This window comes from Dermochelys coriacea, chromosome 11 (assembly GCF_009764565.3).
Source record: "Dermochelys coriacea isolate rDerCor1 chromosome 11, rDerCor1.pri.v4, whole genome shotgun sequence".
Lineage (NCBI taxonomy): Eukaryota > Metazoa > Chordata > Testudines > Dermochelyidae > Dermochelys > Dermochelys coriacea.
The window spans coordinates 41,259,818-41,331,906 of NC_050078.2; the positions used below are offsets into that span (position 1 = coordinate 41,259,818).

The 72,089-nt window shown below is 41.5% G+C and overlaps 1 protein-coding gene and 1 long non-coding RNA gene across 2 annotated transcripts; both read left to right on the plus strand.

Moving 5' to 3' along the window:
• The first annotated feature begins 7,862 nt into the window (after positions 1-7,862).
• On the plus strand, positions 7,863-19,778 carry LOC119863512 (integrin alpha-6-like). Its single transcript, XM_043504857.1, is given in 6 exon segments — positions 7,863-7,880; positions 9,497-9,592; positions 9,690-9,730; positions 9,732-9,777; positions 13,593-13,718; positions 19,507-19,778. Coding segments are annotated over 6 exon segments (411 nt in total). The 3' UTR covers positions 19,591-19,778.
• Positions 19,779-40,504: 20,726 nt separating this feature from the next.
• LOC119863642 lies at positions 40,505-43,070 on the plus strand. The gene is made up of 3 exons (XR_005295687.2): positions 40,505-40,660; positions 41,142-41,251; positions 42,847-43,070. It is a non-coding gene; the product is annotated as an uncharacterized LOC119863642 (long non-coding RNA).
• The last annotated feature ends 29,019 nt before the right edge of the window (positions 43,071-72,089 follow it).

The following is a 72,089-nucleotide window of genomic DNA, read 5'->3' on the forward strand; positions in this document are numbered from 1 at the left end:
GAATAAGGGCCTACGTGCTGTCAAATGTACAAAATGGGGAAAAAAAGCCAGAAAAAAAAATCACACTTAATTTAATGGGATTTCTTTTCTGGTAAGTGTTTTTCTTTCTTCTATCATTTATTTATTAATAGTGTTTATTTTACTTAACCCATGGTTTGTTTTAAAAGAGCTTTATGGATTATTTCAATAGAATGGGTGGAAAAGGACAAAAATGTCTGCTTTTATGTGAACACACTCAAATAAAGAACAAAGGGTAGACAATAAACAAACAAATGACCAGGTCCTGTTAGTCCTTCACACACATGCACCTATTAAAGTAATTTAGAGTTCCATGTGCAGAAAAATTCAGAGTTTAGCCCATATTTTAAAAAATAAAAGTGGAGATAAACCACAACTTAAAGGACTTTTAAAGCTAGGTATCTACGTAAGCTTTTCTCTATCCCTATATAATGGGATCCATTATGCTTTGTTTTGTTCATGTTTCTAAAATATGTGAGCCAAATTCTGTCCTCATTGAAAAGGAGTACTTGTGGCACCTTAGAGACTAACAAATTTATTTGAGCATAAGCTTTCGTGAGCTACAGCTCACTTCATCGGACGCGTTCGGTGGAAAAGACAGTGGGGAGATTTATATACACACACAGAGAACATGAAACAATGGGTTTATCATACACACTGTAAGGAGAGTGATCACTTAAGATGAGCTATCACCAGCAGCGGGGGGGGAAAGGAGGAAAACCTTTCATGGTGACAGACATCATCTTCCTCTCCAAATGCAAACAGATGGACATCATACCAAAGGGACTGAAGGTTTGTCACCATGAAAGGTTTTCCTCCCCCCCCCCCCGCTGCTGGCTTCATCTTAAGTGATCACTCTCCTTACAGTGTATATGATAAAACCTATTGTTTCATGTTCTCTGTGTGTGTGTATAAATCTCCCTACTGTATTTTCCACCAAATGCATCCGATGAAGTGAGCTGTAGCTCACGAAAGCTTATGCTCAAATAAATTTTTTCGTCTCTAAGGTGCCACAAGTACTCCTTTTCTTTTTGCGAATACAGACTAACATGGCTGCTACTCTGAAATCTGTCCTCATTGATATACTTACAATCCCACTGATTTCAGGGCGTTTGTGTGTGTGTGAAAGTGAGAACAGCGTTTGTCCCAAAGAGAGAGTGTGTGTGTGTGTCTCTTTTTTTTTTTTAATGCATGACCTTATTTTCCAAAGAAATATTAAAATTCAGATGCTGTCACAGTTCCGGGCAACTGCACATATATTACCCCTTTGTGATCCACCAAGAGAAACCACTCTAGGCTCACAGTTCTTCAGAAAGGTAGAGACTTTTGTGATAATTGGGCCTACAAATATACCCTTATTTTGAGCTCAATTGTAAAAAGTATGTTAAAGTTCATAAGATATTGCAGTAACCTATAATAACAAATGTTGATGGGAAAAGGCACAAAACAGAGGCAGACTGAATTAGTCCAAACAAAAAGGCCTACTGATATAACTAAAGCATTGTGTTAAGATCATGTTTGGTAAACAAGATAAATGTGGAACCAGAACCCAGTGAGCCAAAACTGGTATGTTGGAAATTAGGCGTAAGAATGAGGGGATGGGCTATTCCACCCATCTTTCCTTTAGGAAAGAGACTTTGGGGAGAAAAATTGGCTATTTAACAGAGCTGTAAACAGAGGAGTTTGAGTGGGCATTTGTAAGGGGAGTTTGTATTGAAGTGCTTGTTTGGGGTTTATTTTTGCTGTGGGTGCTGGTGTTTTGGTGTGGTTTGTGTTTCCCAGATTAACAGGATTTAGGTGGGAAGGCTATGACAGATGCAGAGGCAGCAGTGGGAATGACCCATGTAGTGGAAGCCACAATGAAGATGATTGGATGTGGAAGCTGCGGTATGTACATGATCCTGGAGAGGGTACCTGGAAAGAGTTTTGTCTGCATGAAGTGCTGTCTGAGATCCAAGGATTGGAGATGCAGGTGGAAAGTCTGGTTGAGTTTAGAAGGGGGTTCAAGTGGATTATGGAGTAAAGACATGAGGCAGCTGAAGGTAAAAGCTCAGACTTGCAGATGGAAGCAAGACTGAAGAATTCTGAGGGGAGACTGCTGGGTGAAGAAAATGGACGGTGGAAGCATGTGACTAAGAGAACCAGGCAGAGGAAAAGACAGGCTAGTAAAGGAGATATAGAGCTCAAGAACAGGTTTGCAGAGTTGGAAAATGAAGAAGGAGCACAGCAGGTGGTCACTGAAGGTGGAAAGGCAAGGAAGAAAAGAAGAGCCGCTAGTCCTGTAGGAAAAGGAGAAGAGTCAATGGAGACTATAACAAATATGAGCCCCAAGAGGATACAGGATGGGTTGAAGAGGATTACAAGGGAGAATAGGAATGGAAAGAATTTGTAGCCAGAGGGAACAGGGGATAGACCGGAGAATCATACCGTCACCAGGAAAAGGCAGGTCTACGTGACTGGGGACTCCTTACTGAGAAGAATGGACAGGCCTGTAACCAGAGCTGATCCAGAGAATAGAAAGGTGTGTCATCTTCCAGGTGCTAAGATAAGGGATGGGGAGCTGAGGTTGAAAAGGATCCTAAAGGGAGCGGGAAAGAATCCACTGATCGTCCTTCATGTGGGAACAAATGATACCAGTAGATTTTCGCTGGAACGTATCAAGGGAGACTATGCCAAGCTGGGGAAGACGCTTAAGGAAATCGAGGCGCAGGTGATCTTCAGTGGGATTCTGCCTGTTCCTAGAGAAGGGCAACAAAGGTGTGACAAGATTATGATGCTCAACAGATGACTCATGCACTGGTGCTATAAGAAGGGCTTTGGGATGTATAGCTACTGGGAAGCATTCATGGACAGAGGACTGTTCTCCCGGGATGGACCTCCCGAGTAAGGAGGGAAATAGACTTCTAGGATGGAGGATGGCACAAGTAATCAAGAGAGCTTTAAACTAGGAATCTGCGGGAGATGGTTGGGAGATGTCCAGGTAATCTCCACGCCAGATTTTAGCATTGAGAGGGAAGAAAATAAAGTAAGAAAGGATACAGCCGGGGGTAGGAGAATGGACATAAGGCGGAAGGGCAGTGTACATACCAATCTAATAGGTAATACTGGCGGTAGAATGTCCATTCCTAATCGGGTAAAGAATCGAGACAAAACAGCAAAAATTAAGACGTTTGTACACCAATGCGAGGAGCCTAGGTAACAAAATGGAGGAACTAGAGCTACTGGTGCAGGAAGTGAAACCAGATATAATAGGGACAACAGAAACATGGTGGAATAGTAGTCATGTCTGTACTACCGGTATTGAAAGGTATGTACTGTTTAGGAAAGACAGAAATAAAGGGAAAGGTGGTGGAGTAGCATTGTATATTAATGATGAGGTAGAATATAAAGAAATAAGAAGCGATGGAATGGATAAGACAGAGTCTGTCTGGGCAAAAATCACATTGGGGAAGAAAGCTACTAGAACCTCCCTGTGATAGTGCTTGGGTGTGCTATAGACTACCGGGATCTAATTTGGATATGGATAGAGCCCTTTTTAATGTTTTTAATGAAGTAAATACTAATGGAAACTGCGTGATCATGGGAGACTTTAACTTCTCAGATATAGACTGGAGGACAAGTGCTAGTAATAATAATAGGGCTCAGATTTTCCTAGATGCAATAGCTGATGGATTCCTTCATCAAGTAGTTGCTGAACCGACAAGAGGGGATGCCATTTTAGATTTGGTTTTGGTGAGTAGTAAGGACCTCATAGAAGAAATGGTTGTAGGGGACAACCTTGGTTCAAGCGATCATGAGCTAATTCAGTTCAAACTAAGTGGAAGGATAAACAAAAATAGATCTGTGACTAGGGTTTTTGATTTCAAAAAGGCTGACTTTCAAAAACTAAGGAAATTAGTTAGGGAAGTGGATTGGACTGAAGAACTTGTGAATCTAAAGGCAGAGGAGGCCTGGAATTACTTCAAGTCAAAGTTGCAGAAACTATCAGAAGCCTGCATCCCAAGAAAGGGGGAAAAAAATCATAGGCAAGAGTTGTAGACCAAGCTGGATGAGCAAGCGTCTCAGAGAGGTGATTAAGAAAAAGCAGAAAGCATACAGGGAGTGGAAGATGGGAGGGATCAGCAAGGAAAGCTACCTTATTGAGGTCAGAACATGTAGGATAAAGTGAGAAAGGCTAAAAGTCAAGTAGAGTTGGACCTTGCAAAGGGAATTAAAACAGTAAAAGGTTCTATTGCCCTATAAATAAGAAGAAAACAAAGAAAGAAGAACTGGGACCGCTAAACACTGAGGATGGAGTGGAGGTTAAGGATAATCTAGGCATGGCCCAATATCTAAACAAATACTTTAGCCTCATTAAAGACTGACGCAATGAGGATCTTAGGGATAATGGTAGCATGACAAATGGGAATGAGGATATGGAGGTAGATATTACCATATCTGAGGTAGAAGCGAAACTGAAACAGCTTAATGGAACTAAATCGGGGAGCCCAGATAATCTTCATCCAAGAATATTAAAGGAATTGGCACCTGAAATTGCAAGCCCATTAGCAAGAATTTTAAATGAATCTGTAAACTCAGGGGTTGTACCGTATGACTGGAGAATTTCTAACATATGTTCCTATTTTTAAGAAAGGAAAAAAAAGTGATTCGGGTAACTACAGGCCTGTTAGTTTGACATCTGTAGTATGCAAGGTCTTGGAAAAAATTTTGAAGGAGAAAATAGTTAAGAACATTGAGGTCAATGGTAAATGGGACAAAATACAACATGGTTTTACAAAAGGTAGATCATGCCAAACCAACCTGATCTCCTTCTTTGAGAAAGTAACAGATTTTTTTAGACAAAGGAAACGCAGTGGATCTAATTTACCTAGATTTCAGTAAGGCGTTTGATACCGTGCCACATGGGGAATTATTAGTTAAATTGGAAAAGATGGGGATCAATATGAAAATTGAAAGGTGGATAAGGAATTGGTTAAAGGGGAGACTACAGCAGGCCATACTGAAAGGTGAACTGTCAGGCTGGAGGGAGGTTACCAGTGGAGTTCCTCCGGGATTGGTTTTGGGACCAATCTTATTTAATCTTTTTATTACTGACCTTGGCACAAAAAGTGGGAGTGTGCTCATAAAGTTTGCGGATGATACAAAGCTGGGAGATATTGCCAATTTAGAGAAGGACCAGGATATCATATAGGAGGATCTGGGTGACCTTGTAAACTGGAGTAATAGTAATAGGATGAAATTTAATAGCGAGAAGTGTAAGGTCCTGCATTTAGGGATTAATAATAAGAATTTTAGTTATAAACTGGGGACGCATCAATTAGAAGTAACGGAGGAGGAGAAGGATCTTGGAGTATTGGTTAACCAATACCAATCATAGAATTACTATGAGCTGCCAATGTGATATGGCCGTGAAAAAAAGCTAATGCGGTCTTGGGATGCATCAGGCGAGGTATTCCAGTAGAGATAAGGAGGTGTTAGTACCGTTATACAAGGCACTCGTGAGACTCATCTGGAATATTGTGTGCAGTTCTGGTCCCCCATGTTTAAGAAGGATGAATTCAAACTGGAACCGGTACAGAGAAGGGCTACTAGAATGATCCGAGGAATGGAAAACCTGTCTTATGAAAGGACACTCAAGGAGCTTGGCTTGTTTAGCCTAACCAAAAGAAGGCTGAGGGGAGATATGATTGCTCTCTATAAATATATCAGAGGGATAAATACCATGGAAGGAGAAGAATTATTTAAACTCAGTACCAATGTGGACACAAGAACAAATGGATATAAACTGTCCATCGGGAAATTTAGACTTGAAATTAGACGAAGGTTTCTAACCATCAGAGGAGTGAGGTTCTGGAACAGCGTTCCAACGGAAGCAGTGGGGGGAAAAAGACCTATCTGGCTTCAAGATTAAACTCGATAAGTTTATGGAGGAGATGGTATTATGGGATAACATGATTTTAGCAATTAATTGATCTTTAACTATTCATGGTAAATAGGCCCAATGGCCTGTGATGGGATGTTAGATGGGGTGGGATCTGAGTTACTACAGAGAATTCTTTCCTGGGCATCTGGCTGGTGGATCTTTCCCACATGCTCAGGGTTCAGCTGATTGTCATATTTGGGGTTGGGAAGGAATTTTCCTCCAGGGCAGATTGGAAGAGGCCCTTGGGGTTTTTTGCCTTCCTCTGTAGCATGGGGCACGGGTCACTTGCTGGCAGATTTTCTGCACCTTAAAGTCTTTATACCATGATTTTAGGACTTCAATAGCTCAGACATAGGTGAGAGGTTTATTGCAGGAGTGGGTGGGTGAGATTCTGTGGCCTGCGTTGCGCAGGAGGTCAGACTAGATGATCATAATGACCCTTCTGACCTTAATATCTATGAGTCTATGAGTCTATTGGAGCAAGCTTCACCATTGTGGCTGCCACCTCTACCATCTCCTGGGACCCTGAACCTTCTTCATCCTAATCCTGAGTGATGTCTCCAGAGTAGGCGAAAGAGAGAGGGACCCAGATGACATCACCACCTTCACCGGCTCCAGATGAAACCCCAACACTACCTGGGATGAAGTGGGATTGGGCTACAGTTCCAGCCCATCTCAACTTCTACTCTTTTTCCCAAAAGGACAGTTATTCCCATTTTTGATACCATCTAAGAGACTGTGAGAAAAAGAGATTTTTCCAGCTAAAGGGAACAAGGGATGTTGTTAAAATGAAAGCCTTACTTAATACTTTATATTTCAAATGCTTAATTGTATTTCCTTGTTTTCTTTATCTTTTAATAAAAGGTTAAAAGGCTTTTTAATGGTGTATTTGCCATGGTACTAAGCAGGCTAAGGTCTCTCTATGCCAAACCATGGACTTTTACACTGTTTAATGTTGGACAGTGACTGGGTTCCTGGAGGAGCTGGGTTATGTTAACACCTTTGGCCATTTATTACATCTAAATGAATACAACAAGGCCTGCGTTTCTCTCCTTTCTGACAGGGTTTTTTTCCAGTCTGCACTCTTCCTTGCCTAAACTGTGATATTCCCAGCAAGCCAGTTTGCCTAAACAGGAGCTTTGCATTCTCATTGAAGGCTATGAACAATGTCATTGCCAGCCAAGAGTTATGAGTTACCACAAAGCGCTTTATAAGCAAAGTGGCAAGGTATCTCCTTCACCCCACTGGGCTCAGTGTTTCCCCCTCTGGTGGTGATGGTGACCTGAGATAGCCTCTTTTTAATTCATAAGGAAAAGGGCCTTTACCATTCTAGGGCTGTTATATATGCCTTCCATCACTCCCTTATAGCTGTCCGGTCTGACTTTATCCCAGCAAGCGCATTTATTCTTAAGGTGAAAACATTGCAGAGAAAACAAATTTAAAAACTAAACAAACAAACAAAAAACCCTACATGTATGCTAATACTAGAGGTCGCCCATAAGTCTTATGGGGCCTCAGTAGGCCAAAGGCCTTCCAATCCTTCCCAGGAAGAATTGGTGTCTCCCTTGGACAGAAGGTCCTGTCTGTTTGCTGGATCAGAAAGAAGGCTCTAAGTCAGTTTAAACTCAGGCTATTTATCTAAAAATCCTTTCTTTGTCTGTCTGGTCTCTAGACAATCCAGAGTACAGTATATGCGAAGTGGTGGTACTTTGCTGGAGGAGTTATAGCCTGAATGAATTTGCCTGATTACCCCCCACTGTTCTTAGTTCCTGGATGAGCTGTTGTTCTCCCCACTGCACGCCACAGTGGAATTTTATACTATGTCTGGCCCACAATGATGCATAAACTTAATACAGTAACATCTCCCAAAGATATTGCAGGAAATTGCCATATCTGTCACATATGCTTCTATTAAACAACAATGCGAACTCTGTCTTTTGTAAGTACTTGCAAGTTTGCCATTGAAACTGAATTAGTAACTACATGAACCACCTTGTTTTATTGGTCAACTAGTGCAATGTTTGAACTTTTATTGAACATACGCGGTATCCCTAGTGTGATATCTGCATTAGCCCTACCATCACTGTGTTCTTCGTTCACCTCAATATAGTCACTTGTTCAGGTGTAGGAAATACCTTTGTGATGTCATTGATTAATGGAGGAATAAATGTTTTATGTTGGGGCCAAATAGCTTTAGATTTGTCTGTATTTATTCTAAGGCCTGCTTCTTGAAATTGTTTACCTGTGTTTAAGACCAACATGGAAACCTTGTTTTCCCTGAGTTTTATGTTTGCAGTATATTAACCCTTGAAAACAGGGTTGTGTTATGGGAACGGTAATAGACAGTAGATAATAAACAAGCCTGACATTTTAGATTTGATTATTTAAAAGGCCAATATCTCTATCCTTTAGTACTTTGATTTTTAACACTTCTAAGCTAAATATTTAAAGGCCCAATATTCGAACAATCTGTGGCACATTTCTATTCTGCCTAGTAATCAATCCATTTCATTTAGTTTGTTTCTCGATATATAATTCTCTGTCTTAAAGGAGTCCCATTGCTCAAGGAGGAAATGTGAAGTTGCAGAGAAGCACACTAATGATGACCTCAAAAAAGTCTTTATTTTCAGAAGGAAAATATAAGAGCCTGGTAACATAGGCGCTGGCTTCCTCCGGCTCAGGGGGTGCTCCACTCCAGTACCCGGCCCCACCTCTTCACACCCCGCCCCACCTCTTCCTGCCCAGTTCTGCCCCCTCCCCTGAGCATGCCCTGTTCCCGCCCTTCCCCCTTCTTCCCAGAGCCTCCTGCATGCTGCAAAATGGCTGATTGCGGAGGGCAGGAGGCTCTGGGAGGGAGGGGAAGGATTGATCAGTGGGACCGCCAGTGGGCGGGAGGAGCTGGGGGGAGGGAGGAGCTTGGCTGCCAGTGGGTGCTAAGCACCCACTAATTTTTTTCCAGCCTTGGAGCACCCAGAGACTTAGCACCTATGCCTGGTAAGCATTTCCATATCAAAACAACACTTATTTTTTGGTCTCTTTCCCTTCCCTTTACTTATACAGAACCTTTCTAGGTTTAGCAGGGTGAAAGAAGGCATGTTGTTGTATGGATGTTTTCCAATATTATTTTCTAAATCTGGTCACTATATTGCATTTATTTCCAAACAGCTGGAAAAAAGCAGTTGAATGTATCTATCTAGATTTACTTAAAAATGTATCTAGTTAAATATTTAGCTTTCAGAAGTGGACTTTAAAGGGGAGAGGGATAACTAATAAGAACAAAGTAAAGAAAGACTGCACAAACTGATACCTATATTTTAACAAGTACTAGGACAGATATTGGCAACCGATCTTGTTTGCATTGAAATTGATAAGAGTTTTGCCATTGATTTCAGCAAATTAAAGATTGGGCCTTCTAAAAGAACCATACCCTTAAGTCTATCATCTTGTAACTTGGCAAATATCTCAAATATTCTTCTGTAAAATGTGATTTTTGAAATGCATGCATATAAATGCATACTGGTATATAAAATTTAAATTACAGGATTGTAATGTGAGGACTGCTGTGTGAACATAAAATGCCCCTTGCAAGGCTTGGTCAGCAAGGCATTTGCTATATTATTTTCAAGGTTATGGAATAGTACTTTCCCAGAGGTATGTTCTATTAACACTATTCTTGAGGCAATTGCACTCTCCCTGTCTTGTCTCTTCTGATGTATATTCTATTACACTACCTTATATTTTGAAACAGGAATATTCTAAGCTTAACTCCCTAGATTTCCTTGTTAGGGAATGCTGCTGCAGCTGAAAACATTAAGCTCCCAAATGAAATTGCTCAAGTGAGTTTTCAAATTCCTTTAACACTGGTCATGCACTTTATTGAGGTGGCGTTTCCTGTGTATGTAACACATACTTAGGGCTTCTGATTTTAGGTTTTAATTTGTAAACACCAAGAAAATACCTCCAATATGAAAAAATGAAATTGGAGTTATCCAATAAACCACTGGAGAAACATTAAAATTGGTTATTTGTATGTAAGAGCTTGTCTACATTAGTGGCTCTCAACCTTTCCAGACTACTGTACCCCTTTCAGGAGGCTAATTTGTCTTGCATACCCCCAAGTTACATCTCACTTAAAAACTACTTGCTTACAAAATCAGACATCAAAATACAAAAGTGTCACAGCACACTAATACTGAAAAATTGGTTATGTTCTCATTTTTACTATATAATAAAATAAATCAATTGGAATATAAATATTGTACTTACATTTCAGTGTATAATATATAGAGCAGTATAAACAAGTCATTGTCCGTATGAAATTTTAGTTTGTACTTACTTTGCTAATGCTTTTTCTGTTGCCTGTTGTAAAACTAGGCAAATATCTAGATGAGCTGATGTACCCCCAAGGGTATTTGTACCCCTGGTTGAGAATCACTGGTCTACATGGAGCAGTAAAGTGGACTATGGGGTGGGATTTCTAAACCATAGTAAAGTGTTGCACATTAATTGGTCTATGTATACCTTGCTGGTTACCCTGCTGGTATACACTAAAGGTTCTGTATTGAGTTTTAACATAGTGCTGTTTGAAACAGTACTATATTAAAGCACAGTAGGGAACATTATAAAGAGATTACTCATTACAGTATATAGCATATAACATACATTACTCATTAAAGTGTATACAAAAGGAAGCCCAGGAAATCCCTAATTTTTGACAGCTACATAAAACTCAAAAATTGCTAAAAATAATCCCAAAAAAACAGAAGCACTATATGTAGTTCATAAAGTGAAAATTTTAATCCAGAAGCTTCAAACATCACCTTTGGCTCTGTAGAGCTTTCTCTTCCCTAGTGAGAGGAGTTCTATATGATATGACAGTGAACACTGCAGGTTATGTACTCTTGTCATTGTAGCTAGATTTGGTCACCAACATGCTGCCTTTCCAGCCCCATAAACTGTGCAAAGCCATAGGTCCCGGCTCTGCAAGTGGCTGACTTGTCTGGAGCAAAAGTTTTTCTACTGCAAAACCTATAGAGTTTGGTGGCTACAAGACACAGGGGTGCCCAATATGGAGAGAATACGCATATTACTTTGCTTCCCATGCTGCAATATTTCTAATTCTTTGGGCTTCTGAATGGATCATTCAAGTGAAAACTAATCCATTTATCAACTGTGTGGATTGGAGGGGGAGCAATGGGGTAAGATGATTCCAGGGCAGTCCTCTGCACTAGATACTGATTCCCCTGCCTCCCCAAAGAAAAATAATTACTGAAGATCTAGGAGATGATTGTTATTTGTACTGTATTGGCACAGAGAGACCCCAGTTAGGATCAGAACCCCATTGTGCTATGTGATGTTCAAACACAGAGTAAAAAAGAAAGTCCTTGCCCAGAGCTTGGCAGGATTATTTTCTAGTTTTGGAGGGGTTCCAGTAAATGACTGGTTTAACCCAATTCTTCCCAATAGATTTTTTTTCTCATTCTCCCTTGGGTGTCCTTTGGCATGGAGCCTTCAGCTAGGGAAGAGTCCAGTACTTCTGAGCTGTGAGCCCTTCACGCTTTTTATCTTAGAATCATAGAATATCAGGGTTGGAAGGGACCTCAGAAGGTCATCTAATCCAACCCCCTGCTCAAAGCAGGACCAACACCAATTTTTGCCCCAGATCCCTAAATGGCCCCCTCAAGGATTGAACTCACAACCCTGGGGTTATCAGGCCAATGCTCAAACCACTGAGCTATCCCTCGCCCCCCAAATAAACTTAGAATCATAGAATACCAGGGTTGGAAAGGACCTCAGAAGGTCATCTAGTCCAACCCCCTGCTCAAAGCAGGACCAATCCCCAATTTCTGCCCCAGATCCCTAAATAGGCCCCTCAAGGATTGAACTCACAATCCTGGGTTTGGCAGGCCAATGCTCAAACCACTGAGCTATTCCTCCCACCCATCTTCAATTAGTGTGAAAGGAATTGCTGACATACTGGGATACTACATCTCCCTGAGTATATTCCAAGGATTCTCCAACATCATTCCCATGAGCCCAGGCAGTCAGATGCTGCTCATGAAAACTGGGTGGTAAGCAGTGATGAGCTGCCAAAATCTTAACAATTGGTTCCCTATAAAAAGTTCTGATTTAAGGGATGTGCCACAGTATGTATTTTTTGTACCAGTAGGGTTACCATACATACGTATTTTCCCGGGAGGGAAATAATATTTTTAAATATTAAAAATTCCTCCCGGACGGCGATTTAAGAACCAAAAAACCAGACATGTCCGGGAAAATACGGATGTATTAGGGAACCTTACCTAAAGTTCTTTTTTAAAAAGATGGGCCTGAACTAGAAATGAGCTCTGTTTCACATGTGTGGGTCCCCGCCACTCCCTGGGGGTGTGCTAGGGTGACCAGATATCCCGATTTTATAGGGACAGTCCAGATTCTGGAGTCTTTTTCTTATATAGGCTCCTATTACCCCCCACCCTCTGTCCTGATTTTTCACACTTGCTGTCTGGTCACCCTAGGGTGTGCATATGTGTGGGTCCCAGCTGCTCCCTGCCCCCCTCATTGAAGCAGGTGTGCAGGGTTACTGCCCTGGGAACTGCAGGGCATCAGTGGATGTGGGTCCAGCTACAGACAGGGGTGTGGGACAGGGCTAGCTGGAGGTGAGGGTGCGGGGCTGGCTGTGGGCAGGGCAGGGGGTGCGGAGCTGGCTGGAGACAGGAGGGTGTGGGGTTGGCTGAAGGTAAGGGGGTGTGGAGCTGGCTGGAGGCAGGGCAGGGGCTGACTGGAGGTAGGGGCTGGCTGCAGGCAGGGCAGGGGGGTGCCGGGCTGGCTGGAGACAGGGCAGGGGGTGCATGTGGCAGGGGTTGGTTGGAGACAGGGCAAGGGGTGCAGCAGGGGCTGACTGCGGGCAGGGTAGGGGTTGCGGCAGGGGCTGGCTGCGAGCAGGGCGGGGGTGCGGGGCTGGCTGCAGGCAGGGCAGGAGGGTGCAATGGGTTGGCTGGAGACGGGTGGTGTGGGGTTGGCTAGCTTCGGGCAGGGGGGTGTGGCAGAGGTTGGCTGGAGAAAGGGCAGGGGGTGCATGCAGCAGGGGCCAGCTGCAGGCAGGGTGGTGGGTACGGGGCTGGTGCGGACAGGGTAGGGGGTGCATGCAGCAGGGGCTGGCTGCGGGCAGCGGGTGCTGGGCTGGCTGGAGACGGGGCAGGGGGTGCGGGTGGCAGGGGTTGGCTGGATACAGGGCAGGGTGTACGGCAGAGGCTGGTGTGGGCAGGGCAGGGGGTATGGGGGTGCCTGGAGGCAGAGGCTGGCTGCGGGCAGGGTGGTGGGTGGCTGGAGGAGGACTTACATCACTTCTCAGCCAGAGCCCATCAAAGCCTCAGCGCCCCCTGCAGGGAAGCGGGTTAACAACCAGTTCTAAAACTGCTTCAAAATTTAACAACCGGTTCCCGTGAACCGGTGCAAACCGGCTCCAGCTCACCGCTGGTGGTAAGAAGTGCTTTAAGTAGGCATATAAGAATAGGAGACATGATGTCCTCTTCAGACTAGTCTCAATAGCTCAGAAAACTCAAGGCACTGCTGTAGAAGTGAATTTTGGGTTTGAATTAGGAACTTGTCAAACTTACCATCGCCTTTACTTAAAACTTTTCCTCTCCCTTAGGTGCAAGTTACTGTCTTTTCTGCAAAGACAGTAGCACTTTATACAGGAGTGCCTTGGTGGATCATCTTGGTGGCTATTCTTGCTGGAATACTGATGCTCGCACTGTTGGTATTTTTACCCTGGACGGTGAGTTATTTTACAAATCACTCTTATTTCATATGTTGAGCTACCTGAAAAATATGGCAGAAAACTAGTTCAGCAACTCTGAGAATGACGTTTCAAAATTATATTGCTGGGGGACACTGTCTATTTAATCATTGGTCAAAATAAATATCTTTATGTGCTATTAGTAACACCTAATTACTGAAAATAAAAAAAATTAAAATCTAGTTTACTTTTTCTGTTTGTATTTTTTCCATTTGGACAATAATCAATTACATTAATTTTTTGCTTTGCAGTAAAGAATTGATGGTAAGTAACAATTTCAGTTTGTATTCTGCAACATCTGGGTTGACAAACATTTCATGGGAATGATTGTTTAAAACAGCTGTTAGAATTTTTCAAAAAAACATGGAAACATCTATTTATTTTAGAATTTGTAAAAGCTTGCTTGTACAAAATCAAAGTTTTGGAACAAGTTTCAGAAATATGTGGTAAAATAACTAGAAATAAAATAAAATAAATATGTAACTTGATTGGTATGTGTATTAGCCATATTTGGCTAGGGGTTTTACAGTCCAAAATGCTTCAAATGGGCTTGTTCACTGAAATTGTCAAAATGCATGTATCACAAATTAGTGCTATCTGCAGTACCTGGAACAGTAAAGCTTCCTGTCTTGGCAAACCAATATTTGGATATATGCTTGGCTGGAGAATATTATGAAACGGATACTAGTTGACTATTAATACCCCAGATGTACATGAAGTGACAATCCATTCTAATATACTGAGATCAGAGGCTAATAATACAAACACCATTGAAAAATGTTGACTATAAATGCTGCATTATCTTAACACCTATTTTCTTGCTTTGAGTTAACAGGAGCGTTTCAAATTAAAGCTTTGCTCATAAAGTCAAAAACATACTCCTTTGGTTTTCACCTGATTCTTTCATTTTTGCCCGCTTGTGTCTTACACTCAGTTTCCCAGTTGCAGAAGCCCTAAGAGTTCTGCTTCCTTACAGAGCTGCTATTGCCAGGGAAACCCATCATGTGGCAGGAATATTGGCAGCTCTACAACCAATCGTAGTTTTAAGTGGAAGACGACAGTCCTTTTATTCCTGAATCTCACTCACATCCCAACATTCAGAAGCGAATTAGGATTAGGAAAATCTCTTCAGTCCTTGGTACCATCTGGTGCTCTGAAACTTTTGTCTACACTATGAAATTAGGTCGAATGTATAGAAGTCGGTTTTTTAGAAATCGTTTTTATATAGTTGATTGTGTGTGTCCCCACACAAAATGCTCTAATTGCATTAACTCGGCAGAGTGCTTCCACAGTACCGAGGCTAGCGTCGACTTCCAGAGTATTGCAGTGTGGGTAGCTATCCCACAGTTCCCGCAGTCTTCGCCGTCCATTGGAATTCTGGGTTGAGATCCCAATGCCTGATGGGGCAAAAACATTGTCGCAGGTGGTTCTGGGTACATGTCGTTAGGACCTCCTTCCCTCCCTCCCTCTGTGAAAGCAACGGCAGACAATTGTTTTGCGCCTTTTTTCCTGAGTTCCCTGTGCAGACGCCATACCACGGCAAGCATGGAGCCCGCTCAGCTCACTGTCACCGTACATCTCCTGGGTGCTAGCAGACATGGTACTGCATTGCTACACAGCAGCAGCAACCCATTGCCTTGTGGCAGCAGATGGTACAATAGGCCTGAAAACCATTGTCATCATGTCCGAGGGGTGGTGGAGGAGGGAAGGACAAGGCCACACAGCACTTTAAAAGTTTAAAAGTTTAAAACTTATTGAATGCCAGACTTCTGTTGCTTAGGCAACCCTCTGGGGTGGAGTGGTTGGGTGGCCAGAGGCCCCCCCACTGCATTCTTGGGCACCTGGGTGAGGAGGCTATGGAACTTGGGGAGGAGGGCGGTTGGTTACACAGGGGCTGTAGTAACAGCCGGTCTGTCCTCCAGCTGCCTTTCCTGCAGCTTAGCCATATGCTAGAACTTATTAGTTTGATTCTCCAGCAGCCTCAGCATTGAATCCTGCCTCCTCTCATCACGCTGCCACCACCTTTCAGCTTCAGCCCTCTCTTCAGCGCGCCACTTACTCTCTTCAGCCCACCACCCCTCCTCTTGGTCATTTTGTGCTTTCCTGCAGTCTGACATTGTCTGCCTCCATGCATTTGTCTGTGCTCTGTCAGTGTGGGAGGACAGCATGAGCTCAGAGAACATTTAATCGTGAGTGCGTTTTATTTTGCCTTTTAATCTTCACTAGCCTCTGGGAAGGAGAAGATCCTGTGATCCTTGAAACACATCCAGCTGGTGGAGAGAAAAAAAGGGACAGTGGTATTTAAAAAGACACATTTTATAGAACAATGGGTACACTTTCACGGTAAACCTTGCTGTTAACATTACATACATAGCACATGTGCGTTCCAAGGTCGCATTTTGCCTCCCCCCACTGCGTGGCTAGTCCCTCACCCCTCCCCGTGGCTAACAGCGGGGAACATTTCTGTTCAGTCACAGGCAAACAGCCCAGCAGGAACGGGCACCTCTGAATGTCCCCTTAAGAAAAGCACCCTATTTCAACCAGATGACCATGAATGATATCACTCTCCTGAGGATAACACAGAGAGATAAAGAACTGATGTTTGAACACCAGCAAACATACACTGCAATGCTTTGTTCTACAATAATTCCCAATTACGTGCTACTGGCCTGGAGTGGTAAAGTGTCCTACCATGGTAGACGGAATAAGGCTGCCCTCCCCAGAAACCTTTTGAAAAGGCTTTGGGAGTACATTCAGGAGAGCCGTGAATGCCAGGGCAAATTAATCATTAAACATGCTTGCTTTTAAACCATGTATACTATTTTAAAAGGTACACTCACCAGAGGCCCCTTCTCTGCCTGGCGGGTCCGGGAGGCAGTTTTGGGTGGGTTTGGGGCGTACTGGCTCCAGGTCCAGGGTGAGAAATAGTTCCTGGCTGTCGGGAAAATCGGTTTCTCCGCTTGCTTTCTGTGAGCTATCAACCTCACCATCATCATCTTCCTTGTCCCCAAAACCGGCTTCCGTGTTGCCTTCATCTCCATTTAAAGAGTCAAACAACATGGCTGGGATAGTGGTGGCTGAACCCCCTAAAATGGCATGGAGCTCATCATGGAAGCGGCATGTTTTGGGCTCTGACCCGGAGTGGCCGTTTGCCTCTCTGATTTTCTGGTAGGCTTGCCTCAGCTCCTTAAGTTTCACATAGCACTGCTTTGGGTCCCTGTTATGGCCTCTGGGCTTCATGCCCTGGGAGATTTTGACAAATGTTTTGGCATTTTGAAAACTGGAACATAGTTCTGATAGCACGGATTCCTCTACCCATACAGTGATCAGATCCCGTACCTCTCCTTCAGACCATGCTGGAGCTGTTTTGCGATTCTCGGACTCCGTCATGGTCACCTCTGTTGATGAGCTCTGCGTCATCACCTCTGCTGATGAGCTCTGCACTCACCTGCAGCTTGCCACGCTGGCCAAACAGGAAATTGAAATTCAAAAGTTCGCGGGCCTTTTCCTGTCTATCTGGCCAGTGCATCTGAGTTGAGAGTGCTGTCCAGAGCAGTCACAATGGAGCATTCTGGGATAGCTCTCGGAGGCCAATACCGTCCTAATACCTAATTGCATCCACGGTACCCCAAATTCGACTCAGCAAGGCCGATTTCAGCGCTAATCCCCTTGTCGGGGGTGGAGTAAAGAAATCGATTTTAAGTGCCCTTTAAGTCAAAAAAAAGGGCTTTGTCGTGTGGACGGGTGCAGGGTTAAATCGATTTAACACTGCTAATTTCAACCTCAACTCCTAGTGTAGACCAGGGCTATATCACCAATTTCACTGCTGTAGACACTTTTATTTTTTGGTCTGGGATATTTTTTTGTACTTTTTGTTTACCTTACCTGCCTTTTTTTTTTTTCTCTTGAGAGAAGCCATTTCTTTTGTACTTATGAAAAGGAAGCATTTTAGATCTTATGCTTACAGTACTTTGATTGTAATTTAATCCTAAATTGTTCCATTTTCCTCTGCCCCACGTAAGAATTGTAAGAATAGTGCCACAACATTGTACTGTTCAATAATCTAATTGTTACATAACTGATAGAGTTTATTGGATTTTTTACTTACATTCTAAAACGTTGGTACTATTTAAATAAGAGTTAATGTCTGTCTCTGAATTATTTCTTCTATATGAAAAATACTAACAATTGTCAGTGTGCATATTTTATTTCTTTGAGAATTATTTCTTTGAGAATGAGAATTATGCAAAAACTTGTTTGAATATTTTCCTGCCAAGGACCAAAGCTGCTGGATTACCTTTTCCCAGAAGTCCATTTTTCTAATGCGGACTGTTGGGGTTACTGAAGTTAGCAAGACTGGTCACCAATTGTTGGGGGGATTTTATTTTTATTACTATTCATTTCTTTCATTCATTCGGGCTTTTTGGAAGCTCTTTTGTTCTTTTAATTTTTTTTTTTTTTTTTTTTTTTACTATTTTAGAAGCTCCATTCTTTTGATTCGAGGTTAACAGGTCCCACATTTATAATTCTCCTCCTTCCTCTCACCATACACTCCCAACATTACATTCTATGGCCTCTGTCCTGCAAACACTTATTTGTGTATGTGGGTGTTTGCTGCATTGGGACCTTTATTTTCAGTCTGTCTCCCTAATGAGAGCTATGGCAGTGTTTAAAACCCCAGTTCCTTTGCTGGGTGGCTCAAAACCCCAAGAAACTGAGCTCATCAATTTCTGAGAAGCTGGAATTTTGAGACTGTTGCAGCCCTTGTTAAAACAAAGCATATGGTTAGGTATGGCAGCCTCTTATTAAAAAGAATGAAAAATTAATCGAATACTGTGTTAAATTTAGGACTGTTGAAAATGTCATCTCAAGTCATGTCACTGGTATACTATCATCTCATACACACAACTAGTAATGCTAAATTATTCAGTGATTAGAAATTACCTGTGGATGTTTGTGTAAACCTGTTAAATATTTTTAATTAAAATATTTGTCTTGTTAGTACTGATATGCTTCTTATAGGACAAATTAGTTTTACCACAGAGTGAATTGTTGAATTATGTAATTTAAAATAAATAAGCATTAGCGACTGAGTTTCTGTTAGTGCCACTTAGATTTCACAGCTCACCGGTGTGTAGGGTGACCAGATGTCCCGACTTTATAGGGACAGTCAGATTTTTGAGTCTTTTTCTTATATAGGCTCCTATTACCCCCCCACCCCCATCCCGATTTTTCACATTTGATGTGTGGTGTAACTGAAGCCAGCCTACTCTACATGTAATTTTCAGCATGAATTAACAAAGGGAGAAATGGCAACTATACATGATGATCCATTTAATTTTTGTTCTGTGTTCACTTACAAAAGAATTGGATTAGATTTTAAATTCACAGCCATAATGGGAAACATGCTATGCTTAGAAGTAAATGGCCAAATCATGCTGGCCTCATCTGTCCAAGAAGTCTGTTATAATGGCCTGGTATATGTGAGATAGTTACACTTGTTTAACTTTCTGCAGCCTAGCATCTCCCACAGTCCTGTGATGCACAGGTTGTCCTGCCTTGCTTCAGTTTCTAGAGGTGGTTTGGCTTTGCAGCATGGCCTGGTGCTCGGTCATGCTCCTTTGTCCAGCCTGTCAGAGCTCCAGCTTCCACCACAGCAGTCAGAGGCAGTTTGCTTTGCTCCAAACCATTTCTTTGCTAACTTTAATATTTAAGATTTTTTAGGGCAATAGCTGAGCAACTTTTAATATCTCCTCCTCGTTCCCAGGATCAGGGAAAATGGCAAGGAGATGGTTATAACCACCTGGATCCACACTACTGCAACACCTCTGGCAGAGCAGGGCTGAACTGAAGAAGTGCTCTCTATGCAAATGAGCTTTTGCAGGCTTTTCAGAAGACAAGTGATGCCCGCCCTCTTTGCAACTAGCTGACCCTGGCGCAGCCAAGACTCAGGGCTAAATTGGAAAGTGTGTTGGAGCAGAATACTTCCTAGCAGAATGCATTTTCTGAAAGGGTGCAAAATAGGACCTTCATTCCTATTTGACCTAAAATCTTGTACAAAGTCTATATTGCCATTCGGTTCACCACTGTGAACAAGGGGGAAAAAGCCACATTATAGAAGATAAAGGCATTAAAATATCTAACCAATGGGCAGGGCCTAACAATATGTCTGATCTGCAGTGACATATTTAAATCATGTTTTGGCTTTTTAGGATTATGTTCATTAAATACGAAGGACCTGATATTTCTGATGTCAAGCCCAGAATCAGTACTTCAATAGCTGTCACATGCAATGGTTTTAAAAATCATGGGCTTAATTCTGATCTTACACTGGTGAAAATTGGGAAAAATGCCATAGCAGTCTCTGATGTATCACTGATGTGAGATAAAAATCAGGGCCCAAAGTCTTAGTCCTGCCTCTGGGCCAAATTAAACTGATTTTTCTTCTTTTGAATCATAGTGTTTGTTAACATACTTGATGATTCACTGATGACAAGATAAAATGACATAAAAATGGGTAGAGACAATGTTTATCTCACACTGTAGAAAGTTTAGCACACATGAGTCTGTTTTTCTGTTTACTCAGCTTAGTAATAATACAAACACAGTAACACCCAGAGGAAAAGCTGGCAACACACAAAAGAGATATAAAAGGGCAGGAAATTCACGAAGCCTAGACCCCTATTTTAAAAGGTATTTTGCAAACCAAGCTTTAGTATTTTTTCAACATTTCTTGACCCAGGAAAAATAATTCCCACTTAAGTATTACATAGTATAAAGGGATAATCTACAATATGGGCAATATATATTGGCAATATTTTATCTTACAAGAGAATGTAATTTGAGACCAGCCTAATGGAATGACACCCAAGCATTTCATTGACATAATGTACAAGATAAAATGCACTCCACCAAGGTTAACTTGGGGTCTGCAGCTATAATTACCATTGACCAAACCAGACTTTTCATTTAATCAATCCCATGAAAACTGGTGTTCTAAGGTTAAAGGGTTAGCATTATTCAAGTACGTCAGTAAAGAATGAAGACTGCTTACACTCTTACTTGCCTTTCCATACTATGTACTGGAATCCAGTAAGCATGGGGCTTGAGTGCTGAAAAAAAAAATGTATTCGTACCCATATCAGCAAATTACAAACAGTTTTGGAATTGAGTTCTACATAAAATATAGTTTTAAATCTCTCTAAGATTTGATATGACAGGAATCCCTAGAATGTATTGAAAATATTAGGTTAAGAACTGCGGTGAAAAAATGCTGATAATATAGGATTACCTCCGAATATTTAGGATATGTCTACACTGCAATAAAACACCTAGGGCTGGCTCACGTCAGCTGACACAGTCTTGTGAGGTTTGAGATGTGTAGCTATAAAAATTGCGGCATAGACATTAGGGCTCAGGCTGGAGCCTAGGCTCGGGGATCCTCCCCCCACGCAGTCCCCAAACCTGGGCTCCAGCTCAAGCCCAAACATCTACACTTCAGTTTTATAGCCCTGCACTCTGAGACTCACGAACCCAAGTCAGCTGAAATAGGCCAACACAGGTGTTTTATTGCCATATAGATGTATCCATGCAGCAGCTGAGGTTCTGAGGTAGCATCCCCTTCCTGATGAAAATTAAGGGGAGGATTGGGGGATGGGCAGCCTTTGTCTTCAGCGAGGGGTCCTTGTCCTTATCTCTAAAATTTGCTTCTCCCATTTCACCAGAGCCCAGATTTGGTGACCTTCAGGAAATACTGCAAATGCTACCTGTATTCCCAGGCATTTCTCCTAATGGTGAGGAGGTTGATTAAGAGCTGGAGGTTAGGGTGTTTGGGGTTGGGGAAAATGCTGTGGGAGGTGTCTGTCATCTTGTGTGGTCAGAGTGCAGAAGTAGGTTACGCTAGTTTTCTTCCAAGTAAGCTATCAGTAATCTTTAGTGCCGAGAGCAGTGTAGAAGGCTACAGGCACTTCGCGTAGAAGGCAAAAAGCTGTAGATGCTGTACACAGAAAATAATGACAGGCCTTGTCATGGACACTGCACCTTTCGGTGACTTCTTTTTTCGGACAATTTTTGTTAAGGAGTTTAACACACTGTTTGATTAGCCAGACCATTTTATAACATGGCATGGCCACCTAAAATGGAAAGAGCTAAATAGTGTTTAAATGGAGGCCTTGTTTTTTACCTCTTAGTAACTTATTCTCTTCTGAGGTAAAGACAAGACCAGGCGCTTTCACTTTGCGGTGAGGTAAACTAGACAAAGTGAACAGTGGTTGGGGGTGTAGGGCTCACTGTTCCTACTTTACCTCACAGTACAATGAAAGTGAGTGGTCTGCACTGTTCATTTTTTTACTTCAGGATAGCTCACAGGTGTTAATTACCCTGAGGTAAAAACACACCTTGTGGAGCAGTGAAGACAAACCCTGAGTTTGGCAACTATGCCAAGCTGCAAGGCCTCATCCACACTGAGGAAACAGCTGTATTAAGCTTTAAGAAACCAAAAATGAACCTACAGCAAACACACAAATACTACAGTATCAGTATTGTAAGATACTGGACCAGACCGTCTGCTCTGGACAAGTTGTGCTCGATGATACCAAATGCGGCTTTTAAGCTATCCTTGTGGTTCCCTGAACCTGGGGCCATCTGGCCATGGGACTGGTACTGGCAAAAAGTTAGTGCAGTCTCAGAACTGCTGGGCCACGCTGCCTTTCCCCTAGCCACATCCCCTATGGCGAGAGCTGGGGGAGTGAACGGTGGGGCACTACGCCAGCTGCAATTAGCAGGATGATCCCCAAAGCAGGGAAACCCTACACTGTCCAATTAAGCTGCTTCTAAGGCTGCTTTGTGATTCCAGGGAATCTGTCCCATAATATTCAGAGACAACACCCACGAGCTCCTGGGAAGGGGTGTGTGTGTTGTGCTGTTCTCTCCTTTCTGGGGCTGGCTGCTGACTGGTGTGAAAGAGGTAAGGTCATAGCTCCTACAGGCTCTCTCTCCCTTCCTCCCCTTTCTGTTTTTCTGCTAATTTCTGTTTGCGTTGTCCCCTCCCCCTTGCACTCTCACCCCTTGTGTCTGTTTTGTCTAGCTGTTGCAGCCTATCTGACACCAAGCTCTCTGGGGCAGGGTTGTTACTTGTTTGTACAGTGCTTGGCACGATGAGCCCCAATCCTAGGTGCTATTGTAACAATTGCCATCTTAGTCATGACCACTGACTTAAGAGGGGACCTCTAGAGCTAAAAGTGTGAGCTGCTACACTTGACCTCAAGAAGTAAATGCTATAGCTGGGGGCTCCAACAGACTCAAATCCTCTGTGAATTGGGCACGGAGGGTCGCATACACACTGAACAGTGGGTTACACTATTATAATGCAAATAACAGTAGTAATGGCACCCTAGGGGCTACTAACAGCTTTTTCAGGAAAGTGCAGAGACTGCAAATGTGCTTATCCTCTGTGAGGAGAATGCAGCTCCTTACCTCCTCACCCATGTGAATTTATGGCTAGGCCAGACCCAATCTGTCTCTTTACCCCTAACTTTAGAGTCTTTGTGATTCTCAATTTGCTTTCCTTTTAAGCCTCAGCTGATTTTTAAATCAACTGCAAGAATCAGGATGTGATAGGAAAAGGTGTTAAAAGTTCACTATGAGCTCAGGTTTCCAGTTTATAGCAAGCTAGAAATATATATTTAAGACAAAACATGGAAATCCTACAAATTGTCTGTGAATGCTCATGTTATATTTTTCAGGAAATATGCTTTGGCTTGCATATCCCTCCCAGTGCTGAGCTCCCCCCACAGCTTTGCTGAACAGTTAAAAGTGATTACCTTGGTAACGCCACTTCCCACGGTCAACAAAGCTTCAAGCAGCTTGTCTTATTAGTATTGCCTTTGTGCTCAGTCCTCCTAACAAATACAGTATAAATGCCTAATTATCCTGCTTCACAACGGTCTTTCTTCTTTCAAACACTTCAGCAGGGGAAGGGATAGTGGAGGGAGTAAAACAAGGATTTATATAAACATATTTAAAATCAAGTTCTAGGGATATACTTAATTGCAATACAAAAGAAAGATGTTTTTATCAGCTTCCAGCTGATACATCCTCCTATTTAATACCAGCACATACAAGCTCTTCCTTTAGTTCCCAGATGGGAATATGGCTGTGATACCAATAAGGAGCACAATTCTAAAATTAATAAAACAATTATATCTCAAGAATAGATGTGGCTAAGTAGGGGCCAGAAACTTCTGTGTTCTATACTTGGCTCTGACTTCAATTCCACCTCTGGCATTGGACCAAGTCTCTTGTGGTCTGACTTTCAGCTCCCACAGCTCAGGTTGAAATCAGTGGAGCAGTGTGCACTCAGCACCTCTGAAAATCAGCCTATTAAACTTCTGTGCTTCAGTTTTCTCATTTATAACACTGCTGACCTACCTACCTCACAGGGGCTTTTAAATTTGAATATGGAAAAGCACTTTTAGATTTTCCAAGTTGTGGAGCATCCGCTGTTCGTAGGCAATAGAAGTTCTAGCTATGTGATGCTTAGTAGCAAGGCAGGTAAACTTGAAGTCACTACAGTATGACAAGGACAAGGTTCCATTTTGAGATAATCCTAAAGTAATTTTGGGGTGGCACAGGGATCTATGGATCTTTTGCTTGGGGACTTTTTGTAGCAGAAGCAAGTATTCTCTCCTTTCCAGCATTGTTTTCCCCTATTTGAACTTGAACATTACACATTTCCTTTCCTTAAAAAGAAAAGGAGTACTTGTGGCACCTTAGAGACTAACAAATTTATTAGAGCATAAGCTTTCGTGAGCTACAGCTCACTTCATCGGATGCATTTGGTGGAAAATGCATCCAATGAAGTGAGCTGTAGCTCACGAAAGCTTATGCTCTAATAAATTTGTTAGTCTCTAAGGTGCCACAAGTACTCCTTTTCTTTTTGCGAATACAGACTAACACGGCTGCTACTCTGATTCCTTTCCTTAGTTCACTTAGATTACAGACAGCTATAATAATTGCTATGCAGTAGAATTCGAGGACTTGCAGTGTTAATACAAATAAAAAGCACATTAAAGTAGCTCTTGCAACACAGGAAAATGCTTTTGGCCTAATAGCCCCTGATGTTTGCTTGCACTTCAGTAGTTGCAGAATGGCAGCAGAGCACAGATCTGTTTTTCAGACCCATTGTGCTTACTGACTGTAGCTACTTGCCATGGAGATAGACCAGGGAACCTTTGTTAGCATTGTGGGGGAATGGGGATTGTTTGCATTGATAATCTTAAGCATAAAGGAAAAACATTATTAGTGCCTCCATTATTAGGGGGCATACATGCCTCAATTTGAAAAGCAAAGTGTCTATGAAGCATTTCTTCTACTGTTCTCAGAAATTCCCTGTGTTCTGAACTTATATTGTAATGTACCATAATATAGATGTAAAAGATCTGCTGCTCCACAACAGCTGTCTACATCTTATCCCAACAATGATAAAATGAAATTAATCTGCTGCATGTCAGTCAATATTTGCAATTGTTTAGAGCGTTTCTTTGATGGACATTGATATAAATAGTGGTTCATTGTCCCTTAAGTGTTTGTCACCTCCTGAGAGACATAATCTCCCAAGGGTGGGGGAGGGAGGGCAGGGAAACAATCATGGCAAACCTATCATCAATCCATATCCTGTGGGACATTCATTTTCTTTTTGTTTCAATGTAAGTACCTATGCCATATACCTGACACTGATTTTTCTCTAATGTTCAATTGCAAATGTCTATTTTGAGCAGGAATAGCGCAACAGAATTTTGAATGGTCACATTTCACACATCAAATCCTTCACACAAAGCAGAAATAGAAGCATGTATGTAATATTCTCATGATGTTCAATTGATAGAAGAAGTGAGAGGAAATGAGTAATTCCCATCTCTCTGTGAGATACAAAATGGAAAGCAAATTTAAAATCAAAGCTATGGTTACAAGCGCAAAGTAATACAATTCTGCAATGAGATTCACTGGAAAATCTACAGGCCACAAGATGGGCCAGGGCTAGTTTAGAAATGTGTTTTGCAAATCATATTTGCTGTGAGAGGACCATCAGCTTTTCCTGTGAGATCAGAATAGCACATGTTTACGTGGGGTAAATTGAACAACTGTCTAACGTATGTGATGGAAGACAATGCTCTGTGCTAGACTGGATGAGCCAGCTACAAAGCAATCTGCTCACCTTATTATAAGTTAGTGGTATTTGAAAAAGAAATTCTTATATTTGTCATAATATATTTCTAGGCAAGTGTTAAAGAAATATCTGCTTAAATGGATAACACTTTTGATTTAAGAGCAATTATTGAAGATATTGGACCTGATTCTGCACTGCCATGCACCATGTATAGTTTTTTTATATTGTACAAAGTGGGTATAGAGCTCTGCTGTTTGGAACTGGTAGCAGTGGCAGAGCTAATGGGTGGGGGTTGAGGAGGGGCGACCACCATCTTGGTGCCCTTTAGGTCTATGTGTGGCACTTTTTCAAGCAGGGCTGGAGAAAGAGCTCATCCTGCTACACCTGGCAGTGGCAGCTCCTGTCTTGCAGGATTTGGCCTGGGTCTCCACTCTGGACATTGTAACACTGCACATATGTGATATGTCACAACACCACTCACAAGGATCTGAACTGTGCTGCAACTCTGTGTGCTGGGTCACAACACCTGGAATGGGGAGCAGGGGACAGGAGCCACCGATGCCAGGTGAGTATGGGGTGGGCTTGCTCTGTAGCCCACCACAAATGACGCATTACCACCTTGGTTGCAAAACCTGGCTCTGCCACTGAGTAGTAGTGAAACTCTCTCTGCACCGGGATAAATGACCAGGTGCAAGGCAGTGAAGAATCAAGTCCATGGAGTTTCAAAGTTCTGGAGGCTGACAGTAAAATCCCAGAATTTGATTCAAAGGATGTGAACCAGGTGTGAGAGAAGAGTGGAAAGGACCAATGTCTTTTTGTCTTGGCCAGCACATATATATTGGACTGTAATAATCCAGTCTAGTTGGGGTCTGTTATTCGGTGAATGATGAGTAAGGCTACATTTTAGTCACAGGTGCTTTTAGTAGGGCTGTCAATTAATTGCAGTTAACTCACGTGATTAACTCAAAAAAATTAATCGTGATTAATTGCAGTTTTAATCACTTTTAAACAATAGAATAACAATTGAAATTTATTAAATATTTTGGATGTTTTTCTACATTTTCATCTATATTGTATTCTATGTTGTAATTGAAATCAAAGTGTATATTATATTTGATTACAAATATTTGCACTGTAAAAATGATAAAAGAAATAGTATTTTTCAATTCACCTCATACAAGTACTGTAGTGCAATCTCTTTATAATGAAAGTTGAACTTAGAAATGTAGAATTATGTACAAAAAATAACTGCATTCAAAAATAAAACAATGTAAAACTTTAGAACCTACAAGTCCACTTAGTCCTACTTCAGACAGTTGCTCAGACAAACAAGTTTGGTTACAATTTGCAGGAGATAATTGTGACGGGTTGAATCACAGAAACCCCTGGGAGCTGCCACCTGATGTGCCAAGACTACTTCTGCCCCTGCTTTACTGCCCAGTCAGCTTAGGACTCCAGCACCCTGCCTGGTTTGAGCCAGAACCGCTAGCCTGCTGCAAACCCAGACCCAGGTTTGAATCACATCCCCTAACAGCTGTAGGTTTAATTGAAAGCAACTTAGGAAGTGTTCCTGCCTGTAATACTCAGATGCCCAACTCCCAATGGGTCCAAACCCTAAATAAATCTGTTTTACCCTGTATAAAGCTTATACAGGGTAAACTCATAAATTGTTTGCCCTCCATAACATTGACAGAAAGATATGCACAGCTGTTCCCCCCTCCCCCCAGGTATTAATACATACTCTGGGTTAATTAATAAGTAAAAAGTGATTTTATTAAATACAGAAAGTAGGGTTTAAGTGGTTCCAAGTAGTAACAGACAGAACAAAGTGAATTACCAAGCAAAATAAAATAAAACATGCAAGTCTAAGTCTAGTACACTAATAAAAACTGAATACAGATTTAATCTCACCCTTAGGGATGTTTCAATAAGTTTCTTTCACAGATTGGACACCTTCCTAGTCTGGGCACAATCCTTTCCTCTGGTACAGCCCTTGTTCCAGTTCAAGTGGTAGCTAGGGGATTCCTCATGATGGCTCCTCTTTGGTCTGTTCCACCCACTTGTATATCTTTTGCATAAGGCTGGAATCCTTTGTCCCTCTGGATTCCCATCCCTCCTGCTCAATGGAAAAACACCGGGTTAAAGATGGATTCCAGTTCAGGTGACATGATCACATGTCCTGTGAGACCCCAAGCCTTCATTTCTCCCAGCCTGACTCATGGGAAGACCTGCCTGCAAACAGAGCCATCCACAGTCAGTTGTCCTGGTTGATGGGAGCCATCAAGATTCCAAACCACCATTAATGGCCCACACTTTGTATAATTACAATAGGCCCTCAGAGTTATATTTCATATTTCTAATTTCAGATAGAAGAGTGATACATTTATACAAATAGGATGACCACACTCAGTAGATTATAAGATTTGTAATGATACCTTACAAGAGACCTTTTGCATGAAGCATATTTTAATTACATTATATTCACACTCATCAGCATACTTTCATAAAATCATATAGAGTGCGTCACTATAATGCTGCCCAAGTATTGTTTAAAACATCACCTGAAAGTGAGAACAGTCATTTACATGGCACTTTTGTAGCCGGCATTGCAAGGTATTTACGTGCCAGATATGTTAAACATTCATATGTCCCTTCATGCTTTGGCCACCGTTCCAGAGGACATGCTTCCATGCTGAAGATGCTAGTTAAAAAAAAAGGGGGGGGGGTTAATTAAATGTGTGACTGAACTCCTTGTAGGAGAATTGTATGTCTGCTGCTTGGTTTTACCCACGTTCTGCCATATATTTCATGTTATAGCAGTCTTGGATGACCACCCAGCACATGTTGTTCATTTTAAGAACACTTTCACTGCAGGTCTGACAAAATGCAAAGAAGATACCAATGTGACATTTCTAAAGATAGCTACAGCACTTGACCCAAGGTTTAAGAATCTGAAGTGGCTTCCAATATCTGACAGGGATAAGGTACGGAGCATGCTTTCAGAAGTCTTAAAAGAGCAACATTCCAATGCGGAAACTACAGACCACAAACCACCAAAAACTGCTTTGGATTATTATTGAGCAGATGCATCTTGTCATCAGCATGGATGAATGTCCCCTGGAATGGTGGTTGAAGCATGAAGGGACATATGAATCTTTAGCTCATCTGGCACGTAAATATCTTGTGACACTGGCTACAACAGTGCCATGAGAATGCCTTTTCTCACTTTCAGGTGACAATGTAAAAAAGAACTGGGTGGTGGTGGTGGTAGGCATTATCTCCTGTAAATGTAAATAAACTTGTCTGTCTGAGCAATTGGCTGAATAAGAAGTAGGTCTGAGTGGACTTGCAAGTACTAAAATTTTACTTTGTTTAATTTTTGAATGCAGGATAACATGGGGAAATTGTTTTACCTTATGTAATGACCCATCCACTCCCAGTCTCTATTCAAGCCTAAGTTAATTGTATCCAGTTTGCAAATTAATTCCAATTCAGCAGTCTCTCCTTGGAGTCAGTTTTTGAAGTTTTTTTGTTGAAGGATAGCCACTCTCAGGTCTGTAATCGTGTGACCGGAGAGATTGAAGTGTTCTCCGACTGGTTTTTGAATGTTATAATTCTTGACGTCTGATTTGTGTCCATTTATTCTTTTACATAGAGACTGTCCAGTTTGACCAATGTACATGGCAGAGGGGCATTGCTGGCACATGATGGCATATATCACATTGGTAGATGCGCAGGTGAATGAGCCTCTGATAGTGTGGCTGATGTGATTAGGCCCTGAATTTAGGTGTCCCCTGAATAGATATGTGGACAGAGTTGGCAGCGGGCTTTGTTGCAAGGATAGGTTCCTGGGTTAGTGGTTCTGTTGTGTGGTGTGTGGTTGCTGGTGAGTATTTGCTTCAGGTTGGGGGGCTGTGTGTAAGCAAGGACTGGCCTGTCTCCCAAGATCTGTGAGCGTGATGGGTCGTCCTTCAGGATAGGTTGTAGATCCTTGATGATGTGTTGGAGAGGTTTTAGTTGGGGGCTGAAGGTGATGGCTAGTGGCGTTCTGTTATTTTCTCTATTGGGCCTGTCCTGTAGTAGGAGACTTCTGGGTACTCTTCTGGCTCTGTCAATCTGTTTCTTCACTTCAGCAGGTGGGTATTGTAGTTGTAAGCATGCATGATAGAGATCTTGTAGGTGTTTGTCTCTGTCTGAGGGGTTGGAGCAAATGCGGTTATATCGTAGCGCTTGGCTGTAGACAATGGATCGTGTGGTATGATCTGGATGAAAGCTAGAGGCATGTAGGTAGGAATAGCGGTCAGTAGGTTTCCGATATAGGGTGGTGTTTATGTGACCATCGCTTATTAGCACCATAGTGTCCAGGAAGTGGATCTCTTGTGTGGACTGGTCCAGGCTGAGGTTGATGGTGGGATGGAAATTGTTGAAATCATGGTGGATTTCCTCAAGGGCTTCTTTCCCATGGGTCCAGATGATGAAGAAATCCCTGTTGATTCAAGGAATCCCTGTTGAGGTTACAGGGACAAACCATCCCGATGAGTCGAAAGAATAGTAAATATGGCAGGCGACCAGCTTGGCTTAATGGTGAAATCCTAGCGGATCTTAAACATAAAAAAGAAGCTTACAAGAAGTGGAAGCTTGGACATATGACCAGGGAAGAGTATAAAAATATTGCTCGGGCATGTAGGAAAGATATCAGGAGGGCCAAATCGCACCTGGAGCTGCAGCTAGCAAGAGATGTCAAGAGTAACAAGAAGGGTTTCTTCAGGTATGTTGGCAACAAGAAGAAAGCCAAGGAAAGTGTGGGCCCCTTACTGAATGAGGGAGGCAAGCTAGTGACAGAGGATGTGGAAAAAGCTAATGTACTCAATGCTTTTTTTGCCTCTGTTTTCACTAACAAGGTCAGCTCCCAGACTGCTGTGCTGGGCAACACAAAATGGGGAAGAGATGGCCAGCCCTCTGTAGAGATAGAGGTGGTTAGGGACTATTTAGAAAAGCTGGACGTGCACAAGTCCATGGGGCCGGACGAATTGCATCCGAGAGTGCTGAAGGAATTGGCGGCTGTGATTGCAGAGCCCTTGGCCATTATCTTTGAAAACTCGTGGCGAACGGGGGAAGTCCCGGATGACTGGAAAAAGGCTAATGTAGTGCCCATCTTTAAAAAAGGGAAGAAGGAGGATCCTGGGAACTACAGGCCGGTCAGCCTCACCTCAGTCCCTGGAAAAATCATGGAGCAGGTCCTCAAAGAATCAATCCTGAAGCACTTAGAGGAGAGGAAAGTGATCAGGAACAGTCAGCATGGATTCACCAAGGGAAGGTCATGCCTGACTAATCTAATCGCCTTTTATGATGAGATTACTGGTTCTGTGGATGAAGGGAAAGCAGTGGATGTATTGTTTCTTGACTTTAGCAAAGCTTTTGACACGGTCTCCCACAGCATTCTTGTCAGCAAGTTAAGGAAGTATGGGCTGGATGAATGCACTATAAGGTGGGTAGAAAGCTGGCTAGATTGTCGGGCTCAACGGGTAGTGATCAATGGCTCCATGTCTAGTTGGCAGCCGGTGTCAAGTGGAGTGCCCCAGGGGTCGGTCCTGGGGCCCGTTTTGTTCAATATCTTCATAAATGATCTGGACGATGGTGTGGATTGCACTCTCAGCAAATTTGCGGATGATACTAAACTGGGAGGAGTGGTAGATACGCTGGAGGGGAGGGATAGGATACAGAAGGACCTAGACAAATTGGAGGATTGGGCCAAAAGAAATCTAATGAGGTTCAATAAGGATAAATGCAGGGTCCTGCACTTAGGATGGAAGAATCCAATGCACCGCTACAGACTAGGGACCGAATGGCTCGGCAGCAGTTCTGCGGAAAAGGACCTAGGGGTGACAGTGGACGAGAAGCTGGATATGAGTCAGCAGTGTGCCCTTGTTGCCAAGAAGGCCAATGGCATTTTGGGATGTATAAGTAGGGGCATAGCGAGCAGATCGAGGGACGTGATCGTTCCCCTCTATTCGACACTGGTGAGGCCTCATCTGGAGTACTGTGTCCAGTTTTGGGCCCCACACTACAGGAAGGATGTGGATAAATTGGAAAGAGTACAACGAAGGGCAACGAAAATGATTAGGGGTCTAGAGCACATGACTTATGAGGAGAGGCTGAGGGAGCTGGGATTGTTTAGTCTGCAGAAGAGAAGAATGAGGGGGATTTGATAGCTGCTTTCAACTACCTGAAAGGGGGTTTCAAAGAGGATGGCTCTAGACTGTTCTCAATGGTAGCAGATGACAGAACGAGGAGTAATGGTCTCAAGTTGCAATGGGGGAGGTTTAGATTGGATATTAGGAAAAACTTTTTCACTAAGAGGGTGGTGAAACACTGGAATGCGTTACCTAGGGAGGTGGTAGAATCTCCTTCCTTAGAGGTTTTTAAGGTCAGGCTTGACAAAGCCCTAGCTGGGATGATTTAACTGGGACTTGGTCCTGCTTTGAGCAGGGGGTTGGACTAGATGACCTTCTGGGGTCCCTTCCAACCCTGATATTCTATGATTCTATGATTCTATGATTCTATGATAAGATGTCATCAATGTAGCGCAAGTAGAGTAGGGGCATTAGGGGACGAGAGCTGAGGAAGCGTTGTTCTAAGTCAGCCATAAAAATGTTGGCATACTGTGGGGCCATGCGGGTACCCATTGCAGTGCTGCTGATTTGAGCTTCCTCAGCTCTCATCCCCTAATGCCCCTACCCTACTTGCGCTACATTGAAAAAAACTTCAAAAACAGACTCCAACAAGAGACGCTGAATTGGAATAAATTTGCAAACTGGATAAAATTAACTTAGGCTTGAATAGAGACTGGGAGTGGATCGGTCATTACATAAAGTAAATCTATTTCCCCATGTTATTTCCCCACCCCACCCCCTACTGTTCCTCAGACATTCTTGTTAACTACTGGAAATGGCCCACCTTGATTATGACCACAAAAGGTTTTCCTCCTTTCCTCCCCTCCTTCCTGCTGGTAATAGCTCATCTTAAGTGATCACTCTCCTTACATTGTGTATGATAAAACCCATTGTTTCATGCTCTCTGTGTGGGTATATAAATCTCCTCACTGTGTTTTCCACCGAATGTATCCGATGAAGTGAGCTGTAGCTCACGAAAGCTTATGCTCAAATAAATTTATTAGTCTCTAAGATGCCACAAGTACTCCTTTTCTTTTTTGAGAATACAGATACGAATACAGAATACATAACACGGCTGCTACTCTGAAACCTAATCTCGCAATCTAATTTTTTACATCGCTTGACAGCCGTATAAAAAGTTAGTTGCAATTAAGTTGTTCATTGACAATCACACCTATATTTGTGATTGACTTTTGCAGAAATTGAACCACCACTGGTGTCTTATAAGGATACACCCCTGGGGGTTAAGCCCTAATTATACTATGGAAATACTGTGGTACCAAAGAAAAATGTTTCACTATTAATAGCTTTATTATTCATACCCGTGTGCAAAAATATTGTTGTTGCAACAAAAACTTCCCAAAAGTATGAACAATGATAATCTAATCACATGACACAAAACATATAACTAACAAACAAGTAAGTAATCCCAGAATACCGACAAACCATACCACCGATCGATTAAACACTGTTGTTCAGAACAGGTCCAGGAAACCTATGGGTTGAAATCATTAATTTTCCTAGGTTTACACTTGATTTGTCTATAAAAGAAGTTCAATGATTTAGGTAGGAGCCAAGGATGTTTTCCTTGCATCCTTGCAGACCCTAGATTAAAACACAATGGGGTAAGAAAGAAAAATATTAACACATGATTTATTTGTTTAGGCAATGTAAAGGGAAAATTGCAAGAGAAGTTGAACATTTTCTTTTGGTGAATTAAGACCTGTAACAATAACTATGTTTCATGTTTCAGAGTAGCAGCTGTGTTAGTCTGTATTCGCAAAAAGAAAAGGAGTACTTGTGGCACCTTAGAGACTAACAAAGTTATTAGAGCATAAGCTTTCATGAGCTACAGCTCACTTCATCGGATGTCACGTTGTGGGTAGCAAAGGCTGCTACATTTTGCTTTAATACTTCCTGTGTAAAGCAGAAAGCTTATACATAGCTGGCTTCCTTTTACCATGTTGTGTATGTCCAAAATCACTACTAAATTGATGCCTATTTTTGGAATAATGCTGCAGAGCAACAGATTTAAACCCAATAAGTTTTGCGACTGCAATTTGACTAATACAAATATGCAAGTAACAAAACAATATTAATGCTTGAATTTCACCTAAGGGTGTTACCCTTGCTTCTTTTCCGACTGCCTCCCACACCATTTACAGCTTAGAGGGGTAGTAAGTAAGCAGAGTTTGCTTTACCATGTACAGGTACATTAGACATAGCACAATGGATCCAAAGGGATGCTGAATTAGATTTTTATGGGTCTCTAATTTTATTTTTCTGCCCGCTGTTGGAAGACAGGATACTGAGTTAGATGGACCATTGGTCTGACCCAGTATGGACATTCTTATGTTACCTTCTGCCTTTAGTCAGAGACTTCCATGAAAGTTGAACCCACTTACCCCATGCTGTATTTGGTGGAATTTTATTCTCTGGGCCAAAGTCTGCCCTTGCTTACAGATAGAGGGTCACAATGGTGTCTTTTCCTGTAGACTTGAAAGAAGACACATTGTTTTGCTAAAAAAAAGTTAAAATTGCAATGTTTTTCCTAAATTTGTAACAATTTTACAGATTGTCTACTAGCAGTTTTTAAATCTAGGAGTTTAATAAAATCATTCGTTTCCGAGTAGCTGCCGTGTTAGTCTGTATCTGCAAAAAGAAAAGGAGGACTTGTGGCACCTTAGAGACTAACAAATTTATTTGAGCATAAGCTTTCGTGAACTACAGCTCATTTCATCAGATGCATTCAATAGAAAATACAGTGGGGAGATTTATATACACAGAAAACAATGGGTGTTACCATATACGCTGTAAGGAGAGTGATCAGGTAAGGTGAGCTATTATCAGCAGGAGAGTGGGGGGGGGACCTTTTGTACTGATAATCAAGGTGGGCCATTTCCCGCAGTTGACAAGAACATCTGAGGAACAGTTGGGGGGGAGGGGAATAAACATGGGTAAATAGTTTTACTTTGTGTAATGACCCATCCACTCCCAGTCTTTATTCAAGCCTAAGTTAATTGTATCCAGTTTGCAAATTAATTCCAATTCAGCAGTCTCTCCTTGGAATCTGTTTTTGAAGGTTTTTTTTGAAGAATTGCCACATTTAGGTCTGTAATCGAGTGACCAAAGAGATTGAAGTGTTCTCCGACTGGTTTTTAAATGTTACAATTCTTGACGTCTGATTTGTATCCATTTATTCTTTTACATAGAGACTGTCCAGTTTGGCCAATGTACATGTAGATCCTTGATGATGCGCTGGAGAGGTTTTAGTTGGGGGCTGAAGGTGATGGCTCATGGGGTTCTGTTATTTTCTTTGTTGGACCTGTCCTGTAGTAGGTAACTTCTGGGTACTCTTCTGGCTCTGTCAATCTGTATACCTTCAAATCAGCGGCTCTGCTATGGATACCCGCATGGCCCCACAGTATGCCAACATTTTTATGGCTGACTTAGAACAAAGCTTCCTCAGCTCTTGTCTCCTAATGCCCCTACACTACTTGCGCTACATTGATGACATCTTCATCATCTGGACCCATGGAAAAGAAGCCTTGAGGAATTCCACCATGATTTCAACAATTTCCATCCCACCATCAACCTCAGCCTGGACCAGTCCACACAAGAGATCTACTTCCTGGACACTACTTTGCTAATAAGCGATGGTCACATAAACACCATCCTATATCGGAAACCTACTGACCGCTGTTCCTACCTACATGCCTCCAGCTTTTATCCAGACTACACCACACGATCCATTGTCTACAGCCAAGCTCTATGATACAACTGCATTTGCTCCAACCCCTCAGACAGAGACAAACATCTACAAGATCTCTTTCAAGCATTCTTACAACTACAATACCCACCTGCTGAAGTGAAGAAACAGATTGACAGAGCCAGAAGAATACCCAGAAGTCATCTACTACAGGACAGGCCCAACAAAGAAAATAACAGAACGCCACTAGCCATCACCTTCAGCCCCCAACTGAAACCTCTCCAGCGCATCATCAAGGATCTACAATCTATCCTGAAGGATGACCCATCACTCTCACAGATCTTGGGAGACAGGCCAGTCCTTGCTTACACACAGCCCCCCAACCTGAGGCAAATACTCACCAGCAACCACACACCACACAACAGAACCACTAACCCAGGAACCTATCCTTGCAACAAAGCCTGTTGCCAACTGTGTCCACATATCTTTTCAGGGGACACCATCATAGGGCCTAATCATATCAGCCACACGATCAGAGGCGCGTTTACCTGCACATCTAGCAATGTGATATGTGCCAGCAATGCCCCTCTGCCATGTACATTGGCCAAACTGGACAGTCTCTATGTAAAAGAATAAATGGACACAAATCAGATGTCAAGAATTATAACATTTGAAAACCAGTTGGAGAACACTTCAATCTCTTTGGTCACTCGATTATAGACCTAAAAGTGGCAATTCTTCAACAAAAAAAACTTCAAAAACAGACTCCAAGGAGAGACTGCTGAATTGGAATTAATTTGCAAACTGGATACAATTAACTTAGGCTTGAATAGAGACTGGGAGTGGATGGGTCATTACATAAAGTAAAACTATTTCCCCTTTCCCCCCCCCCCCCCCGGCTGTTCCTCAGACATTCTTGTCAACTGCTGGAAATGGCCCACCTTGATTATCACTCCAAAAAGGTTTTTTCCCCCCTGCTCTCCTGCTGCTAATAGCTCACCTTACCTGATCACTCTCGTTACAGTGTATATGTTAACACCCATTGTTTCATGTTCTCTGTGAATATAAATCTCCCCACTGTATTTTCCACAGTGATGAGGTGAGGTGTAGCTCACAAAAGCTTATGCTCAAATAAATTGGTTAGTCTCTAAGGTGCCGCAAGTACTCCTTTTCTTTTTGCTAATAAAAGCTTTGAGGTTCAATGTTAGCAATGCAGAGTGCTCACATCTGAGTTCACATGGAAAAAGGACAAGTCTCCTAAACAGAAAAATGACCAACAATTAAAGGGCACCTACAGTCTCCACACAGTATGCACACGGCTTCTATTGCCTCCACGTCTAATACCTGGCCTTGCTGATATGCCATCTTTGCTGTTAGGGGATTTCGTTAATGCAGTATGATGCACAGAGTACCTCCAAACTGGAAATTGATGAAGAGAGATAATGCAGTTTTTTTGTACATAATTCTACCTTTGTCAGTTCAACTTTCATGATAAAGAGATGCACTGTAGTACTTGTATTAGGTGAATTGAAAAATACTATTTCTTTTTTTTTTTACAGTGCATATACTGGTAATCAAAATAAAATATAAAGTGAACATAGTACAATTTTTTTATTGTCTGTTGTAATTGAAGTCAATATATTTGAAAATGTAGAAAACATCCAAAATATTGAATTAAATGGCATTCTATTATTGTTTATCAGTGTGATTAATTTTTTTAATCACTTGACAGCCCTAATTTTTAGTAAAAGTCATGAACAGATCATGGGCAGTAAACAAAAATTCATGGCCTCGGGACCTGTCCATGACCTATACTAAAAATACCTGTGATTAAATCTTGGGGGGGGGACAGTGGGAGACATGGGGGGCTGCTGCTGGGAGGGTCGGGGGTCTGCTGCTGGGGGGACATGGGGCCAGTGGCACCAGCTGCTCGGGGACATGGACTGCAGCTGCTCTGGCCGCCCACCTGGAGATCGCTGCCCAGGGCCGTGGACCGCAGCTGCTCTGTCCGCTCTGGAACCGCTGCTGGGGGCCATCAGAGCAGCAACTAGTGTAGCTGTCCTGGGGGGGCCACTGGAGGAGCTGGCCCTGGATCCAGCTGCTTGTGGGGCCCTGGGATCAGCCACACTGGCCCCTGCAGAAGTCGCAGAAGTCATGGAGGTCACAGAAAGTCAGAGAATCTGTGACTTCCACGACCTCTGTGACAGACGCAGAGCCCTAATGATGAGTAGAGCTGGTCAAAAAATGAAAATCAATTTTTTGCACACACAAAAAAGATTTTTTAAAATTTTCATCTGTTTTGCAATGGTAGCATTTATAAACTTTAATTTTCATGCAATTTTATTTTATTAGTTTTGATAAATTTTTTGAAAATAATTGGGGGGGAAGTAATGACACTTCTTAAGAAAATGAAAAACTTTGGCAATGTCAGTAGTTTTTTGTAGGCAATTTTATGTTCTAAAAATTGCCATTGTTGTATGCAGTGTAGTTGTAGTTGTGTTGATTCCAAGATATTAGAGAGAAAAGGTGGTGCAGTAATATCTTTTATAGGACAAATTTCTGTTGGTGAGATAAGCTATTTAGTCATAACAGAATTCTGCTTCAGACATGGATTTATGGCTTATTACAAAAAATGTGATCCTCTAACACCCTCTTTTTGTCCTGTGACTGCATAGGTGTTAATGGGTCATTATACTTTGAATAGTCTATGACAATATATGCTAACTACTTATGCTAAATTTCAGAGTAGCAGCCATGTTAGTCTGGTATTCGCAAAAAGAAAAGGAGTACTTGTGGCACCTTAGAGACTAACAAATTTATTAGAGCATAAGCTTTCGTGAGCTACAGCTCACTTCATCGGATGCATTTCTCCACCTTGCATTTTGCTGTGATGCTGGAAGTATCTTTCCCAGACCTGAAGAGGAGCTCTGTATGGCTCAAACGCTTGTCTCTCGCCAAAGAAGTTAGTCCAATAAAAGATTCTCACCTACCTTCTCTCTCTAATGTTCTAAAAAGACCATATTTTGATCAAAAAAGCCCTCTGTTTTTGCTTGGAAAATTTTGACCAGCTTGAATGATATCTGAACTACAGACGTGCAATAAACTGCCTGATTGGTTTGCATCAGTATAGAACATTCATTGTAACAGTTTTAATAGGGAATACCAACTATTAAAGTCCTTCCAGTATTTGGAGGTACAGGTGCAATGGGCCTGATTCTCTGCCCATAGAAATGTAAAACAGAAGCAACCACTGAAGTTACCCAAGTTAAATTAACATAAGCAACAAGAGAATGTTGACTACTTCCTAACAACAAGTGATAAATTTGCACTGAACATCTTTTCCTGTCCGCTACTCCAGCTGGCAAATTCTCCCTCAGCTCAACAAAATTTATGACCTGAACCTCTCACAGCTACTGAACCCTGCTCTACCAGCACCACTCCCCAACAGTGTTCAGAACTTCACTTAGCTGCTTAATCTTCCTATAAAGCTTCTCCTTAACAAGCACTCCATCCCCAATTTACTGATGCCAAACCCACCTGTAATACCCATAACAAGAGCAATGAGTCAGCTCCTAGCTGCTAAACTTCTCTACAACTCCTCCCCCAAGGACCCCAATGCTAGAGTTGGATGAATTTTTTTTGTCAAATAGTAAATTTGCTGACAAAATGCATTTTCAGATCACTAAAACTATTAATGAATTTAGGTCAAATTTGGTGAATGGTTTCAGCTAAAAAACTAAAACAAAAAACACCTGAAAACAAAAATTTTGGAAATGCTGAAATAGCTCATTTTGAAAAGTCGCAAAACACTTTTGACATTTTTGACTACTATTGACATTTTTTTAAATGAAATGTCAATTGGAAATGTTGGTTTGCCATTTTCAAAACCAAATGTCAATTCAACCTAATTTTTTTTTCAATGTTTCATTTTGTTGAGAAAAACAAAAAAAATCAGTTTCAGTTCAAAGCAAGCTGATTTTTTTTTTTTTTTTAATATTTGGTTCAGCCACCAAACTCAAAAATCAATTATTCACTCAACTGTAGGCCCTGCAACTGCAAATCACTAGCCTATCCCATTCTGAAAGCTCCTTAGGTAACAATATATGCAGCTATGCTACATTTTACACCTGTCTGGGAAAGAAGGATATTCAGGTAACAAATTCCCTCTGTGCACTTCAGTAAACTCCTCTTCACTATACTAATACTTTAGTTTAAGAGTACACCAGCCATTCCAATGTGTCCTTATAAAATAAATAGTAACATAGCAAGAGAGAAACATTATCTCATACTTCCCATTCTCTGAAGATTCTCTTGAAAGTGCCCTTGCAAGTGCTTTTGCAAGTGCCCTTGCAAGTGCTTTTGCAAGACAGATAAGAGTTGTTTTTGGCTGGTGTAATCATTATTTTCAGCCAGTTTTGTTGGGGAAACTATCAAAGGAGCTTGTATCTTTAAAATTAATTTTATTTTTAGAAGACTACAGTCAGCTCTCCAGCAAAGAGGAACTGATACTTCTAATGCAAAAAACAAGCAGAGGGAAAAAACGTTGTGCCACACCTTATAAATACTGAGGGAGAAATGAAGGGCAAAACTTTAATTTTTATTTATCTATTTATTTTGCTTTGTAGTTCACCTTTAGCAGCGTAACCAACTTTCTGGCTCCTTACTGGGTAATTGTCCCCCCTTCCTTCTAAAATGAGTTGGTGGGAAAAGATTGGGCCACAGGTCACTTTGGCAGTGGCAAAAACTCAAATCAGATTCTAATCTATTACCCAGAGTGCCCAGGAAAAGGAAAGGACATCCTGGTGGCAGAGAGGATCAAGGAGAAGGAGAGTGTGTATGTAGCAGAAGCTATTGTGAAGAACTGTTTTAAAAAGTATGCTTTCTGTAAAAATGTTGGGTTTTTTGAAATTTCTTTGGGGGAAAATTTAAAAAAAAAAACAAAACCTTTTTATTTTCTACCAAAGACAGCAAAGGAAGAAATACTCAGCTTTCAAATTCTGTTTTTTGTTTTTCCTCCTCTTCCCCTTTTGTTCTTTTGCCCACTTTTTCAGTGGCAAAGTGAAAAGGAGAGGAAAAGGTGACAGAGGATGAGGGGGAAAAACAAACTCAAAAGCGTTCAAGCTTTTCTTTTTTGTTGAAAAATCAGAAAAGTTCAAGAACTGAAAATTTTCTGTGAAAATGTTCTGAATCTTAAAATAAGCTGGTTTTGTTCTGATTTCAAAGTGAAAACAAGTTTTGAAATATCAGAATTTCTCACAAACTAGAAATTCCTAGTTTTGATCAGCTGTAATAACAACCACTCTGCATTGAAGCCTCAGCTTCTTACTTGCTTCTCTTTCTCTTACTCTGACCAGAATTCACTTTAAAGTTACGCATCACTTGAGTTGGTGGGAGCAATTTTAGTAAAACTCCTCATGCCAGATCTGGAGGTGGAACAGGACTGTATCTCTCCCTGCCTGGCCTGGTAGGTATTGGTGTGTGTATAATATATTATAAATCCATGACTTTATTGCGGTAGTTTATCTTTTCAATTTCTTTCTACAAGCCAGCATTTCCAAAGATGGCTTCTCTGGGAGTGTAATGTATAATAGGAGCCTAACTGCAAAATCACAAAACTTTCACCTGGAAATGAATTTCACAAGCTGATCTGTGAAATATTGGGGGAAATGGTCTCTGAAAAGTCATAGAAAATGACATTTTGAAGGTTCAAAACCAAACCAAAAAGAAGAAATGAGTTGGTGGAGATTTTAGTGCAATGTTTTGTGAAAAAATTGTTACTAATTTCAAACTAAACTATTGCACTTTTCTCAGAGATATCACATCCCGTTCTTTACTATCTCTTGTGATGTGGTCTTTTTTGTTTGTTTTATTGCAGCTACAGTACTTAACTATTGCCCATTCTCTCTTAAATAAACAAGCATGTACAGCTAAGAATTAGAGCACTTAAGCCCTTCAGGAAACAGTAAATATTTAAAACCATTTGTTTTAATAAATAGCTACACAACTGTAGCCTGATTATTTCCAAAAGTCTCTGTGACACAGTAGGAGGTGACAGAATAAGTAGACAAAGATAAGATTCCTATGCACTTCTTAAGAGTGAGGTAATGTACAACAGAAAACATTGGAAACTTGAGTGTATACTAGGGACACATTAATTCCTGATGTAGTAGCATTGATTCCAGAGGCATTACACCTCTGAGCAAAATTTGGAAATGAAATGAAATTAACAATTGTTTCTGTTCTGAAATTGGTACAAGACTCTTCTTGAAAAATGCTTGAACTACTATGCTAATTACTGTGACTATTTTCTCAGTACCACTCTTATATTAAATCCCATATTTACAGTATGAAGTTAGCATGCTAAATGCTTATCATTATGACAAATTCACCTTCTCATCTTTGAGAGATACTTTGTTGGGGTATGATCTTAGATAAGGCACCCTATGAGATTGATCTGTATGTCGTAAATGAACTCTTGGGTGATGATCCTGCACTTCAGCAATTCTGCTGCTTCTTTTTTTTTATTCCCATTTAACAAGCACATGTCAACTACAGAATTAATTTGGGAACAATACCCAATGTCTCATGTCATCTTATTATCATTAATATTTCCCTGCAGTGCAGCCCCAGTGAGTGTGGTTTTCCCCGCCCCTGTGCACTGGCTATGTGGAAATGTATTGGATAATCATGAACTGCAGTACACTGTGCTCAGAGAGCTAATGAGGTGCCTGTCTTCTGCAGCATCCCTATTTACAATATGATTGCTTCATCCTTATGCAAAGAAGTGAAAGCTTTTCTACTTGCATGTAGCTGAAAAGATGTGATCTTCTGATTTTGCTGTAGCTACTAATATGCTAACCTTAATGATTTCATTACATGAGCCAAACTCAGTAATGTACCATCCTTGGGCAAACAGGCATTTGGAATGTTATGAAGGTAATTACCAAAAGGATTTGATTATACTTTTCCAGGAAAGTGTAAAGAGGATTCTGTCATTTGTTAAAAGGGACAGAGAAACAATGCATTACTCATATATGTGGCTTTATGGTTCTTTCGTAGGCACTGGAGGCTTTTCCATTGAATGCTGAGCATGCAGTTCCACAAGGTGAACATAACCTTATCACAAATGCGCAGGCAGCATTGTTTCACTCTTAGAAATGTAGCCACTCACCACATTCTAGAAGGCCACCGCTGGATAACCTTAACTCTATGTTAATGCAGTTTTTGAGAATTTAACTTAAACCTATTTTGGACTTGTATGATATTTACTATTTGGAAATATGTCTGTGTACAATTTATTATTTGTGTTTGAGATTATGAATTCTCTGTATGCAACTTTTATCAATCTGCAAACTCCATTTTGATTGTAAGGCTGGTCTTTGTCTTTCTGTTGTTCTTTTACCTCCATCTTGGACTAAAACTCCAGGGGTTGGTGGCACAGGGCTAGTAAGTGAAGGTCATTAAATTTTGATGATCTTTCATTTAAATAGAGCACTCTTCAACAAAGAGATAGCTATTTCACAGGTCAAACCAGTTTTTCAAGTTTGAATTCTAGGGGGCTGGCAACAAAGCAATAAATCACCCATTAAGGGACATTGATCACTGAAGAGACTGATCAGGGAGTCCCCAAACAAAGGGGTCTGGAAGCTAAAAGGTAAGGGTCTGTCACTGTCAGTTACAAGAGGGGGAGAGAGAGACTATTCCAGAGGTTTCAGAGTAGCAGCCCTGTTAGTCTGTATTCACAAAAAGAAAAGGAGTACTTGTGGCACCTTAGAGACTAACAAATTTATTACAGCATAAGCTTTCGTGAGCTACAGCTCACTTCATCGGATTCATTTGGTGGAAAAAACAGAGGGGAGATTGATATACACACACAGAGAACATGAAACAATGGGTTTATCATACACACTGTAAGGAGAAAGAAAAGGAGTACTTGTGGCACCTTAGAGACTAACAAATTTATTAGAGCATAAGCTTTCGTGAGCTAAGTGAGCTGTAGCTCACAAAAGCTTATGCTCTAATAAATTTGTTAGTCTCTAAGGTGCCACAAGTACTCCTTTTCTTTTTGCGAATACAGACTAACGCGGCTGCTACTCTGAAAACTGTAAAGAGAGTGATCACTTAAGATAAGCCATCACCAGCAGCAGGGGGGGGAAAGGAGGAAAACCTTTCATGGTGACAAGCAAGGTAGGCTATTTCTAGCAGTTAACAAGAATATCTGAGGAACAGTGGGGGGTGGGGTGGGGTGGGGGGGGAGAAATAACATGGGGAAATAGTTTTACTTTGTGTAATGACTCATCCATTCCCAGTCTCTATTCAAGCCTAAGTTAATTGTATCCAGTTTGCAAATTAATTCCAATTCAGCAGTCTCTCGTTGGAGTCTGTTTTTGAAGCTTTTTTGTTGAAGGATAGCCACTCTTAGGTCTGTAATCGAGTGACCAGAGAGATTGAAGTGTTCTCCAACTGGTTTTTGAATGTTATAATTCTTGACGTCTGATTTGTGTCCATTCATTCTTTTACGTAGAGACTGTCCAGTTTGACCAATATACATGGCAGAGGGGCATTGCTGGCACATGATGGCATATATCACATTGGTAGATGCGCAGGTGAACGAGCCTCTGATAGTGTGGGTGATGTGATTAGGCCCTATGATGGTGTCCCCTGAATAGATATGTGGACAGAGTTGGCAACAGGCTTTGTTGCAAGGATAGGTTCCTGGGTTAGTGGTTCTGTTGTGTGGTGTGTGGTTGCTGGTGAGTATTTGCTTCAGACTGGGGGGCTGTGTGTAAACAAGGACTGGCCTGTCTCCCAAGATCTGTGAGAGTGATGGGTCGTCCTTCAGGATAGGTTGTAGAGCCTTGATGATGCGTTGGAGATGTTTTAGTTGGGGGCTGAAGGTGATGGCTAGTGGCGTTCTGTTATTTTCTTTGTTGGGCCTGTCCTGTAGTAGGTGACTTCTGGGTACTCTTCTGGCTCTGTCAATCTGTTTCTTCACTTCAGCAGGTGGGTATTGTAGTTGTAGGAATGCATGATAGAGATCTTGTAGGTGTTTGTCTCTGTCTGAGGGGTTGGAGCAAATGCGGTTATATCGTAGAGCTTGGCTGTAGACAATGGATCGTGTGGTATGATCTGGATGAAAGCTAGAGGCATGTAGGTAGGAATAGCGGTCAGTAGGTTTCCGATATAGGGTGGTGTTTATGTGACCATCGCTTATTAGCACCGTAGTGTCCAGGAAGTGGATCTCTTGTGTGGACTGGTCCAGGCTGAGGTTGATGGTGGGATGGAAATTGTTGAAATCATGGTGGAGGAGAGGCCATGTGCCAGAGGGCAGGGGGAGAGGACAGATGCTGTACTCCTTAGAGGACTCTGATGTATGCCCAAAGAATACTCGAGTGGTGAGGAAACTGAGGCAGGGAAATGCATACAAGTGTGTTTGTTGTTGTTTCTAATCGGTGAATTCCTTGTTCCTAGCTAACATCAAGAGTGACTGGTTTTTAGAACCCTTACAAAGTCTGTATGTCCCTGAAGAGAGAAACTATAAACCCAGAGTATACATAAACTTGGAGCTCTGGGAAAAAGTGTGCTTAAACTACTGTGGAAATGGGGCAGGAGAGGTATTAAGCACTGATCCTGGGGCCTACGGCAGCTGGGCCTTGTGGTCCCATTTCCATGTAGGAGTGTTAGACTCTATACCCAGGAAGTGTGCCAGAGAGAAGCCAAGGGGAAAGAGAATACTGCAGCCTACTCAGGTCCAGGGAAGCTTAAGAGTACATGGGTCAGTTTATTAGGACCCAAACACAGCAGCCTGGTGAGCATCCTGCAGAGGGTACTTTGCCAGGACTGTGTGTGACACATATAGTTCGTTACCAATGGAAGGTATCTAGGGATTACCTCTGAACCTTGGTCTCTTGTCTAGCAGCACATCACCAAAGGCCAGAGCCTGATCTTGGATGCATGGATTTTACACTGCATACCTTAAATCCTCTACTGTTCAGACATATACTTCATTCAGTTTCAGAGCTTTCGATGAGGTGTCCTATGCATCTGAGATCTGAATCTGACTCTGCTACTTGAATATTGTCTGAACATTTTTGAAACTATGGAAAAAAAACACATGGTCATAAACTTTAATTTGAATAAGTTGTGTGTGGAAGATCCAATGAAGAATACACAGGATTGGGTGCTCAGGAATGCCATCTGAGTCTTCTAGCTCTGCCACTAATTCCCTGTTTGAATTCCCTTGGGCAAATCGTTTCATATCTGTACCTCAGTTTGCCAAACTGTAAAAATGGGGATAACTATAGTTGTCCACCTTTTTAAAGCACTTTGAGGTTGACAGAGGAAAAGTACTATGGGAGCATTTGATTTATTGTTGTGTTAGTGTTTTGTTGTGGTGTTACAATGTTAGTAATAGGGTTATCACCATTATCTGCAGTAGATTCCCCTTTTAATTATTTTTTTTATTTACACAATTCTACTCTTCTTAAGCAGAGATTCACTGTGACTTGAGTAACTGTTCGCATATTAGCAGTACTTGTGGCACCTTAGAGACTAACAAATTTATTAGAGCATAAGCTTTCGTGAGCTACAGCTCACTTCATCCGATGAAAGCTTATGCTCTAATAAATTTGTTAATCTCTAAGGTGCCACAAGTACTGCTTTTCTGTTCGCATATTGCAATGTATTGAGACAATGCGGGACAGTCATTCTGACCTGCTGTACAATGGAGTGCAGTTTCACTATATCAGAGTTGACTGTGATTTGCTTTCATTTCATTATTTATAGCTGTGAAAAAAGTGGAAATTTCTGAGCTGGTAAGGACTACTCTGTGAACCTACGCTTCTGTTCTCCATGAAGTTGAATAGCTTTTCTCTTTGTGTTTTTGAGGAGAGCTGTGCTCTGACAGTTCAGATGTGTTGCTGTTGGGAAAGTAATTTCCATGAGCAGAGTTAAATTGAATCCAGCTTAAAGAAAAGTTCATATAAATAATAGCTGAGAGCAGACCAGGATGAGCACAATATATATTGGCTGGAAGTGTTAAAGTACCAAGGGTTAAGTCTCTGCAGTGAGCCTTAAAAATACCCTTGAGGCTAAAGGCTCGTCTACACGTACAGTGCTGCAGCAGTGGTACTGTAGCGCTTAGTGAAGATGCTACCTATGCCTATGGGAGAGCTTCTCCCATTGACATAGGTACTCCCCTCCCCACCTCCTTCCCGAGAGGTGGTACCTATGTCTACAGGAGAACCACTCCCGTCAACATGGTGCTGTTTACTCTGGGGGTGAAGTCAGTATAACTCTGTTACTCAGGGGTGTGGATTTTCCATAGTGATGTAGTTATACCAACATAACTTTGTAGTGCAGATCAGGGCTAAGAGAAAACTCTTTGTTTATTCAGAGGTTTCTCATGGAATCCACGTAAGGAAGTAACTTTTGTGAGGTGGAAAGGATTGATCAGCTAAGATGAGATAGGACTGGGAAAAGCCAAATAGTGGGAACTGCTACCTTTTAACTCTCCTTGATTTAGAACAGGAGTAGGCAACCTATGGTACGCGTGCCAAAGGAGGCACGCGAGCTGATTTTTAGTGGCACTCACACTGCCCGGGTCCTAGCCACCAGTCTGGGGGGCTCTGCATTTTAATTTAATTTTAAATGAAGCTTCTTAAACATTTAAAAAATCTTATTTACTTTACATACAACAATAGTTTAGTTATATATATTAAAGACTTACAGAAAGAGACCTTCTAAAAACGTTTAAATGTATTACTGAAACGCGAAACCTTAAATTAGAGTGAATGAATGAATGAAGACTCGGCACACCACTTCTGAAAGGTTGCCAACCCCTGATTTAGAACTAATGTAAAGGAGTTCCAAGGAAACCAGCGGGAAGATGGCTTCAGAATATCTGACACAAGGGAGGCTGGTAGAAGTCTAACGATATTGGCATGGAATCAAGGGCGCTGGAACCTTTGTAGCAATGGGGGGGGGAAGACCTGCACCCCTTTTCCCCCAACCCCTGCACTCCCTTGTTGCCCTAACCCCCTTCACTCCCTCCCCATGTGGCGCCCCTCCTGGCCCACCCCAGGCAGTTTGTGTCTCCTACCTCCCAGTGACTGTACATAACTTGCCAGGAACCAGACACGCACTCGTCCCTCTGCTCTTCCCACCAGTCACCATCTGGCGCCTGCAGCGCCATGACCAGCTCCCCCACACAGCTCCTGCCAGCACTGCTCTATGCTGGGCCATGGCCCCATTCCCTTCCCTTCCCTTCCCTTCCCTTCCCTTCCCTTCACTCCGCCCCAATAGGTTCCAACGTCAGTGCATGGAATGCCATAAAAGATGATAAATGCCCATAGCCTGGTTTTTATTCTTATAGATTTTTGGGCTCACATATTAGATACTTTTAGCTGAATGTGAACCAGTGTGTGGCATCATCCCATCTATCCAGGAAGAATTTCTCTGTGCCTTCTTCTGAAGAAAATTTGATTTTAATAATGATTTTCACTGATGAGTCTAATCATCAAGGAGGGGGAGTGACTCTTCCTCACACAATACAAAGTGAAAGTTTCCTTTACGCTGTAGGAGGTTGCACTTATTGCATTGATTTTTATGGAAAGGGACTTATCTACTCTGTATTTTTATTATTTTCTTAGCTATGACTATTGTTCTTTGGATTTATATAGCACATTTCTTCTGAAAACCTCAGAGTGCTTTAGAGATGTTGAGAGGATTAGTTAACATCTCATTTTACACATGGATCACCTGAGCCATAGGGAGGGTTAGTGACTTGCTCAAGGTCAGTGGTTGAGCTGGGAATATAATGTGAGTTTAACAGGCTTGTGGTATAACAACTAGATCACATAAGATTGTCTACTAACAGTTTAATAAAATCTTTGATTTCAGAGTAGCAGCTATGTTAGTCTGTATCTGCAAAAAGAAAAGAAGGACTTGTGGCACCTTAGAGACTAACAAATTTATTTGAGCATAAACTTTCATGAACTACAGCTCACTTCATCGGATGCTTATATACCCGTTGTTTCATGTTCTCTGTGTGTATAAATCTCCCCACTGTATTTTCCACTGAATGCATCCGATGAAGTGAGCTGTAGCTCACGAAAGCTTATGCTCAAATAAATTTGTTAGTCTCTAAGGTGCCACAAGTCCTTCTTTTCTTTTTTGCGAATACAGACTAACATAGCTGCTACTCTGAAACCTGTCTATATACTTTGTGTGTTAACTAGGGCAGTCAAGCAATTAAAACCATTAATCACGATGAATTGCTTGATTAAACAATAATAGAATACCATTTATTTAAATATTTTTGGATGTTTTCTACATTTTCAAATATTGATTTCAATTTCAACACAGAATACAAAGTGTACAGTGCTCACTTTATATTTATTTTTGATTACAAATATTTGTACTGTAAAAAACAAAAGAAGGTTAGTTTTCTTTTTTGGTGGTTTGGGTTCTGCAATTTCTGCATTGGAGTGTTGCTCTTTTAAGACTTCTGAAAGCATGCTCCATACTTATCCCCCTCATATTTTGGAAGGCACTTCAGATTCTTAAACCTTGGGTTGAGTGCTGTAGCTATCTTTACCAGTCTCACATTGCTACCTTCTTTGTATTTTGTCAAATCTGCAGCAAAAATGTTCTTAAAATGAAGATGTGCTGAGTCATCACCCAAGATTACTATAACATGAAATATATGGCAGAATGCAGGTAAAACAGAGCCAGAGACACACAGTTCTCTGCCAAGAAGTTCAGTCACAAATTTAATTAACACATTTTTTAAGCAAGCGTCATCAGCATGGAAGCATGTTCTCTGGAATGGTGTCCAAAGTATGAAGGGGCATACAAATGTTTATCATATCAGGCATGTAAATACTTTGCCATGCTGGCTACAAAAGTCCCATACAAATGCCTGTTCTCACTTTCAGATGACATTGTGAACAAGAAGCAGGCAGCATTATCTCCTGTAAATGTAAACAAAATTGTTTGTCTTAGTGATTGGCTGAACAAGAAGTAGGATTGAGTGGACTTGTAGGCTCTAAAGTTTTGCATTTTATTTCTGAGTGCAGTTATGTAACAAAAAAAAAAGTCTATATTTGTAAGTTGCTGTTACTGTGCGAGATTCATCCTTGTGGCACCTCCTGCTGGTCTTGCAGGGAATTAGCATTTCCAGCCCCAGAGCACCCTCTGCAGGCTGGTGTCTCACTGCTTCTTCAGGCCCTAGTGTCCCTCCTGGACCCTGGTACCCCTTTCACTTGGGTGCTGCCCCCTGGCAGTGCCCCCACTCTCTAGGTCTCCCCTCCCAGGGGAACCCCCACCCACTATCCCCACCTCACCTCAGTCTTTGGCTACCGCCAGTCACCATTGAGTCCACACACACTGGGACGGACTGCAGTGTATAAGCCGATCATCACAGGCAAGAGGGGTTTGGACCTGTTGCCTCTGCCTACCCATGGGCTGCCCCCTGCAACCCGAGTACCCTTTTTGGCCATCCTCTAGGCCTGCAGCCTGGGGGGTTTCCAGGCCTGAGCTCCCCTAGCCTTCCCCCAGTCCTGCTCCATGCCAGGTACCTTCTCAAGCTCCCCAGCAGCCAGGCCCATCTCCCTCCACACCTAGAAGAAACTGTCTCTGCTCCTGCCCCACTGCCCTTTTATAAGGTCAGCTGAGCCCTGATTGGGGTGTGGCCACAGCTGAGCCTGCTTCCCCAATCAGCTTGCTCCCAGCCACAACCCTCTCCTGGACTGTTTTAAACCCTTTAAGGCCGGAGCGGGTGACCACTCTGCTACAGTTGCATTTTCACAATAAAGGGATTGCATTAGATGACTAGAGTACTTGTATAAGGTGAAATGAAAAATACTATTTCTTTTGTTTATCATTTTTACAGTCCAAATATTTGAAATAAAAGTAATCTAAAGTGAGCAAAGTACATTTTGTATTCTGTGTTGTAATTGAAATCAATATATTTGCAAATGTAGAAAAACATCCAAAATATTTAATAAATTGTAATTGGTATTCTATTGTTTAACAGTGCGATTAAAACTGCAATTAATCAGGATTAACTTTTTTAATCGCAATTAATTTTTTTGAAATAAATGCGTGAGTTAACTGTGATTAATTGACAGCCCTAATGTTTACTTAACATACTAAAATGGCCCCATATTTAAATTTGTACCCCATGTTCCTGTTTCTCTCTTTTTTTGATCAACCTAGTGCTTTTTGTTTTGAGGGTAGGGAACAGGGGGATGAATATGAAGACTCTTTTTGTGCCCAGTTAGTCAAGTGAGACCACTTGTGCTCTTCTCTTAGAACTTTGCATTTCCGATCAGCAAATACCTTTCTAACATGTTCTTTTGACATGCAAAAAACTGCTTCCAAAGCAGTCTCTTGGAAATCACTTCAGCTCAAAATTTCCAACATATATAGTCCAAAAAAACCCAAGTTTCTGTTCCTAAACAACTCTTCTGTTACAAAAATGTAAATGTTGCCCAATTCAAGAAAAAATATTTTATTTCCTATGTATTGGTAACCCAAAATATTTAGTCACTTTTTGCCAATAGTAAGGCTTAGCGCTTAGTAAGATAAGCAAAGATTTTAGGTAATGTTTTTCTTTTTTACATTAACTTCTGTTTTAAATGTATGTGTTTAAGATATATAGCATTCTATCTTTGTCTAACTACATCACTCACTACATTTCTTTTGTTTCCAGCTGTGAATTCTTATCATTTCCTTTGCCTCTTCACCCAACAGCAATTAGCTAGGTTAAAGTAGAGATAAAGTTTCTAGAGCTAACCATATTGCATTTCATGATTATTCAACAGAAAATCAGAGTCCTTTTCACTCCATGTTTGGGGCACATCCAATAAATAGCAGGTCAAATTACCAAACTATTAGCTCTTTGTCTGTTACGGTATGCACAGTTAGTCATGAAATATTCATACAATTCAGGAAAAAGCCTGAAAAAAAGAGCCACAAAAATGAAACCACAATACTGTAAGAAGAAAAGGAGTACTTGTGGCACCTTAGAGATAAATAAATTTGTTAGTCTCTCAAGCTTATGCTCAAATAAATTTGTCTCTAAGGTGCCACAAGTACTCCTTTTCTTTTTGCGAATACAGACTAACACGGCTGCTACTCTGAAACCTGACAATACTGTAAGGTCAGTCAGCCATACTAGTCCCTAGACCAATCCTAGGGCAAGCCTTTGATCCTGGAAACTTTGCACAAGAATTATTTACTTGCAGCTATCAGGCTTGTTAAATAATTACCAAAGTCAATAGAAATTTGCAAGCATGGATTCTCTTTAACTGTCACTTTAATGTTGGGCAGATTTTCAACCTGTTGGATTGTAACAGAGGATGAGGTGAGTATAGAATTCAGCCATATAATTTAGTTTATTATTAATATTTCAAATGTATATATTAATAGCATTTCTGGTGTTAGTTTCACTTAAACTGTGGCACACATGTAAGCAAAAAACAAAACAAGAAACCCAGAATATTTACATAAATCCATTTTTGGTGGAAAAGGATTATTTATTTGCAGATTTTTTTTTTGTATATAAACTTTTTATAAGAGGCCCAATCCAGGTCACAGTTAAGTCAGTTGACAGCTTCTGTTAACTTCATTGGAAACAACATTCGGTCCATCTATCTCTCTGCATTAGAAGAAAGTTGATTTAAATAATAAACGGCACCTTCAATGGCACTTAATGGTAAAGATTATTTGGGATTGTAAAAGTGATTGAGCATAATGTTTATAAACCATGAGAATATGTACCTGCAGTTTTTAATACAACAAAACCATATATATTCTTTGCTTCCCATTCTCTGTCTTCTCCATATAATCTTTGTTTCTGGAAAATTAGCAGATCAGAGAAAGTGAATTTGGACAAAACGGTCTGGACTTGAGAATTCTATTCTATATAGGTTCTATATAGACTATGCTTATCACTAAAGTATTAGAGTGCCTTTCAGTAGAGCAGTAAAGGATGTCAACTAACACCTGTCATGTGCTGTTTGGTTTTTCAGCGTCTCTGTATGGGGAAAATTGTGTGGAGAGGAATGTCTTGTTTTGGTGGTAGTTCCCCCCAAGCCCTCCCAATATTCCTGTTGCTATATATTTATGTGAGAGAAGGCAAAGTCAAAGAAAAGCACCTTGCACTTAGAGTGGAAGGTGATGAGGTTTGTGATGGTATTTAGGTCTATGGTAGTTCATTCCACAGTCTTGACCAGCCCCCAAGAAAATTCTCTCTCCTACACATATGAGCTGTACCCTTGTTGTAGAGAGTTTCACTGAAAGGTTCTCCATGCACAGAAGCCTTCTATATTGAGACTGGGAGTAATGGCAGAGCAGCTGCTTTAGACAGACATATTCTGTGATCATAGAATCATAGAATATCAGAGTTGGAAGGGACCTCAGGAGATCATCTAGTCCAACCCCCTGCTCAAAGCAGGACCAATCCCCAATTTTTTTTTGCCCCAGATCCCTAAATGGCCCCCTCAAGGATTGAACTTGCAACCCTGGGTTTAGCAGGCCAATGCTCAAACCACTGAGCTATCCCTCCCCCCTAATGCAGGTGAAGGTTGTGTGCTGAGTAAGCTCTCTGAATAAACTGGAGGAAGGGAAGCAATTGGGATGGGTGAGGGCAATGTCTACTGGATCCACAGTTCTATGAGTCTAGTGGCTAGGAATTCCTGTATAACCAATTACATCACTCTTTTGGATCTGTTAGGATGAAACAAGCCCTATAAATTTAAGCAGCTCATCACAGATCTTATTTATTTAATCTTTTACTTGAATATTTAAAAAACTTGGTAACCCTTAGTTAAAGTGGACAAATTCTGATGCTAAGTGTGATACATCTTAAAACATGGCTTTAAGAATGAGAACAGGCTTATTTCCTGTAAGAAATGGGATATAATATAATAAAAACTGTCTAAATTAGCCCCCTGCTCCTTCTTCTTTCTGAACTTTAAAGGGGTGATGTGGGTTCTTGCATATATATATATGCTGACCTATTTTGTGCTGCTATTTTATGCTTTTGTCAATGAAGTTTATTATAATACAGAACAACCCCTACACATAACTAATGTCAGCAAACAATAGTAATGATAATACTTGTCACTTAGTGCTCTGCAGAAGTTCTGGACAGACATTAATTACTACAGCATACCTATGAAATGGTTAATCGAGTTATTTCCATTTTACAAATGGTGAAACTGAGACTTGGTCAACACTACATACTTACTTACTTACTTCAGTATAACTATGTTACTCCAGGGTGTGAAAAATCCACACCTCTGAGCGATGTAGTTATACTGACTTTAACGCTCCTTGTAGACAGTGCTATGTCGGCGGGAGAGCTGCTTCTGTCAACATAGCTACTGCCTCTTGCAGAGGTAAAGTTATTAAACTGACGGGAGAGCTCTCCCATCAGCTTAGAGCATCTTCACCAGACGCTCTACAACAGCGCAGCTGTGCCAATGTAGATTTGTAGCGTAGACTTCCCTAAGGGCAGGTTGACCTAAGTTACATTGACGTACCACCACCTCAGTAATAAAATCACTTTTCCATGTACACACTACATTCCTTGTGTTGGCAGTGTGCATCCTCCTCACCAGGAGCACTTGCACCGATTTAACTGTCTGTGTGGGGCATTGTGGGATGGATTCTGAAAGGCAGTGACAGTCAATGTAAATAACGCAGTGTCTACACTGACACTGCGTCCACCTATTTATATTTTCCTAAGTGCTACGGCTCTCACAGAGGTGGAGTTATTAAGTCAGTGTAGTGGGCAAGTTCCATCAGTGGGAGCTAATTTTTTGTATAGACACTTACAGAGTTAAGTCGACGTAAACTGCCTTATGTCAACCTAACTCTGTAGTGTAGACCAGGCCTGAGTCAATCCTAGCTCTAGTACTAATGTACTTAGTAAGTACAGGTGACACTCACTACATGATGACATTTACCATTATGCATGCTAGTTTCTTCAACTGTCTCATCATTATAATACCATCATAATTTCCCCCCTGACTTCTCTTAGCAGGTACATTACTTTCTGCTTTTGATGTGCAGCTCTACAAAACCAAAGGAAAGCAGGTAAAAAGGAATGCTTTTTGATGTCAAACACATTCCTGAATATCATTATTTTCTGTAGAATGTTATGGTACAATACAGTTTTATGTTGTATTTTCTGTATGACAGTCACTATCAAAAATGCATATTTTCCATGAATATTCTGCTTTGTCAGTGTTTAAAGCCCTCTTGTGTGTGCTTTTGTAAAATATCTGAAGAATTCAGCAATGGAAGGCTAAGGAAAGAAGTAGCTTTAATAGGGATTTGAAGAAAAAGATGGTATCTTTGGTGGATTGGAAGAGGGTTGTGTTCTAAATGATGGAATATTAGAATTGTTTGAAGTGAACCTGAATGGTTTGTCATGCTCTCCCGATTATTTAACATTCATCTGGTTGAAAATTTAATGTGAACAAATTTTGGCCTCTCAGTTGTTTATGAACTCTTCACATTGGCTATTTGTGTTGGCATAAATCACATTGTATTGTTTCCCCTCTCTAGTAACAAGATGAACTTTTCAGTTTAGGAGGGGTGTGAGGCAAAGATGGCTGTGCTGCACCTCCTGGATTTTGGAAGTGGTCGGAGACCAAAGTGGTCATTGGTTTAAATTAGACTCCAGGGGAGTCAGATTGATCAGAGACAGGGACTGAGGAAGAGGGATAGCCAGGACTTTAAGTTATAGCTAAAGGTGGAGAGGAAGCAAAGTGGGAAGACATGGTGGGCTCTTGAAAGGAGAAGGGAAAATTGGGAGGTGGGGGGTAAATCCTGGAATTAACAAAAGAATGAGAGGAGGCAGCTGTTGCCATAGCCTACAGGTTGGGAAGAGTGAGAAAAGGAGAAGCAGCAATGGAAATGGAGTTAGGATGATGGTTTTGAAGGTAGGGTCTGAGTTTCAGGGAGTGGGAAACTGAAAGGTCAAAATGGGTTTCTGGAATATGCTGCAACAGTTCAGAGGGAGCATAAGCTTGGAAATGGGAGGAATATATCTGACCTGGGGTGTAGAAAAGATTTGCAAGTGTGTATCCTAAAGGCAAGCTTGAAAGCTTGGGGCGGGTTGGGCTAAGGGAAAACTCATCTGAATAAAGCAACTGGCAGATCATAAAATGGAAATGGGAATCAGATTTCTGAAAAAGAGGGGTGAGGTGGAAGTGATGGGAAGAAGGAAGGATGGAGATCTTATAACAAGAGAGTGGGGAGTAATGAAGGGAAGATGGATTAGAAGAGAAAGCTACAGAGACCACTGAAGGAATCTTTCCGGCCAGAGATTCAGGTATAAAATGAATTGTCTGCAAAAAGCTTCTACATGAAACATTTAATATATGGTTTCAACATTTAAATTTAAATGCACTAAATGTAAACTATGTTTAATAACACAAAAGTGATCACATTAGGAATTTCAAAACATTTATTAAACTTTGTATTTCAATAGAAAATAATATAACTCATGGCACATGTCACAGGAAAATACAGAGACAGGAGCCATGTACTTGAGCTCTTATAAATAGCCATTTCTTTTTGGATGAAAAGGTAATTTTTTTTTCTATTCACACACACCATACCTAGCACTGCTGAAGCTTATGAATCACTGCAGAATAGCAGCAGGCTCCATAAAATATGAAATTTCCATTGGCCAAGGACCAGCATTTTCCTTGAACAATCTGATGCTCCACCCTGTAGCAGGATACCCTGCCCAACAGCAGTGTCAGGAAGTGATTAATAGATTTGTTTTTGAATAAGAACCTTCACTGGCATGGAAAGGAAATGTATCTGAATCCAGTTGTGTTTTCTGGAATGCCAGTGTTTACCCATCTCTGACAAATCTGACACATCCCTATAAAATTAGCTCTTTTGGTTGCTCATTAGACATGCTGATTGTGCCCCGTCAGTATTACTCAGACCTTCAGAGATAGAGGAATCATAAAAAATGAGTTGGCTATTGGGATCCAGCTGCAATATGTGTATTAATTCTTAAAAGCACATCTAAAGTAAATGTGAAAGTACCCTACTAATTTCCAGATAAGTGATGCTGATGCTGTTGCAGTGATGTTTATGGCAGAATGTAAATTGCTTCATTAGTGGACATGGGCTACCAAAAGGTTTTCCCTTTTGGGTGAGTTGAGAATTTCTTGGCATAAGCCTGATCCATTCAATGATCTGTAGATAAGGCTCTTAAGGAATTAAATGTGATGCAGCTTACTCTATTTTGTTGTATTACAATTATCAATTACATTTACTTCAAAGTTACTACTTTGTATTGAAATGTTGAAGAGAGCTAAAAACATCATCACATTCAGCATGTGCTGCTCCTAGAAAGATGTCACTGTTAACTGAGATTTCCCCTGGAGATAGTATCTGTATGCTATGTTTTTCTGTGGAAGACAATTGCCCTGTATATTTTTTGCAATACAAGGGTTCATAATTCTGTGAATAAAATTAAATGCCCTGATTTGTTGCCAGGGTGTGAAAAATACTCAATATATTGCTTTTTAAAAGATTTTGTTTTGATTGTATTTGCACAATAAGGACTTTTCTTGTGGAAAGTCAAAGTCTTTTAACTGGATGGGATTCCAGGAGAGCAGTCAAGAAGTAATAGATGAATTTTTTTTTGAATGTGCATTATGTTTGCCACTGAAAGAAAATATATCTTGGAACTATATCTTGGAACACTTTGGACCACTTTTCTGTAGCTGTATCTGAACTATTAAGGGATAAGGATGAATAAAACCCGGAACAATTTATCAAGGTACGTGGTGGAGTCTCTATCGCTAACAATTTTTAAATTAATATTGGATGTTTTTTCTAAAAGATATACTTGAGGAATTATTTTTGGAAGCTCAATGTCCTGTGTTATACAGGAAATCAGACTAGATGATCACAGTGGTCTGTTCTGATCTTGGAATCAGTGAATCCTAGTATTTTTAAGGGAGAATGCCTTACTTGATTTCACTAGAGCCTATTTAAAAACTGATGTTAGAACATGATCTGTGATTAGAATTAGTCATTCTACATGGGTTGTTTTAAATGAGATATATTGCTTCTCAGAAGGATATCACACTCCCAATAGTTCTGATTCACATCTTCTTGTTTGCTTAAGAATAAGAATTTTCTTTCCTCTTATAAGATAGTTTGCAATGGGGACTTGTTATTCCATGATGATGTAACTCAATAAAAGGCCTTAGTCACAAATTATGAAACTCACTCTCTAATTTTATGCATCCTATGTAGATTCTAGACAGTACATGTTGTTATAACATTATGTATTTATTTAAGCAATAACAATGGAGGTATGGGGCATTTACTAGACATTAATGATTGACTAGTTAGGCACTGATGCCCTTGAGAGCAGCTAAGATCACTATTGTAAAGCTGAAAATGAAGGACACCCATAAATGAATGTATTTTTGTTTAGCAGTTGAGGCAGTTTCAGTTGTGTATGTATAGAAAATTAATTCCCTGTATAATAGCAATTGGATTGCTTGAATTATCTCAGAAAATTATATTAATCTTAATATTGTAGCTGTCATTTATATAATTAGCTTTCTGCAAACAATTACTGTGCATGGTTTCAATATTTCATATTTTATGGAGATCGCATGAAATAAGTCCTGATTTTGAACTTCCCACATTTTCTAATAGTTTCCATGGTAACTTGCATGGGCCAGCTCTTTGCACCTGGCATGATCTCTAAATGATGAAGTATATTCTTGCTGTTAAGTACAGCTATGTACTATCCACGATTAGTAGCATTCAGCAGTCTTGAAGGGAATCTCTCATTCACTCTTTCAGACTCTATTGTCATTCTCAGACCTTACACCAACTGGTTCCTATATAGACATTTCAATGGTGTTATGAAGAATCATTTGCTGGTATACATGGGCCCAGCTTCTCTTCTCCAATGCATGCAACACCTCACTGTGCATTACTTTTATTTATATACAGTTGCACTAAAACTAAAGACAGGAGCCTCTTCTTCCAGGAAGTGCTAACAGTTTAAATAGGAAACGTATAGATATAGGATGGGACGCAACAAAAAATAAATGAGCAGTGATGTTCAGCAACTGTCTGGTTAATTCTATGGTGTGTGTTTTTTAAAAAATATATATGTATGATTTTACTAACACTTCTTTGAGAGGAGATGTAGGATTTCTTGGACTTATCGAATCATAGAGAGGTATGTCTAGAAGGGACCTTGAGAAGTCATCTAGTTCTCATCCTTTGCCTCACTTTATGGCAGGACCAAGTAAACCCAGAGCATCCTTGCCAGATGTTTGTATAACCTGTTCCTAATGACCTCCAAAAATGGGGCTTCCACAACCTCCCTTGGTAGCCTATTCCAGTACTTAATTGTCCTTATATTTAGAAAGTTTTTCCTAATATCTAACCTTTCTGCAGATTAGCCCATTCCTTTTTGTCCTACTTTCAGTGGACATGGAAGACAATGGAGCATCGTGCTATTTATAACAGCTCTTAACATATTTGAAGATTTTGATCAGTCCCTCCTCAGTCTTCTTTTCTCAAGACTAAGCATACTTAGGGTATATCTACACTATCTACTGGATCGGCTGGCAGAGATCGATCCAGCAGGGGTTGATTTATTGCATCTAGTCTAGACACGGTAAATCAATCCTCGAGCACTCTCCCATCGACTCCTGTACTCCACTGCCACAAGAGGCGCAGACAGAGTCGACGGGGGAGCGGCAGCAGTCGACTCACCGTAGTGAAGACACCACGGTGAGTAGGTCTAAGTACGTTGACTTCAGCTACATTATTCACGTAGCTGAAGTTGCATAACTTAGATTGAATCTCCACCCCGCCCAGTGTAGACCAGGGCTAAGTTTTTTAACCTTTCCTCATAGATCAGGTTTTCTAAACCTTGTATCATTTTTATTGCTCTCCTCTCAGCTCTCTCCAATGTGTCCCACATCATTATGAATTTTGTCAACCTTATAGCCCTGTCTACACTAGGGGAAATAGTTCAGCTCCACAGGATTTAGCAACGTTGGAAGTTCTGGTATTGGCAGGCTACTGGCACTTTTAACGCCTTGTCATGTACTCCAGCTCAGAGCAGGTCTAATCCACATAATGATATTTGGGGCTCCCAATATTGCTAAAACCAGTAGAACTGAGCCTACATTAGCAATGATGAGAAAATGTCCCTAGAGTAAACAGGAACTTACTCGTCATGGACAATGGGTGCCAACAATGTATGCAGCTGAAACTGTGTGCTAAAAACAGTCCAACTTCAATTGCGGACAGCATCAAACCATGTTCACCACCATTTCAAAGACCGTGATTGAATGCTGACTACCACCTCCATTTTCAAATCTTCCCTCACAGTAAAGTAAGTCATCGTCATTGTACTCAAAAGAAGAACTTTCGGGGGGCTCCCCAGAGAAAAGAAAAAAGAGATGCAGATGTTGCTCAATTTACATTAGGTATAACACATTCAGTAAATACCCTAATATGAGCAAACTCATCAGTTAAAACAGACAAATCTAAAGTTGGCATTTTAAAATATTAGTAAATCTTCATTGACGTCAAACACAGCTAAGCACTTTACTATAACTAACTTTCAACTGACTGATCACCTTCTGTAAGTGGTGCACAGCTTTAATAAGTCTCAGAGTTGCCTCCCTTGCCATAAATAGGCCAGTTCTCCATCCAGCCAGTATGACAAGCCGCCAGTCATAACAGCAGAGGGATTTGAACTCTCCAAGCTCTGACAATAGCTTGTTTCCCAGCCAGCAGTTTTTAGTTAAGACTTCATTTCCTGTTACTGCAGCGCCTGTTTATTTCCTTTATGTGTTCATTAGGTTTTGCATAGTTAATGAAATAATACTTGTTATTGATTCCAAAATATACCTCAGTCTCTGCATTATTTTCTAGAGTCCCAATTGTTGAATATTATTTTGGATAGTAAATGATTTTTATTTTTCCTTTTATACCCAATTGAAATGGAAGCAACTCCTGATGCCTGTTCCATGGCTGCAGAGCTCATCCTGGCAGGATAGTCAAGTGTGGCTCTATGACACAGAGAAAGGGAAATGTGGGGAAAAGGCATACCCCCTCTCCACATCCAAGGGCCCACAGCTATGCAGATTCTCGGGAGTTCATGCCCTCATGGGAACGGGATAGGATATCAAGGGGAGCAGCCCAGTGGTGTCAATTGCACCGAAGGGGAGCAGCCCATGGGTTCAGTTGCACCCACAGAAATAATAAAATCAAGGGTGCAAAACCAGGCAAACATATACTTCTCCCAGCCTGGTGTAGATGAGAGGGAGGGGGTGTGGGTGTTGGAGAGCGAACCTGCCTCGCGCTCATCTTGCAGCAGTGGCTCCTGTTTTGTGTGGCTGGACTCTGCTCCCCGCTGCAGGTGTAGCAACCTCATCGCCAAACCTGAGTGTTGCTGCAGCTCTGTGGGTCAGGTGACTACACCTGGAGCAGGGAGCTAGACTCAACCTGCCAGGACAGGAGCTGCTGCTCTGGCAGGGCAGGCTCACTCTCCATGGCTCCCTGCGAAGGCCTCCTCTTCGTATCAGACTGGGATTAGGGTTATGAGGCCGGGTGGAGGGTGACACTGCAGGTGGTTGGTGCTCCCTTGGCAGTTTAGTATAGTACACCCATTGAATAGAAAGATTACATCTACCCCTGGAGTGGCCCACAAAGTATAAACTCAGCCATTAGACTGAAGCAGCCAATGTAGATCTCTCTTCAGTTGGAGGGTGAAGGGGAGAGCCCTCACCTCAATCCCCTGTGCATGGGCCCGTTGCCAAAAATAGCTCTGTCTGGACACATTATTATATATTAGGTTTTGGTGTGCTTTTAGCAAGCAGAGTGCATTACAGAATTAGAAACCTTATACATCTATGTTTCCCCAACCAAATTCTCCCATCCCTGTCACGTTCTCATGCGTTAGCACAAACAGTTTTAGGATAAGTAGTGAAGGATGATGTATGAAATTGAAGTGCAAGGGGATTTGAGGAAAAATGCAGTTATCCAAGTTGGAATTTGGCAAGGACACCAAGGCTAACACCCTAACTTTTAGGGTAAATACACTAGTTGGCTGTGCAATGTAGTGTTATCCTTCAAAGGGAGCTACATAGCCCTGCTGTCTGCAGAAAAGTATCCAGAATTGTATGGAGTGCACATCACTACTTGGGAGGGGGGAAGAATAGGGATATTTTTAATGGAGAGGTAGATCAGAAATAAAAGGGGTAAGAGAGAACTCAAAGAATACACAGGCAAATGAGATCACATCTCTTGGCTACTGCATCAGGAGACCTGGCTGAAGTGCCCTGGTTGACACAAGGAAGTTCATCCTCAAGTACCTGAGGCCCAGGGACCGCAAAGATAAACAAGAGCCAAATGTCTCTATAGAAATATTAAGCCTCAGCATGGTACAGATCTGTTTTTCAAATCAAAGAGACATTTTGTTAAAACCAGTCTGGATTTCAGACTCTACAGTGAGTCCTTGTTTAATGGCAAAGACTTTCTATGGTAAAGTCATTACTTCATTCATGAGTGCCAGCCTTATTTTAAAAATTAAATGAATAGATTGCCTTTCCATTCCACCTCCTTGCCCTGCAGCAAAATCTCATCATTTTAGCCATTTATATGAATGTGGGTTGGATGAGGATTTAATTAAATAATAAAAGGACCTGCATAGCAAAACCGTTAAATAAAGATCAAGCTCTAGTTGGCTGCAAAACACTTTTCAAACATTACTTAGCTAAAATGTGCCTTGTTCCTTTAAAGGCATACCTAATCACCTCAGCCAAGTCTAATTGACAGGTTCTCTCAGTAGTGTTTTAAGTGTCTTTTGGGGCTTTTTGGACTGGCATCTAGCAACGATTTATGTCAGTAATGACAATTACTTGTCAAGATACAATCAATCTGTTACCAATGCCACCCAAAGATAGTAGTTATCTATCTTAACTTGTTCTCATAATACATTCTTGAAGAAGTTAGTTTTCCCTAGGGACTCTGTTTGGAACAGCTGTTGCCTTTCCAATTTTATTCTTGTTAATTATTAATCCTATTTCATAGCTGTTCCTGTAGATAATAATAGGGAATGTACTTAACCTCTTCACTGCCTGGTGATGTATACTATGTATGTCCAGATAAGGAGCAACTCTGAACTTTTGAAAGTACATTCTATGTCCTGTTTTTGCCCTTTTATAGATAATGAAGAGTCTCCCAAGTGGTGCTTCTCAGCAAACTTAGGGCAATGAAAGGAGAGGCTAACATCGCTTAATTTTTAAGGTGATGCTTATACTAGACTTTGGCAAATGTATGTTTCCCTATATGCTGATCACAGTGACATTAAATAATAATTTCTAACTTTTCACTGGTTAAGCAAGTGAGAATCTGTCTTTAAACATGTAATTTTTAATGTTTACCTTGGTTAGGTATTTACATCATGTCAATCATGAAAGTATCTAAGGCCCTGATCCTGCCAAGTCTAATGCGTGTATTTGATTTTATGCACATGGAATATTAACAACCTCAAGCATTCAAAAGTCATGAATCAGCCCCCAAAATTCATGAGTTTAGCTTGAAAATCATATAATTAAAAAAGAAATCAATTTTAGGTTCTCTTTATGTGCCTTCTGGTTTCTCAGCCTGAAGGATGCACTCAGTTCACATTTTCAGTGCAAGGTATTGAAACTCTTAAAATGGAAGCTGAAATGCTCATGTAATATCTTGCCTCCAGGAGCTGGGTCTTCAAGAAAAGCACCAAATATTGTGAGACTCATGATAAAATGCCAAGCCCTGGCAATGCTGCAGAATAGTCACTCTAAGATCACATGTAAAAAATTTAATCAAGTGCATATTTGTGGATTTGGACCTTCGTGCTGTTCTTATGCCATGTCCCTTAAATTAGGAGTTACGAATCTAAGAATAAGCGTGTTGGATGATTTCTGTCTTTTGAGATTATCTTGTACTACTGGGAGGACAAAGTGGATCATGTAGAAAATGCTACACTAACTGATATTACGGAAGTGTGCCTGGGTGTACATGATTCATCTTTAATAATGTACACTCCTATTCCATGGCAACCAGTTCTGAGCATTTGTCACACAGAGTCTATAGCCAGATTTGTGGAAAAGCTACATGCCAATCCAGATCTGCAAATCTAAACAGACATCTTCAGTCACCCCTTCAGTCAGAGCATGACTTACGTTGAGGCGGTAACCCTACAGATGTTTAGAATGGTTTCATCGTAGCTGATGCAGCCATTTGACCTTCTGGATTTGACCTGCCATGTCACCTTTGGTCTCTGCTGAACAGATTCCAAACTAGCCAAGGAATATGCACAGTCAACGTTTACACATGGGGTCTGTGAGACAACCCACTTTGTCAATGTGGTTTCTGTCAGTCAGTGGTGCATGTTGTTGATGACTGTCAACTAACCAGACTTCATGGTGGCCTTACGGCCCATCATTCTGCTGATGAAGCTGCTGTCAGGTGGCTTGGCAAGCACTGCAAATGCTAGAAGAAAAAGGAATGTCTCAAAGTTGTTTAGTACATATTTAAAATAAGATACTCTATAACTAAAAGAGAATAAGCAACAGCTTAAAAACAAATCCTTTTTTTGCATTAAAATGTCTAATTTTCATACTGAATAGAATACACCTTAATACTATTGTGGTGATGTGGAAAGAGCAAGGAGATGAACAAAAACATTTAAAACTATTTGCAACAGTCAGTTATGATGTGATGTTGCAAAGTCCCATTTACTTTTCCTCACTGTTTTATTTAGACACATTTCACCATCACTCTTGCACTTCGCTGAAAGCTAAGGGGTTTTAGTTAAATAAGAGAATAAGCCCTTGTCTACACTAGCAGTTGAGGTCAAATTTAGCAGCGTTAAGTTGATGTAACCCTGCATCCGTCCACATGACGAAGCCCTTTTTTTCAACTTAAAGGGCTCTTAAAATCAATTTCCTTACTCCACCCCGACAAGGGGATTAGCGCTGAAATTGGTTTTGCTCGATCGAATTTGGGGTACTGTGGATGCAATTAGATGGTATTGGCTTCTGGGAGCTATCCCAGAGTGCTCCATTGTGACTGCTCTGGACACCACTCTCAACTCAGATGCACTGACCAGGTAGACAAGAAAAGGCCCGCAAACTTTTGAATTTCAATTTCCTGTTTGGCCAGTGTGGCAAGCTGCAGGTGACCATGCAGAGCTCATCAGCAGAGGTGAACATGCAGAGCTCATCAGCAGAGGTGACCATGATAGAGTCCCAGAATCGCAGAAGAGCTCCAGCATGGATCGAACGGGAGGTACGGGATCTGATCGCTGTATGGGGAGAGGAATCCGTGCTATCAGAACTATGTTCCAGTTTTTGAAATGCCAAAACATTTGTGAAAATCTCCCAGGGCATGAAGGACAGAGGCCATAACAGGGACCCGAAGCAATGCCTTGTGAAACTTAAGGAGCTGAGGCAAGCCTACCAGAAAGCCAAAGAAGCGAACGGCCGCTCTGGGCCAGAGCCCCAAACATGCCGCTTCTATGATGAGCTGCATGCCATTTTAGGAGGTTCAGCCGCCACTACCCCAGCTGTGTTGTTTGACTCCTTCAATGGAGATGGAGGCAACATGGAAGCAGGTTATGGGGAAGAGGAAGATGATGATGAGGAGGTTGTATATAGCTCACAGCAAACAAGCAGAGAAACTGGTTTTCCTGACAGCCAGGAACTGTTTCTCACCCTGGACCTGGAGCCAGTCCCCCTGAACCCACTCAAGGCTGCCTCCTGGACCCACCAGGCAGAGAAGGGACCTCTGGTGAGTGTACCTTTTAAAATACTATACAAGGTTTAAAAGCCAGCATGTTTAATGGTTAATTTGCCTTGGCATTGGTGGCTCTCCTGGATATACTCCCAAAGCCTTTGCAAAAGGTTTCTGGGGAGGGCAGCCTTATTCCATCCACCATGGTAGGACACTTTACCACTCCAGGCCAGTAGCATATACTCGGGAATCATTGTAGAACAAAGCATTGCAGTGTATATTTGCTGGCGTTCAACAATATCCGTTCTTTATCTCTCTGTATTATCCTCAGGAGAGTGATATCATTCATGGTCACCTGGTTGAAATAGGGTGCTTTTCTTAAGGGGACATTCAGAGGTGCCTGTTTCTGCTGGGCTGTTTGCTGAACAGAAATGTTCCCCACTGTTAGCCACGCAGTGGGGGGAGGCAAAATGCGACCTTGTAATGAAAGCACATGTGCTATGTATGTAATGTTAACAGCAAGGTTTACTGTGAAAGAGCGTACCCATTGTTCTATAAAATATGTCTTTTCAAATACCACTGCCCCTTTTTTTTTTCTCCACCAGCTGCATGTGTTTCAAGTATCACAGGATCTTCTCCTTCCCAGAGGCTAGAGAAGATTAGAAGGCGAAAAAAATGCACTCGCGATGAAATGTTCTCTGAGCTCATGCTGTCCTCCCACACTGACAGAGCACAGACGAATGCATGGAAGCAGACAATGTCAGAGTGCAGAAAAGCACAAAATGACCGGGAGGAGAGGTGGCAGGCTGAAGAGAGTAAGTGGCGGGCTGAAGAGAGGGCTGAAGCTTAAAGGTGGCGGCAGCATGATGAGAGGAGGCAGCATTCAATGCTGAGGCTGCTGGAGAATCAAACTAATATGTTCCAGTGTATGGTTGAGCTGCAGGAAAGGCAGCTGGAGCACAGACCGCCACTACAGCCCCTGTGTAACCAACCGCCCTCCTCCCCAAGTTCCATACCCTCCTCACCCAGATGCCCAAGAACGCAGTGGGGCGGCCTCCGGCCACCCAGCCAGTCCACCCCAGAAGATTGCCCAAGTAACAGAAGGCTGGCATTCAATAAGTTTTAAACTTTTAAAGTGCTGTGTGGCCTTGTCCTTCCCTCCTCCACCACCCCTCCTGGGCTACCTTGGTAATTATCCCCCTATTTGTGTGATCAATTAATAAAGAATGCATGAATGTGAAGCAACAATGACTTTAGTGAGCTGTAGCTCACGAAAGCTTATGCTCTAATAAATTTGTTAGTCTCTAAGGTGCCACAAGTACTCCTTTTCTTTTTATTGCCTCTGCAAGTGGTGATCGAAGGAAGGTGGGGAGGGTGGTTAGCTTACAGGGAAGTGGAGTGAACCAAGAGGCGGGGGGTTTCATCAAGGAGAAACAAACAGAACTTTCACACCATAGCCTGGCCAGTCATGAAACTGGTTTTCAAAGCTTCTCTGATGCGCATCGCACCCTCCTGTGCTCTTCTAACCGCCCTGGTGTCTGGCTGTGCGTAACCAGCAGCCAGGCGATTTGCCTCAACCTCCCACCCCACTATAAACATCTCCCCCTTACTCTCACAGATATTGTATAGCGCACAGCAAGCAGTAATAACAGTGGGAATATTCGTTTCGCTGAGGTCTAACCAAGTCAGTAAACTGCGCCAGCGAGCTTTTAAACGTCCAAATGCACATTCTACCACCATTCTGCACTTGCTCAGCCTGTAGCTGAACAGCTCCTGACTACTCTCCAGGCTGCCTATGTATGGCTTCATGAGCCATGGCATTAAGGGGTAGGCTGGGTTCCCAAGGATAACTATAGGCATTTCAACATCCCCAGTGGTTATTTTCTGGTCTGGGAAGAAAGTCCCTTCCTGCAGCTTTTGAAACAGACCAGAGAGTTCCTGAAGATGCGAGCATCATGTACCTTTCCCAGCCATCCCACACTGATGTTGGTGAAACGTCCCTTGTGATCCACCAGTGCTTGCAGCACTATTGAAAGGTACCCCTTGCAGTTTATGTACTCGCTGGCTTGGTGCTCCGGTGGGATATGGGTTCCGTCTGTGGCCCCACCACAGTTAGGGAATCCCATTGCAACAAAGCCATCCACTATGACCTGCACAATTCCCAGGGTCACTACCCTTGATATCGGCAGATCTTTGATTGCGTTGGCTACTTGCATCACAGCAGCCCCCACAGTAGATTTGCCCACTCCAAATTGATTCCCGACTGACTGGTAGCTCTCTGGCAAGCTTCCACAGGGCTATTGCCACTCGCTTCTCAACTGTGAGGGCTGCTCTCATCTTGGTATTCTTGCGCCTCAGGGCAGGGGAAAGCAAGTCACAAAGTTCCATGAAAGTGCCCTTACGCATGCAAAAGTTTCCCAGCCACTGGGAATCATCCCAGACCTGCAACATTATGCGGTCCCACCAACCTGTGCTTGTTTCCCGAGCCCAGAATCGGTGTTCCACCGCATGAACCTGCCCCATTAGCACCATGATGCCCACATTGGCAGGGCCTGTGCTTTGAGAGACGTCTGTGTCCATGTCCTCATCACTCTCGTCACCGTGCTGATGTCGCCTACTTGCCCAGTTTGGCTTTGCCAGCTTCTGGTGCTGCATATACTGCTGGATAATGCGTGTGGTGTTTAATGTGCTCCTAACTGCCAAAGTGGTCTGAGCGGGCTCCATGCTTGCCATGGTATGGCGTCTGCACAGAAAAAAGACATGGAACGATTGTCTGCTGTTGCCGTGACGGAGGGGGGACGACTCACGACATGGCTTACAGGGTTGGCTTACAGGGAATTAAAATCAACAAAGGGGGTGGCTTTGCGAGAAACTGAATGGCCGCCTCAAGGATAGAACTCAAAACCTCAAGGATAGAATTCAAAACTGGGTTTAGTAGGCCATTGATTTCACAGAGGGAGGGAGGGAGGGAGGAGAAAATGAATACAAAACAAATCTGGTCTATTTCTTGTTTTGAGCCACTTCATCTATTTTTATACATCATGCTGGCAGCAGACTGTGCAGTACGACCGCTAGCCATCGTCACCTCCTGGGTGCTCGGCAGAAGACGGTGCATATGACTACTGGTCATCGTCTTCTGCTAGCTGCAGATTAAAAGACAGTGCACTGCCGGTAGGACTCAATCGCTATGAGACGAAACAAGGGAAATGACCTGGCTGAGTCATTCCCATGTTTGCCCAGGCGCCCGATTAAAAGAGCACCCAGGACTACGTCGACGATGGTTACTAGTCATACTGCACTGTCTGCTGCCAAAAGGCAATAAACTGCTGCTGTGTAGCAATGCAGAACCACGTCCGCCAGCACCCAGGAGACATACGGTGACGGTTAGCTGAGCGGGCTCCATGCTTGCCGTGGTATGGCATCTGTACAGGTAACTCAAGAAAAAAGGCGCAAAACGATTGTCTGCCCTTGCTTTTACGGAGGGAGGGAGGGAACGGGGGCCTGACGATATGTACCAAGAACCACCCGTGGTTAGCCCCGTCAGGCACTGGGATTTCTACCCAGAATTCAAATGGGCGGTGGAGATTGTGGGAACTTGGGATAGCTACCCACAGTGCAAAGCTCCGGAAGTCGACGGTTGCCTCGGTACTGTGGACACAGTCCGCCGACTACATGCACTTAGAGCATTTGTGTGGGGACACACACACACTCGACTGTAAAAACGCTTTCTACAAAACCGACTTCTATAAATTCGACCTAATTTCATAGTGTAGACATACCCTAAAAGTGTATTTTTTTCCTGCAAAATCTCTTATTGTGTATAGAAGTGATTTCTCTCAAGGGTGTTTGTGAACACTGTGATCAGCAGATTAGGACCTGTCATTACCACTAGAAAAACATGGCTAGATTTCACACCAGGTCATCTTTGTCTCAGGAGAGCTTTGTCCATGATATAGTTTTCTCTCTTTTTGACTAGATTACTCATTGTTCAGCCTACTCAACTTTCAGTGAAACTGATTAGCAAGAATCATCTTGTGCAGAAATCAGCCATGATACCTTTCTCTGATGATATCTCTACACCAGTTATTTTTAAAAAAATAAAACAAAAACCACAAACCAAAGCACATATTTTAAAATATCACTTTTGGTTTATCTGGCCCTGAGTTCACTGTGGACAAGAATCTTAAAATATTTTCTATACAGATCCGAGTTCAACAGAGGTCTACTACTAATCCTATTCACAAAGTCAGGGGAATATTTTTGTCCAAGTGAACACCAGACACCTAGAAATTTTATTTAACTGAAGATGGAAACCATGCTAAATGATAGGGAGGATGATAATAAATTATATAGTAAAAATGGAATTACAATGGCACAAATTGGTGTAACAGTGGAGATTCAAGCACCACATATTTGTGCAAAGCACCTTAAATTTGTCTCAAACAGCACTGCAATACTTAGTCATAACCTCGCAAAACAGAGTATACTATTTCTTCCATGGCTTTTTAACAACCGGCTATTAGCAACTATTCAGCTTCAAACAGGGAATCAAAAGTATTTGTATAACATATAAAAGTACAGTGAAGCTGAATATCAGAATTTCATCAACATTTAGGCCAAATGACTATTTGAAGCTGAAATTCAGTAGAGCTCTAAGACAAGTACTATGAGGTAGAACATTTTGTTAGCTCATTTCACTGTTGTGCAACAAACTACCTTTCTCCAATCACTAAAGGCAACTGCTCAGCCTAATTTTAACATCTTAACCAAAAAAGAGCGATGGGTGAACAGGGAAAATAAGAAGTGACCCAAATCTTTGCCTAAAACTTGAACTCAGCCTCTTGAGACTCCAAGTTCAGTTACTCTTAATTTCAGTGGAATCCTGAGACCAAAGAAGTAGGAACCAGAATTTTTGGGAAGGGCTTTAGAAAAATCATCCAAACTTCTGAGGGTCACTTATCAATACTGAAGATGCAATTTTTTACTCTGTTTTTCTGTAATAGATGAAATGTAAAATGAATGAGATGAGTGAGAACCACCACATATCTCAGATGTGGATCCAAACTCTCAAAGTTTGAAACTATTTGGATACAAGGTTTTGATTCTGGGCTATCCACAATTTCAGGTATTTACTCTGTTTTTCTTATAAGTTTCATTTTGCAAAGTGGTTCTCTATCTTTGTGACATGGATTTTGTGTTTGAGGAGGATGGCAGGGGACTATATAAAGTAAGTTGGTTGCTATAAAACAGATTTAGAATGTCTGTGCTATAATCATCTCAGAAAATTCTTTAAAAAGAAAAGGAGTACTTGTGGCACCTTAGAGACTAACAAATTTATTTGAGCATAAGTTTTCGTCAGCTACAGCTCACTTCATCAGATGCTGTAGCTCACGAAAGCTTATGCTCAAATAAATTTGTTAGTCTCTAAGGTGCCACAAGTACTCCTTTTCTTTTTGCGAATACAGACTAACACGGCTGCTACTCTGAAAACAGAAAATTCTTTAAGTTTGTATGCAGTAGAACCTCAGAGTTACGAACCCCTTGGGAATAGAGGTTGTTCATAACACTGAAATGTTTGTAACTCTGAACAAAATGTCATGGTTGTTCTTTCAAAAGTTTACAACTGAATATTGACTTAATATAACTTTGAAACTTTACTATGCAGAAGAAAAATGTTGCTTTCCCTTTATTTTTTTAATAGTTTACGTTTAACACAGTACAGTACTGTATTTGCCTTTTTTCCCCTCTCCGCTGCTGTCTAATTGAGTACTTCAAGTTCCAAATGAGGTGTGTGGTTGACTGGTCAGTTTGTAATTCTGATGTTCCTAACTCTGAGGTTCTATTGTATAAACAAAACAAAATGAACGGCAGCTGCTGTATTGCCAGTGTACTGACATACACTTTGCACTCTGAATGGCTTTTCAGCCAATTTGTCTATTCTGTGTTTAAGTGGTATGAATTTAGTTTGTAATCCACAATGAACACTTTCATTTCAATGGGCTACTGACATTCCAAGGCTGTTTATCTTTGAGCCAGCATGTTGATAACAAATGTGAGAAAGGAAAATCATGTTTAGCCAGCTGAAAAAGAAGGCAATTGATAACTTACAAGGAAGTTTCAGAGTAGCAGCCGTGTTAGTCTGTATTCGCAAAAAGAAAAGGAGTACTTGTGGCACCTTAGAGACTAACAAATTTATTAGGGCATAAGCTTTCGTGAGCTACAGCTCACTTCGGATACATCCGATGAAGTGAGCTGTAGCTCACGAAAGCTTATGCCCTAATAAATTTGTTAGTCTCTAAGGTGCCACAAGTACTCCTTTTCTTTTTTCAAGGAAGTGAATGTTTGATTCTTACAACTATGTAGCTGAGATCTTCTAATGTAGGATCTTAGTAGATTTTAGGATTTTTTAAAATATCTATAAATATGGCAAAAATGCACTTATTGAGGCTGCCTCTCATTTACACTATACACTATTCTGGCAGTGTAAA